This window comes from Calonectris borealis, chromosome 5 (genome assembly GCF_964195595.1).
Source record: "Calonectris borealis chromosome 5, bCalBor7.hap1.2, whole genome shotgun sequence".
In the NCBI taxonomy this organism is placed as follows: Eukaryota; Metazoa; Chordata; class Aves; order Procellariiformes; family Procellariidae; genus Calonectris; species Calonectris borealis.
Window position 1 is genome coordinate 10599099 of NC_134316.1, and position 72089 is coordinate 10671187.

At 40.3% G+C, this 72089-nt stretch overlaps 2 protein-coding genes across 3 annotated transcripts in view; both read right to left on the minus strand.

Annotated features, from left to right (window-relative positions):
- Positions 1–3064: 3064 nt before the first annotated feature.
- Positions 3065–32450, minus strand: ADSS1 (adenylosuccinate synthase 1). Its single transcript, XM_075150949.1, has 13 exons — positions 32175–32450; positions 17957–18059; positions 16461–16523; positions 15642–15692; positions 15231–15297; positions 13965–14072; positions 13526–13607; positions 12427–12553; positions 11040–11194; positions 9733–9857; positions 7653–7750; positions 6340–6489; positions 3065–4870 (listed from the first exon to the last, which is right to left on the minus strand). The coding sequence occupies exons 1-13, from the start codon at positions 32355–32357 to the stop codon at positions 4818–4820; spliced, it is 1365 nt and encodes a 454-aa protein (XP_075007050.1). The 5' UTR covers positions 32358–32450; the 3' UTR covers positions 3065–4817.
- A 34626-nt stretch (positions 32451–67076) lies between these two features.
- LOC142082684 (inverted formin-2-like) overlaps positions 67077–72089 on the minus strand; it is a 16397-nt gene continuing 11384 nt past the window's right edge. For both annotated transcript variants that reach the window (XM_075150952.1, XM_075150950.1), the window contains 2 exons: positions 71106–71165; positions 67077–67667 (listed from right to left, as the gene is read on the minus strand). In XM_075150952.1, coding sequence (XP_075007053.1) covers positions 71107–71165 — 59 coding nt within the window. In that variant the 3' untranslated portion in view covers positions 67077–67667; position 71106. The remainder of the gene's footprint in view (positions 67668–71105; positions 71166–72089) is intronic.

Consider the following 72089-nt stretch of genomic DNA (forward strand, 5'->3'; position numbering starts at 1 on the left):
ACATTTAAACTATTAGGCCCAGTTAGCATTAAAAGTTTTGTCTTATAAAGGGGAAGATGAAGATGCATCCTGCCACCTCTGCTGTAAGGGTATATATAGTTGACTGTATTCTGTGGTCCTGAAGAAACATGCCTCCAGTGCTTCTGCCCAGGGTACTTTAAGGATTTCAGCACTAACCCAAACTGTCTGAAGTGCTCCACCACTTATCAAGCACTGTAAAGGTATCTTCTGAAACCTAACGCTGTTGTCCGAGACACTATTTACAGGCCTGTAATGTAAACTCTGGTGTAGGTACTCAACTTCTAAAAGTAATGCATGTCAAAGGAAGGGTACAGTATCTCAAGACTATGAAAACATTCAAATATGAGTGTTTTTTTTTTCCTGACAAAGACATTTCCTTGACAAAGACATTTTTGTAGACAGTGTTAAAATTTGTACTGTTTCCAACCACTGAAAAATGCAGCTGCTGGCCAAAATTTTCTACATTAAAGGAAGCTATGAAGCGTATAGAAGACCTTCTTTCCTGTTTTTTTTGTGTTTTTTTTTTTTTCTCCTTATAGACAGTCTCATAGGACTGATGGGCAAATATTTAATGCATAGTCTCTACTCAGAAATGTACAGATATTAATAACACATGAAGGTATTTTAGAACAACTAATTTCCTGTAAGTATGTAAGAGATTAAAAGGCAAAATCTTGAAATCCTTATTTAGACTTGACTGCTTTAATGCCTCACTCTATGGCTGACATCTACATGGATAATTTTTTACTTTAAATTTGAGCAATATGTAAGGGTTCAGCCAGCCCCACCTGAGAGTAAAATGTGTTCCTTACCAAAGCTCCTTTGTGATGGACCTGTGATTTGGGAAGGAAAAGAACCCATTTTCTTACCTCCCTGAAGCAGGCTGTACACCACCAGTTCGCATGCACCACGAATCCCATGCAGTACTGTGACAGTCGAGCGGGCTCCATGCCTCAGGCACCCTCTTTTTCATTGGCAGCACAGATCTAATAAAGGCATGAAACCAGCACTAACAAATTAGTAGCCAACAAATCTCCACAGGCTACTCCCTCGATACAGTGCCTATACCACAAACAGGGACTGACCATACTTACAGGTCAGTTGCTCTGAGCCAGCTAGTATGGCAAAAACATTTTTGCATGAATTGTTTTTTTTCTTCATAAAATCATTGTTCACTCAGGTGATGAGTGACCACGACCACCATGAGTGAACATGACTAACCATGAACCCCCGGTGGTAAAGGTGGATCCCTGCCCAGTTTGTGAATAGGAAAGTGTGACAAAGTTTATGGAATATGTAAAAAAAAAGACCCAACACTGAGAATTTGTAGATTGAAAGAAACTATCCATTCATTCAGTAATGCTGCTAGTTATTTTTTTAAAATCCATGAAATATTGAACCATGTTTTTGTATGAACTGTATTGTGTTAAAAAAAAAAAAAGAAGAGAGAAATAGGGACCAAGCACTGTTACTTTAAATTGGTTTTAATATGTCTTTCAGGACAAAATAAACAGGTGTGGATCCAAAATTCATCTGAAAAAAATCTGCGTAAGGTGTAAGTATAGTTTGCACATTATTATGGAAATGCTTAATTTTCTTTCCTTTTATAAAGTGCATTATGCTAGAACCGTAAGACCATATATAGCCAAATTAAAAATGACAAAAGCTTCAAAATCCTATACTGCATGTGTTAGGAAGCATACACCAGACTATGAAGGCCATATTGTAAGGGTAAGTGTGAGAAAATATGTCAAATACATTAATGTGCATGAGTGAATCAGTAATTGCTACTTTTAAAAAACTATAATCTTTACCACAAATTATGCCATTTTGGTAGACATTTACGCTTATTCTTCCATCCAGATATCTAACAGGATGATGCATCAACCAGTTTTAGTCATTATTATTGCATTTGGCTGTGGAGAAGGAAGAAATTAAATTCATCAGAGTGATTGTTATTAAAACGAAATTCCAAACAATACAAAATAATACACAAGGGAAACAGCCAAAGTGAAAGCAAATTTACATAAAAATGTTCTTATTAAGCATTGTGTCACTCAGTAGATTAAAGAGCTTTTTGATAAAAGCCTGAACTTACTCACATTTAACTCAATGACAACACATATGAAATTCAATAGGAGTAGAACTCTCATTTAAAAAATCCATGCTATGAAATGAAATGAAATGCATGATACTATTTTTACAGTAACAGAGTAAGTCACGGGATAATTGCCTATTACATCATGTCCATTGACAACATCACTGGGTTTCTGATGAATCCTTGAATGCAAAGACAGGCAACGTGGCTCTAACAGAGACTTAATGGAAAAATTACTTAATGGAAAATAAAAAGATCAGGTGAACAAGAGAAAGTAATCCTGTGGAAATTAAGCTATAAAATCTAATTTTTTCAATATGCCGAATACTTCATTTAGAGTTGATCATTTAATCCAGGTATTCAGCTATTCAGCACACTGAGTGGTTTGTTCATCATTGTGGACTTTGCCTATAAATCAACCAAAGCTTAAATACAGCAGCTACCTCCTAACACAAATGCACTGATGAAGCTGAGGCGAAGAAAAGGAACAGGTCTAGATCATCCAGTAGGCAAATGTCACAAGGTTAAGCCATGTGAAAACAAAACTTAATTACTGTATCTCCAAGCATCTTTATGCTTAAATGACCTCATATAAATGAGGCACATTTCACAGTGCTTGTAATAATTAGCACTTACCAAGCACCTTTCAGAAGTGCTTTGCAAACATTAAATAAGGTCAGAAATCTCATCCCTCTTTCATTAGAACACCCATAAATTTGACAGGGAGAGCTTCCTCATCAATGTCAGAGCAAGGACTGCAGGGCTCGACCCACTGACCTCCAAAAAACAGTTTCAAAGAGGTGAGGCAGTATTCCTGATTGCCATTTTACAGATTGCAAAACAGTAGCAAGAAGATTAAACAACTCATCAAAGATTGACAAAGGAGTTGCAGCAGAATTAAGGATTCATGGCTTTGAGCTCCTTTTTTCTTTTTTTTTTTTTTTTGAGATAAAAAGTATTTGATTGTGGCATAAAGCCACAGTCTGTGATGAACTGGGGTATGAAGAGACTGCACTGCAGCCGGAGGGTGTAAGAATTCTGCCCTACAAGCAGCAATACACCCGTAAACAATTAAATTTAGTGCTTGCTATATGCTTGTACTGATACTTTTGTAATTGCTTGACACAAATGGGTTTGAACATTAACCATTATTTAATATCGAGCGAGAAAAGACAAAGGGGATGAGGATGACACAAGATACTCCAGATAGGTTTTTCTTTTTCCCCATCTCTGATGCAAAGAATGTCATCGTTTTGTATTCTTGGAGTTATCATCTCAGAAAAGGGGTATTTTCACACACTACATAATGGCGTTAGTGGGGTTGTGATGCTATTTCCACAGGCCCTGGGAATGATAAAAAACTATTGTTATAGCTCTCTGAGACATATATGGAAAAGGAACATTTACTCAGAAAATTCCACAGTTAGGGAGTAACTCCGTTTCTAGTATATTCTTTTTAATCTACAAGAGGTAGGCCTTTTTTTGAGAGCTCTTGAAGTATAGCCATTATAAATTAGAAGATCCACAAAGAAATCCAAGTGTATTCTTGAAGATTCTGGGACCTCTCCATGGTTTCTACATGTCCCAACCCTGATCCCCTTCTATAAATAGGCATTACATTTTGGTGAGGAAGGTCAAAACGTCTGAGGGGTGTAAATACTGCAGCAGTCATCATTAAGTCATGCATTGATTTATTCTTGGAAACCTAGGAGCTGTGGAAGCCAGTGTGCCTTACAGAGCTGCAAGTCCCAAGTTCCTCCACAGGTAACTACAGTAAAACTTTGCAAATGACAATCACTGCATTAGAAGAAGAAATGTCTCAGGTTCACTGAGAAAACACAGCGTGCTGTCTCGGTTCCACTCTCCCCATGTGTTTTGTACCCTGAGGACTCTCTTCCTTCCACCTTCACTCACTCCTTCCCTACTGCATGAAATAAAGACTGCACATCTGACAGTCTCCACAGGGATTGTCTGTTAGTACACAGGATATTTGAAAGAATTATTAGATAGGTCAACTTTCTCCAGTTTGGCCCCTCTACAGATGTTATCTCAGTTACTAGAATAGGCTCTGTGATAAAAATACTTTAGCTGCTCTCCATTAATTTCAGTGGGCTATTAAAAAATCATTATATAAAAAGTATAGATAATTGTCTTTGCTTTGCTTTGTTCAGTCAAAAATACCTACCAAACTTCACCGTATTTTAGAAACTGAAAATCTGTATAATCCAACCAATTTAAGTACATGGTATCTGTCTTATTACTGCCAACCCAGATACATAGACATTTTAACATTTGAAGTTGAAGAACAAATCCAAGCTTTACAATCCTAAAGTTACCCAGTAACTATTGGAAAAGGCTTAATACTGGTTTCAGCAAGAAAAAATAACTCTATATGGATGTAAAATACTTTCAAATAGTAACATGGCTCAAATTTTTAAAAAAAAATTTCCTTGTTTTGTTAAGAATACTTTTTTCATTTTTTTTTTCCCCCAAATGATGGCCACCAAGGAAATTTTACACTGAATTTACTGAGAACTTAAAGATAAATAAAATGTTACAATACAGAATATATGTTTGGTTTCTTCTCAATTCCTAGAACATCATGTTGGTTTTAAATAGCATCTCCATTTAAAGAGGAAGCAGTAAGGAACAGATGAATGCTAAATTGTGCTTCTCATCACTGATGTTCTTCATTTATTTAGAATAGCTGGATCATCGACTCTCTTGATTTTCCAACTCCGACCCATTTAACTAGGGAGGAAAACACATCTATTAGAAAAATTACTGAGAGTAAATATTATAATCAATGAATTGGAATAATTTTCATCTTTCATCACGCTTCACTAGAAACTGGCCAACTTTGTGCTGAAACACAATGCTAGGAAGTTTTCAAAAATCACTTTACTCCTGCTGCATTACCAGACTAGAAGTGCAATATACTGAAGTTTGAAAGCATGAAATAATGATACCGTGAACACAAAGCATTGCAGATGGAAGGCCTAACAGAAGGTCAAGCATGTTTGTGCAGGTTTAACTGTCATTGTCTTGAGTGATAGGATGTCTAGCTAAACCCCTGCAGAGAGGAGTGAGAGCTCTGCCAGACTGTGAAGTTTTCTTGATGTGGACCAGGAGACAGTGATGCACACATGCTGTAACATTGTTAAATGTAAGGCTGCAATTAAAAACATTATCCAGCATGAGCAGCCACCCCAAATACCATACCATACCACAAATTGTTCCACTACAGTTTTTATTGCCCATGGATACTATAGAACTGACTGTAGGTAGGTCTCCTTTAGCCAAACCCATCAAGGCACCCTGCCTTCACAGTGGGAACCCGAGAAATAAAGTAAGGGGAGCTTTATTTACATATCCCATCGCCCACACCTGTGTCCATGACCACACACGAGCCATCCACCAAGTTTCAGGCTCTGCTGTCAGATGCTTCCTAATCCATGAACAACACTGGAATTGTCACAGTTGCAACTAGCGCACACTCCCCAAATGTGACCTTTGAGGTGCTTTTTGGAAAACAAAAGCACACATACCAGATTTCTAAGTTTGCTCCTTTGGAAATTCCCTTTCAAACTCCACCATACATGCCACACCTAGCTCTTGGCACTTCCAGAGCTCTAGCAATTAGATTTGAAAAAAACTGGATGGCTTAAGCTTCGGAGACTGATCGTGTTAAGATTCTCATTTTTCCAAAGGAGCAGAATTGGGCTAAACAATCTTGTATCCATCGTGCAACACATCTTCTTATATGGGTAAGTATGGAAGAGAGAACAACCAAAGAAGAAAAAGAGAAGTCTATGTTCAAACAGGGATGCAGTGCAGGAAGTAAAGTGAAAGCAAAAGATTAGTAAAGGGAGGATATTAGACTAATTATGCACTGAAGCACAGTGCAGAGATCCTTAAGTTTTCACTGACAGAAGGCAGCAGTCTGCCAAGAATAATACACGTTTCTTTCTCTCTTTCCTCTGGTTAAATCCTTGTCAGCAGCAGCTTGGAGTTCTCTGCAACATTGCAGACCTGCCTGCAGACCACCACCCTTTGCGGCTTCTTGGCAAACTGTCATTTACCATCATCAGCCCAACCACAGATACTTCCATTGCCTCCTGCCCAAATCAAGCCACTCCCTGACTAACGCATTGAGCACTTTTACAGAGCTGTTCTGTCTGCTGTGGCATCCTCACATGTACATCTACAGACAGATTTACCTGGCACTCCAACATGGTTCTCCACACAGCGGATGTAATTCTGGGCTTTGGGTGGGAGGTCCTCCCATTTTCGTGCACCAGTTGTGTCCGTCTTCCACCCAGGCATTGTTTCATACTCTACTTCCACCTTCTGTAGTATCTCCTGATTAGCTGTGGGAGAATAATTTTTATCACAGTTGACTTTAGCTGCTCCACCTTAAAAGAATACACCTATGGTTCTTGACCAACAAGGTCTTTTGACAACATTTAAAATATGATTAATAAACCCCCCCCCCCCAGTATTTCTACTGGTTGGTTAATTCATTTATTCTCAATTTAGATTAATTTCTGTTACTTAGGAAGATAACTCTGATCCAAAAGGATCCAGTAATCCAGTTTCCTCTTGTCAAAACCTTAGGATTCACTCTATGTTGTCAGAAGATTACAGTAGTATTTTTAAGGAAACAAATTATTTGAAGTTTACAGTAGTTCCACTTTTTGGTTCAGTTTTGCACATAATAAAATAGAAGTCCTCCTGTAGACAAGGCACTACTTTCTCAAAAATTTTTACCTTCATGGAACAGGGTTAAATCAGGCTTGCTAAAAACTTAGATGTCTGCAAGCCTTTCCCCACTGGAATTCTCACTGTGCTACTGTCCACAGCCAGAAACTACCATCAATGGTGGGAAAGCCGGCTGCTGCCAGCCCTCCCCGTGCCTCCAGAATTCCCCATCTCAACAGAACAAACCCCTCATCTTGGCATAGACTGTTACAGGTATCTTGAAAACACCATTAACGTACAAAAATTACGTATTATTACATCTTAAAAGTTTTAACATGAAGCATATTCATGAGGCAATGTATATTTTTATTAACCACAATGTGGTTGCTGTTAATTACAGTTATATGATGGTAGCCCATAAGCAGTTTTATTCTGCTTGTATCCATCTCATTTTTGCACACCTTAAGCACTGATTTTATTTTCACTTTACTTCATTAAAGGCTATTGCCAATGATACACAGTCACTGACTTGAATCATGCTGACTTTCAGACCCCTTGTGTTGCCAACAAAAAAGAACAACTAATGGGACAAGACATAGAGGCCCTAACACAAGATTTTATTTGCTCTGAACTTCTTGTCATCATACATACAGATGCAAGGTGACTAGAAAATGCTAATATACTGACACAGTAGTCTTTATACTGATATCACAGTTCTGCAAATTTCTATAGAAGGTCTAATGAAAAAGCATTTTAAAAAGCAGTCTTTCCCAACAGGTATGACTTAACAGGCAGGAAAGAGAAAAACGAACATAGATATTTAACAACGTACCTGGAAAATATGGAATTCTTTTTCCACCTAATTTGTAAGCAACACCAATTTTAATCTCATCAAGGACATCAAGAATATCCAGTTTTGTTAACGCCAAACTGTACAGAAAAACATTGGTTAGAGTTACACACATGATGAATCTCTTCTTTAATACTTTCCACCTGTCTTTTTTTTTTTTTTTTCTTTCTAATTTTGTATTCACAAATCCAGCTCAGGCAGCCCTTCAAGCAGAAATACACAAATATATTAAACTATGAATATTGTTAACTGAATTCACGCCTCTCGGATAAATACATGACTGAGTTACACATTTCCAAATGCTTGGCTGCTCATACAGGTGCACAGTGTTCCGTTCAGCGCATGAAAATGCAAGCTGACTACGTAAAGTGGCACTTGCTGGACTTGCTTTAGGTGTGTATGACGACATGTCACTTTACCTCACTACCAGTGATTACTTCTGTTATTCCCACTGATTCACAACAACTATACGACAGACTTATTTACTGAAGTACACTTTTAAAACAGACCTCACAAGCATAACCTGGCTACTGAAATCACATATACATTCAGTAGGAAAGATCCCAGCGCCCGGGCTGTGCTATCAGGGTTGTCAGTTTAATGAATCTTTTTCATCTTTTGAATGAACACACTGGAACACAAAAATGGAACCTCAAGAAGACACCATAGTATTCACTGATCAGAATAAAACTGATCAGTTTTAAAAACCAGTCAAATTAAAACCAGTCAAATTCTCTAGAAACAATATGCCAGACCTTGCTTGGTAAAAATGCGAGTAGCTAAGGATTTAGACAGGTATGTGCATAATAGTCCATGCTATATGTGCTCAGTAAGTATACGATGAATGCAATGAATAAGTTAAAAGACCTTTTGGGAAAGAAGCAGCATAGAGCCAGTTCTTCAACTTTTTTGACGTTTTTATCTCCCCATGTTTTTTAACTGTCACAGTTACCAGAGATGACATAGTTTTGTTGATAGAAGTGCAGTAATTGTATAGAACTGAAATGGAAGGAAACATAACGCCTTCCTAATACTATTTCCACATAAACTAGAGCTGTGTAAGTTAAAGCAAAATATAAATCCAAGTAAAAAAAAAGTATTTTAAAAACCCTTCTGATAAATTGATGAACAAAGATCATTGTCCCTTTGTAACATTAGTAGCATAAAAATATTAAGTTAAGTCTCAGTTTATAAGATATCAAAATGCCTGGGGTCATGTGTTTGCATACATGAACAAGTTTCCCTGAATGCATGAGTAAGTGTACACTTTATATGGACAAAACTGTAATGAAACTTTTGCAACTTTTTCTGAAAATACAGATTTGTAATTAGTTATAAATTAATGGCTTGTGATAGTTACTAGCATTTTAGCATTAGACATAAGCTAGCTTGATGGCATTATGTTCTTGAACAGTTCCTTTGAACAGCCACTGTTCCTTTAAAATGTCAATTTAATATATATTTTGAATTATAAAATAATCTATCAACCAAAGAAAATGAAACTCAGCCCTTTAAAAGCAGAATTTATAATACAACATTACACTACATCTTTGTGAATAAATGAACCTGTCAGGACTGGAATGAAAGTTGTGCCAGTTGCTATACACTTTGTGTCAACCCCCTTATTTCACTTCAAGAAGTAGTGGTTCCAAATGATGCAGAATTGGTCTTACAAGTATGGTCCACTAGAGTCAACCAAAGCTCAAAACCAGCAGGTTTTAGATCACGACATAAGTCAGTATGAAAGCACTGGATCAAGAACACTAGAGCAAACTGTTGGCCACCTGATGTAAGCCATTGGCCATCTGATGTAAGCAAAGCGAACACATATATGAAAAAAATCACTGCTATGATGTTGTAAAATCACTTGATTTGAAAAAAAAAAAGTCAAAGGAATTAGATTATTATTAGCATTAAGATAACTCTCAGTTGTCCATTGTGAACTATTTTATTGCTTAAAATGTAACACTTTACTGGACTTATATTAATGTTACCTACATATTTATTCTGCGAAGCACAAAATTATCACTTCCAAATGTAGCGCAAAATCTGTGATGCTTACGCAGTGAATCCGTTGATCATATGAGCATATTTCAAAATGACAAGATCTAACCAGCCACACCGCCTCTTTCTGCCTGTAGTTACTCCCCATTCGTGGCCACGGGACTGTAAAAGATCTCCAATTTCCTAAAAGAAGACAGAAAGAATGCTGATGGTATTTCACTGAAAAATAGCAGGAAAACAAATATAGATGAATAAGAAGAAAAATATAGTTTTTCAATTCCAAGGCCTCTTTGTAGGAAAAAAAAAGAAGTTTTATTAGGAGGGGATTAAGGCAGAGAATAAAGCCCCTCATGCATAGGATTTTTGTATTTCAATCACTAGCATTTCCAAAATACTTATTTAATATGACTATTTCATGTTCCAAGGAGACACTTTTCTTCCTTCTTCATCTGATAGGAAGATTTCCTTGACAATTCAGCCCCGGTTTTAATTTTGTTTGCATTTACTTTCTTCATCTGATCTTTTGGCATCTATTGTTTTTGGGGTAAGACTGCAAATGCTTGCGACAAGATCAGTGCTTGTACAATGTCTAGGTCAACAGACTCCTTGACCATGCCTAGGGCTCCTAGGTTCTACCACATTAGGAGACTGCCAACTGTCCCCTTTGGGCTGGCAGTGTTTATAATGTGTTAAAAACGAAGAATAAAGAAACTTTATGCTCGTGATTCATAAAACTAAAGGATATCACCAATTCATTTGAGCCATTAGAGAAAGGATTTTAGTGACTAAATCCTTAAATTAGATTCAGATCACTGACCTAGAGATTGCTGTGTGCATAGCTCATAATCAATACCCTGAGCTTTCTAGTTTCTTGATAATGGGAATACAATAGACAGTTTAAAAGAATCAAAATGTCTCTCCTTCTTTTTATTGATCAATTTGTGCATGACTGACTGACGCATACACCGCATTTATTCTGTAAACGACACAGAACACAGGCTGTTAAGCACAGAAGTTGTATCTTGTAATTTAAGCTTTCCTGTGATGCACTCACAGTTCCAGTCTATAACAAACTCGCGCCACTGAAATGCACCTAACAACATTACATAAAATGATGAAATCTGTTTTCATTACACACATTCATTACAACAGAAGTGTGGTCACTGTAATATAACATCATCACACTCGTGTTTCTCTCCCCTGAAGAAAAATACCTTACGTTTATAATGTAATTCTCCTCTCTTTGTGAGTGTGATTGCTTGGCATTATTATGGTGCTCATTTATCGTTGGTATACCCTTACCCCATTCCATTGACCTTATATTTTGGCAACTGTATATATAGCATTTTGTAACATTAAACCTACATTAATCTGCTCAGTGGGGAAGGCTCCAATTCCCACCCGAGTAGTATACGCCTTTACCACACCATACACATCACCGACATGCTGGGGAGGAACACCAAGCCCGGTGCATACACCGCCTATGGTGCAGTTCGATGAAGTCACAAAAGGATACGTGCCTGTCAGAAAAACAGAAGAGCACAACCCTGTTTCAGCAATGATAAGAAACAAAGACTGATTTTCGTTTATGAGTTGAAAGGAGATTTTCACCTATATGTTTGGCTTTAAAGCTAAACTGAAATAGCAGCTGAAGAGCAGAGCAAATTCTTCTTACCACATGTCCCCATTTTGCTTTTAAGAGAACAAATTAAGCTGTTCTTCCCCAAATTGCTTCCTCCTGTAGTGAATAATATGTACTTAGATTTCTAAAGCTCCAACAGAATCCCCTCAAAATGAAGGATTTTTTTCCACTCAAATAGCAGACGTATCCCGGCAATTTGTATAAGCATGTTATTAGTGAACAAGAAGTTCACACAGACAAGTAAGAAAATATACTACTTTCTTATACTTAAGGAGGTATCCAGTATGCGCAATCTGTTCCAATGCGTAAGCTTTTCTGCATTCATCCTTTGCAACTTTCACTGAGGATTGCCCACAAGGGAGAAATTTAAAAGCATCTCAATACTACTTCCATTAGGCCCTGGATCTATTATAGGATGCTGCTGCTGTGTAAAGATTTTTTCACTGTCCTGTGTATCACAGAAAGTATTTCTGCAACATCCACGGAGAGCCTGGTGTAAAGGTCACAGTCTGACATTCCCAGTGCTCTACACAAGTAGCTCTGAGTATCTGCAGCAAATTTTCTAAGTCTTAAGAGGTTATCGATGATCTCTACACTGTGACTCTGGATTGCAGCATCTCTCCACTTCTTCATTTCATCTTCATGGAGACCTAAGTGGTTTAATTAGACTTTTGGTAAGAGAGCAGAGCAGAGATCAGCTGAAGAAGCTAGACTTACAGGTTATCTGCACCAGTTTAATCCTCCCTCCACTGCAGAAGAATTATCTCAGCAGCTCTGAGATAATTCCTTAGCTGCTTGGAATGTATGGCAATGTGCACACACATTTAGAAGTAATAAGTACAAGAATATCTGGAGTGAAATTTCAACTCCACTGGAATAAACTTCAGTAAAAAACAATATTTAAACCCTAAGCACTTAATCCTGTTAACGATACAATCTCTGGCTTACTGTGCTTTACTTTTGGGACATCTGTTCCTATTAAAGGAAAGACTATTTTGTTTCTCTATTTTCCTGCTGTTTGCAAAGCTGATATAAACACAAATCAAAATAAAACTAATCAAAATAAAATTAATCTCTTAGGAGTTAAATTGAGTTTAGAATTTAACTTACCAAAGTCAATATCAAGTAATGCTGCATTGGCTCCTTCAACAAGAATCTTTTTTGGGGAGCCATGAAGAGCTTCATACATAAAATACACGCCATCTCGAACCATGGGTCTTATTTTTTCCGCATATCCCTGCAAATTTGAGTAGAAATGTCAACCTCCCCAAACAATGGCTGGAAGCAGGGAACACTGAGTTCACTTTTGAAACATGAAACCTACAGATAACCCTAACACACCAGCTTCAATAACTGTGTTTTACCTGAAAAATACAACCATTAGCTTATATCCTATTGAAAACAAATCAATGTATTGAACCACTCACATAAGAAAACATGACTTGTTATGGCATTAGAATGCCATAATTTCTGTACCATTTCTATTAATAGAGATGTTGTATACCTACCTCATTTTGTTGATATAGTCTCTATATAGTGTGTCTATAGTCTAGACACACTGAGAGTGGGACTTAGTGCAAGCTCCAAAAGGAAAAAAAAAAAAATCACTACTCATGAATATTAAAAAATATCTTTAAAAGGTAGGGTGTCAGCTCTGAACAAGTACCAGACAAAACTTGGGAAAGGTAAGAGATATTTTTGGCATACATACTAATGAAAGAAGATGTTTTACCAGTGGCTTTTCTCAATTTATTTATAAAAAGACATTTTTCTTGTAATACGAGGATCTTGAAACACAGCTTCCACAAACAATTCTTCAGTAAGCATGGAACTCTCTCAGACTGATCTAGATCAGTCCTGGCTGGAGACTGCTAACTGCAAGTGTCACCCTGTGTTCTCTTGGCTACTTTAATACAACAGCTATTTTATGTCAAAAAAAAAAAAATATTATAGAAGAATTAAATAATAAAAAAATTTATTTTAATGCCCACAGTAAGAGAACATTCTATTACAAAGCATAGCTACTGCTTATTAAAAGGTTTTACAATGATAAAGATATGCATTTTTTAAATTTAAATTAATTAATTAGTTTAATAAGTAGTAGTTTTGGTACACTTCATTTTTACTTTTTTTAATTAAAATAAATATTACTGTTTTCTTCTATACTTTTCCTGAAACTGAACAACTATTACAAGTGTTAAATCCTTACCTTTAGCTTTTTCAATTGTCCTTCTATATCTATTTCCAATGAGGGAAACATTGACTTGTATTGTTGTGCCAGATTTTTAAATCTGTAAAATATTGAAATCGTATCTATGAAGAACACTCCGTGTTACTGTTCATAGAACCTTTGGCAAGAACTCAGCTTACATTATACACAGTATATACTGAGAGCTATAAAGAGAAAATACCCAGAACTTCGACACCTCAACCAGTGCATTTCCCAATGTACAAAATCACATTTTAAATGATGAGAAACTCTGTGAAGTACAGGAAACATACACACACATTCTTTCCAGTTTTCTTCTCCTTCTAGACAATTTATATACGAAATTCAGACACATATTTAAAAACATCTCCTTAAAAGCAAATTTGTCAGCCAAATGTATCACCTTTAACATAATATTTAGAAATGAAAATAGTTGTACCTTGAAGAAAATTCATCGAAGTCAGAAAGGAGGTCACAAATTCGAAGGCCTGTTCGTGCAGCTTTGGAAGAATATGTTGGTCCAATCCCCTTCTTTGTTGTGCCAATACTAATTAAAAAGAGACACCCCCCCAAACATATAAAAATATATGCAAAAAAGTGCTTTATGCTAAGTAATGTTTTTAAAGCTCTTCCATATACCATGCACTGGGCAGAAGATCTGAGACATAAAAAAAGAGACTGAAGTTCTATAATAATAAATATATAGCAACTTTCATGCTTCAGTGGATTTGTGTAAATATTGCTAATATTCATGGTATGCAGTAAAGCATTAAGCCTTGAGTCTGGCTGAGACAAGCTTAGTTGAAACTATGTGTGTATATACGTATCTTATACAGTAATAATGGTTACTGTACTATCCTGTGGTACTACTACATTCCTTACCACAAACAATAGGAAACAAATGTCATTTTCACATTTTCACAGTTGCAGCACTGTCTATAGTTGTAAACAACAACCAGTTCTGTGAGCGATCAAACTGGTTTCCTATGGCTTTGGCATTATTCATCCCTGTCCCTATGAACTGTTGCTGCAGCCTTTACCTTGATGAGGATAAAAATGAAACTGTTTCCCTACCCGCATGCCTATTTTCATGTGCATTTTAGAAATAGAGTAATTTTGAGATCTCTATTTGTATGTTAAGTTTGGCTGAAATTGTCCAATGGGATCAAAAACTAATTGACTAACAGAGAGAAAAATACAATGTGTTCACATAAACCTTTGTTCTTTCAGAAACCAGAATGAAGTATGAATAGTTACATACTGTGCTGAAGTGTAAGATCAAAATTAAAATAGAAACTAGTATCTCCATGAAGTATAAGTGAATATACAATAAACGATTACAAGTGTAGAACCTAATTGCGCCAACACTTCAGACCTGATTCAAGAGAGCATCACTAGTCTGATATCAAATTAGGTTGGAAACATCATTTTAATGGAAATGGGTTTTGAGGATTTGGTAGGAATTTCAAAATGTCTCTCTATGTTGCAGAGAACTGGAAAATGGAAATATGTAAGAATTCATTCCCTGCCTTTTCAGTAATACCTCAGAGTTTGTTCATTAACACAAGCAGGAGCAGAACAGAGTCACAGAATTAGTAACATCAACTAGGCTCTTCAGAGATATATTGCATTTCTGCTTTCCAAAATGACACCAATTTTTCAAATTTGCATATTATTAATGAAAGGGGGTGCTAAAAATATTTACTTTTTTCCTTCTTGTGCTTGACGTTGCACTTCCTGGAGCCCATCTACTGCCTGGTGAAAGTCAAACACTGAAATGGAAAATCAAACGGATATAGTGGGAGACCAAAGGAGAAAAACATTCTTTAAATCACAGACATGTCTAATTTCAAGACAAAGTGCCTTTGTTATCACTGATAGTGCACAGGCCTCCTCATGTGAAAACAGAGCAAGTATTCCTTAAACATTGTGAAAACATGTAAAACACCACTTTTTAGCAGATACAAATTCCATTATTATGCTTCAGATACACAACATATAAAGAAGCCGCATTAGATCAAACACATGACCGCTCTGTGGAGTAATAATGCAGTTTAGCACCATGAGCTCCTAAGGAATCATTTGTGAGTTTTTTCCCCCTTCAGTCATCACTTACCTATATGTGCTCTATCTGATATAATCAGTCTTTTCTCCCAATCTTTTAAACCTGTCAGAAGATATAAAGAAAAGTAGGGTTTCAGCTGCGCTGATTGGTCAGACTTTGAGATTTGCTTTTAGTTTTCCTATGTCTTTCTTCTGGCTTATATAGCTTCTTGTTAAGAAGACTGTAGACAAAATGGGTAAAACAGAAGTGAGTATCAAATATCAGCAATGTTTTCATTAACAAACTTTTCTCATTTTTTACTTTTTCAGCTTTCTCATTTTGGTATGGACAAAGACACTCACTACTTCTTCTTAATGCAGAATGCCGTGGCTTACATGCAATTCTTATTTTAAGGAAAGATTCTTGTTTTACTCACTATATGATAAATCACTTAAACTCCATCTGTGCGTCAGAAAATATCAAATTTATACATATAGAATCATAAAACAATTTAAGATGTAAGGGACCTTAGAAGATCATCTGGTCCAAAGCCTTGCTCAAAGTAGAACCAACTGAGTTTATACTTGGGCACAGAAATGGAGACACAGAAACTCTGGGTTAAATCATCTCAGTTTAAGGTCAAAGGGAGCTTTGCCACACCTTTTGGATATTATTTCTATCTATTCTTCCCCAAAAACCCATGAAAAGATTGCTTTTTAAAATCTGTCTGAAGACTACTAACACAATTCAATATTTTAAATACTGTTTTCCTCATTATTTGAAATCCAGAATATTACTGCACTGAGTATTTACAGTCAGAAACAGAGGCTTAAAAAAACCCTCAACCTGGCTGCCAATATAAAGGAAGGTTAAAAATTACTTGATACAAACCTTTCTTTTCATTCTTTTCAGCTTCTTCAAACAGGCCTGGTAAATGTATAACCACTCCATTACCTTTGGGAACATAAATGATTTATTTTAAAGCAAGAAATAGCATACTCATTCTTAGGATGTAAGGCATGTAAACACTCGCTGTCTGAAATTTTATTTAAAAAATAAGACTGAGTTTCTCACATTTCTCACAAAGTGATCTTGAGAACTTGTTTGATAAATCCTCATTTTGATAAGCAGCTATAAGTCTGCTAAAATCAGAAAAACCAGAGCTTGCTTGTTTCAGATGTGAATACCGGGCTTGCTCCGAAGCCAGCTGAGGTAAGCGGATTCTTGTCTTTGTGGTGGACTTTGCACCACGACTTCAGCCTCAATTGTTCACTGGTAAAAGCTCAAAGAAGTCCATGGCCTTACAACACCGACAAGTCTGTGCGACAGTATTTAAATTTTCTTCAATATTTATGTATTTGTTTTAAATACAGCTCAAACTAGTGCTGTAATACATTACCAATGCCTTCTCCCTGCTTTTGAGCTACAATTTAAAATCCACAAGCAATACACAGCATTACTGATGAGGCGTGGAGGATTACTGATGTAGTGGGCTGGAAACAGCTGCTGCTTCCTTCTTGGGAACATCAGAAATATCTGCAAGAGCCTGTCTCAGCCTAAATTTAGGATAACTTAAGTTATAGTCCTTACTAACTGACAAGGGAGTAACGTGGAAAGCAAGGCAATACACTATATTTAGCAGAGAGAAAAAATATGTTTCGTATATTTCAATCATCCATTTGGAAATTATCAAATGGAACAAAACTGCAACTACAGCTCCATGACTCACTAAAATTTACACTCATTTCTTGCACAGTCTGTATACATTTCTTCAGAAAGAATCATAATTTTGGACAAGTAAAAGGCTTAAGTTTGCCTATCACTTAAATATGTCCAGTAAGCAATGCAAACTTTTTTATGATATCATTTGCATTGAATATCTTTATAGTGAAATACAACATCACTTTAAACAGCTGATAATGTGAACAAAAAGGAGACTGGATGATGACCTTCCAAGCAGAGCCCTGTATCCTGGGGCCTATTTCTGGAAAGTCAGTAAAGAAATGCCAGAGGTAAATGATATTATTTATTTATCCTAAGTGCTGGGTTTTGTGTCCTCAAAGAATAGCATTTATATTTCTGAAAGCATAAAAGGACTGTGCAAGTAGAGCGTGGGATCCAAACTTGTACTGTAAAGTATAAGAAAGAGCAACATGATAGAAAGAGGGGGTTCTTTCAATTTTCTAATAGCAGACACTAAACTGACACTGAAGATAGAATAACTCTTCATGTTAAAGCAGCAGTGAAATAAAAACAAACAGCTGAAGCTAAAGCAATTCTGGCTGACAGTCACCTATATGTTTTTCTTTGTTTGCTACTATAAACTATGGTTGCAGCTGCCCACCATGTAACGTTATTTTATTTAGTAAGTTCCAAAATTGTCTTACCAATAAAAGAAATTGCCTTTGGATTAATGATGCCACTAGGAAATAGGTGAAAATCATATTCTTTCCCATCAACAACCACCGTATGGCCTGCGTTATTCCCACCCTGCAACAGAAAGACAGAAACACCAGAAGATTAATGGTCTTACACCACCGCTCTAAACTCTCAGCAGATTTGATTAACATCATCTTCTTTTATTTGTACATTCATGTCACTGCTTTCTCCACCTTACAGCTTCTTGAGATGCTGTAGTATTGTAAAAAGGGCTCAGACAGGACAATTAGGGGGCTGAAGGATTTCAGCAGGACTGTGTAGAACTAGGTAGCAGAATGATACCATGGAGTCAAGGCAGGACTGGGCCAGAGCAAGAGTAAATGTGGGAGTGGTGGCAGAAGCTAGCCGAGAACTAAAGCTTTCTGGGAACAAAACTGGATTGAACTACCACCCACGGAGTCCTGTCTCCGACATGCCTAGACAAGCCCATGCTTTTTGGGCATCTTCTATCAGCGTTGGTCATTTCTTCAGCGTTAAGCCTACAATGCTCAATATTTCCTTTTGATTGGAAGCTCTTCCTGCCTGCCCACCCACAGCTACTGCTTCTCTAGGTGTTCAAGATGGAAGTTCTGTTTAGAAATGAGAACACATGTGGTCTTTGCAGCTTCACAGAATCTCCCTGTCAAGGCATGATCTTCTCAGTTAATACCACCACCACCACACCTTTATGGACTCTACTACAATTCATACCTTATGAATACCTTAGAACCATCTACCAGAGAATAGAAGCTGGTATTTTCTTCAAGAAACTGATTTTTCCCAAAAGGCTTTAAAAGAGGATGATGAGACAACAAACTTGGGAGGAGGTGAATAAATCAAGGTCACGAGTTGATTTGAACGGAAGCATCAAAGTTGCAAAAATTAAAGGTCCAGTTTTCTCGACAGGTTTAATGTTTGTTGCTGTTCTGTGGTGATACAACTTTTTCTCCTACTGATAAGGTTGGGAAATCTGACTACTTGTCTGCTCTGATGCTACAGGCCTTCCATTTTCCAAAACAATGACAAATCTTCATGGATTTGATATGAGGTCTGAATGATGTAGAAGTGTCTGGAATGAGGGCATCTATTGGAAGGAGAACTGAGACTGTGACTGGTAATTTGCAAATAATTAAGAATGTTGGCTGAATGAGTGGAGTTGTTACACGAAAACTCTGGGAAAGAAAAGTCATTTATAACAATTAATATAAAACACATTCTTCCAGAGTTTCATTTACTTGTTTGCCCATTTGTTTGCACGTAATATACAGGAAAATAGCAACTGACATTCCTTTCATAATGTGGATATACACTGAAACACAACGTTAAAAAAATAAAAAATACAGGTTATAAAAAAATTCAAGTTCTTTTTTAAGCAGTGGGATGGCGGGAAACATTAAGAAATATGCCTTTAAATACAACAAAAGTAATTCTCATGTTTTGGAAGATGTGAGCTCAATAACAAAGTTTAAAAAAAATAACCTGCTAAAGGAGAGCTGAGTATGAGTCGTAACAGAAAAACTGGGACAAGCAAAATTTCATTTGATTTAGCAAACTGCTGAGTAGCTCATCCTTGGGCTGGGAAGGACTCCCAAGAGTCTTGCTGATGCAGAGTTATAACTTGTCCAGAGAATCCTGAAGAAAGCAGAACTGTCCTGGGTATTCAGCTTGCCTCCCAGATATAAGAAGCCAGTTGAAGGAACCTGGATCTAGTTAAAGGTACTGAACTATCTAGCAGGCTAATAAATCATGCAGGAGACTCCTTTACATGATATTTAAGAGGTCTGAGACTGGATAGATTGCACTGGTTGAAACACTAGCTTATTTTATGATAGTGGTATCGGGCTAGAGAAAGAGGCTGGTAACTTCTGAAACCACCAGCTTTCCTTTTCTGCTTACCTGTAGATGATGGCAATATGGAAACTTTAAAGCAATCAACTCCATCATTTAACACTGACTTAACCTCTACTACAAACAACAATTTTCATGTTTCCTGAGAAAATGGGGAAACCAGGCTCCTTCAAAAGTATTTGTTGTCACTAACAGTATAGTTATATTCTGCTTTTCTTAATCAACATGAACAAATGAAATCAGGCTTGAGGACTCACAACCTGAGATAACAGCACTCCTAAATTATAGTCCGAAGTGTTTTCTTGTACCCTAAAATTTTAGAAAGTGGGATATACCAGTATGATGATGTTTATGAAAGAGTTTATGATTTTGGAAATTTTCCTGAACTACTGATACCCAGATAAATGCTGTTTCTTTCTTCAGCAAATTCTTAAAAAGAGACATTAATCAACCAGCTGTGAAAGCTGGCATACATAACAAAAGTGCCGAAGCACAGAAACATCAGCAGATATGATAAATCCTTTAATTGCCAAAATCTCTCAATCCACTTTCAGTCCCTCTGGACAGCTAATACAAACCAAGAATTAAGTGACAGACCTTATAGAACAGCACTCCTCTAATCTAAAGCTAATGTTGACAGCTCTGGAACTGTTTTTGTGCACTGCTCGTGTTGGTCTGTGTCTCCTAAACAAGTCTCTTCTGAGCACTTGCAAAACATACTGCTGGTCTGATGAGATACTTTATTTATTATCTGGTCATCTCAGTAATTTCTCATGTCCAGTTTCACAGATATTCTAACAGCATATTGGCAATCTAATGGCTCAGGTATTAAAGATACCTACTCCTTTTCTAATTTCACTTGGGTTCTAAGAGTCAATATAGGGTCTATATGAGCCATTTATTTTGCTAATGAGTATAAGGCGAACCTAAAAGCTTGTATCGGCTTAATCTGAAGATTACATGGTTGAAGGCGCATGGTACACTGCAACCATGTAAGCTCCCTTCTTTTCCTCAAATGGTATTTCAGTAAAGTGGACTCAACACTAATACACCCAGTAACAGTATTCTCTGGATCCTCAGGATACTTCCACTTGAACCAAGGAATCTTTGGTTTCTCTGCTTGGCCCTTGCTTCAAATGCAGCTCTGCATGAGCTTCCATTTAATAACCAGACCCAGCTCACAGAATCTCTGCTGTGCAGCACTGATCTCACCTGAATTTTATTTATTTCTCGTCATTTGCACTTTCCTAGGTCTCTAGAGATAGTATCTGCCTTCTTTTGTGGTTCTTCCAAAAATTCTCTAATGTAGAGAACGTTAAGGCAGCAACTTCTGACAGATTAATCACCAGTGCCACTTTAGCATCAACTGTATTGCAGAATGGTGGTATAACCAGAAATAACAATTAGCATTCACTTTCAAAATCTGGGAAGCCTGGGCATTCCCATTAAACTATTCTGGCGTGGGAAGTTCTGTTCCGAAGAAGGAACCATTAGGTGAGCTGCTGAAGTTCCAAAACGCTAAGAGTGTAACTGGGATGAGCAGTGTCTTAAACATCAGCATCCGCTTCAACCCGAAACCTTCCTCACTGCTCCTGCAGTGATTCCAACATGTTCAGTAGCACTTGTGTCCCTTTTATTAAGCCACTTTAATCTCTAGTGACTCCATTAAAACTGTAGCAAATGCAGGAAACCTACCAGGTGCAGGTGATTGGGGCTATCAATTACAGCAAGCTGCAGTAATGAAGTGGGACTTGAGAACTAGAAGGTATAAAGCATGCCAAAGACAACATGATAGATACCTTGCTATAGTCTTTTTATTACTAAATATCATTTAGGAAGCTCATCTGCAGAGAGCACACAAAAATCCTTCCTTTGAGGCACCGCCTAGATACAGCAATACTTTTTGACTGTGCAGCCATGGCTGTTGTTCTTTGTATCAGCTATATGAAAGTTTCAGAGCAGATAAATGCTTGTTTCTAGCAGTATTTGATAGGTGTTAAAGTTCTTCACGTTTAAATCAGGCACCTAAGAAAAAATAGCTTTCATTGAAGTCATTCATAGCCTGCAGTGCAAAATTAGTATTCAGCCTCTTGGAAGTACTTACATTGCTTAACGAATCAGTTTTTATTAACTTTGAAAGTGCTAGAAGTTGAGGCTCTGTTAACAGCATTAAATATGTATAATTTCAATATATTTTGCCTAAGGAATGCTCTATCACCTTGTGGTGCTTCAAGCTATACCCCTTTTCTTCTAAAACCCAACAGACCCACCAGCAATGTGGTTTAAATTCAACAACCTAAAATGCCTGTCATTCCAGGATGGAAAACAGACTTTAAGTTAATGGAAAGTGTTGCAACATGTTTTTTCAAGAGTTAAACAAGAGGAAACTCACTAGGCATTATTTTCAGAGCACAGTAATCCTATATGGTGAGGTCTGGTTGTTTGGTTGTTTTATTTATTTTATTTTAAAGAATGTTTAAATTGGACTCAAATAAAAATGAGATTTTTTTTTTCTGGAAGATTTTAATCCGTACTTTCAGACTTCTAATAACTAAAGTGTAAAGTTACATGTTATCCCAGTACCAGAAGAAGCTCAAGGAACTTAAGCTGCGTCATAAAACATCTGAATGTTTTTTCCAAGTACATTGTTTAAAAAGAAAATACTTTTCCAAGCTTTTTATGTGTTGACCTATTTGCAATATTGGATTCTTGCACTGAAGAGATGTACTTTGATTACTATAGTATGGGAACACAAGCACTACATCTACACAGTAAATTGAGAAGCTATTCCATTTTACCAGTGTTTACAACTGTATACTTGTATAAATACTATCTTTCAGGGAATTAATGATTATTATGAACAGGTTGGCAGAGGAGAACACAGAGTCTTTATCTTGTTAGTAGAACTTACAAAAAAGATGAAGAAACAAATCCACCTTCCAAAGTGCTCAGCCATTTCAAGGCTGATGTTTTGTTCTGTATTGGGTTTTTTTAAAATCATGTCTTCTATTCTCCGTAGCTGAAACATCCCAAGGTAGAAACATAATTTCTATTCACAGCAGCAGTGAAGCTGTTCAGTACCTGCAGCAGGAGCTCTTTCCTCTCAGCTAGCCTTATGATACATGTGTGAGTAGGAATGAGATGTGTCCTGATGCTCAGATGTGTTTCTGCCTGCTCTTGCCGGCCAGGTAGCGTGCAAGAGACTGCATTCTGCAGACGCAGGCAGAGTGTTTTCAGATGCTCTGCTGGTTTCCATTGGTTAGCTCACCTTTCATTTGCTCAGTGCTCCCCACAATGCCCAAACATCACTTGATTAACAAACTAGATTGATATGAAAAATCACCAGAACACATATAAAATGCCTTAAAACCTGATAGTTTCAAACTATAACTAGAGGATGAACACAAAACAGGTATGTTTCTGACAGGTCCCACAGTGATGAGTTCTCACCCTCTTCCAGTTAGCAATGTTAATCAATGCAATGGGGAAAAAATAGAAACTCGTTATTGAAGATCTGCAGCCGACAACTATACTTTCAGTGCTGTACCAGCAGTACGCAGCAGTTTGAGCTCCTTAGCCAACCGGTATATGCAGTGAATGTATAAAATGTCATGACCAGGTTTAGAATAAATGAATTGGAAACAAAAAAGTAGGCCAAACTTCAGGAGATATCTATCCTAGGAAGCACGTGGAGGTGTCTGAACATAGTTTCAGTGCACGTATAAATGGGAATATCAAGTAGGAGTAGAGAGCCTGTATTACCTCTCCTTTTGGCAGTGGTGCAACTGCTACTAGAATACTGTGTCCTTGGTACTCGGACAAGATGACAAGATGATCCCTACTGGCATTATAATCTACGAATTTATAATCTATGAATTGGAATACCAGCTACAAATCGGCATTTTGGGAAGTCTGCATCTGAAAACAAATGCTATGATTCCTGTCTATCTGTTTTCATTGTAAGTGTCCCAGCTCTACTAATTCCATCCATTGATGAAGCAAAACATTTTCTGAAATTCAACTGCATCTGCAGACCAAATACCTCTCATCATAGTATGAAACAGACTATAAAATACTTCCATTTCCTTATGTGGATTGAGTAAGTTTTCTTCCATTTATATGTGATTCTGAATAAACAAGATGGAGCATTGTTAGATAAATTGTTTCTTCTTTTTCTTTACAATTTAATTAACAACGGCTATTTCTAACTTACATTAGCAACTGCCTGGAACTAACTTGAATAAATGTAGCTAGTAAGTGTTACCAGCCTAACCAGCTTTGACATGAACTTTATAATAATATAAATCCATTGCCTTTCATGGTATTTCTCTTGATTTACATCATTGCAAACGAGTTTAGAACATCATTGGTTAAAAAAAAAAAAAATATCCCAACACACAAACGCAATGCATTAAGTGCTTTGAACACTCAGACCCTTAGACACAATGTCACAAAATCACCTGTGTGTGAAAGCTTTTGTCAGATGACTGGAAGTGCTGTACATTCCGGTGGGGAGGTTGCTGCCATAGGTGCTTGTTATAGTTTCCTTTACTGGATTTTTTTTTCTTGCTAATTTTTCCAGTTAAACTATTGCCTGATAGCATCCAACTCACCCCAACTCAGTTCCAAGAAGTGGATCATAACTTTTTTTTTAATCCAAGCCATTGGAAAGAGCTGGGTTAGGGAATAATCAGAAGTATACTTAGACCAGAAAAACTGAGGGAGCAGAGTGATTTTTAAAGCTACAGTGGTGACAAAGAGCTGGAGTGAGTTGCAAGTATTTATCTCCTTATCATCAGCCAAATCTTGTTTGCCTTGCTCTTCTTCCCAAAGAATATGTTTGCAATAGCAGTTTCAAGTAAGAACAACTCTGCACAGAACTGCTATGTCCAATTCCTGCATCTGTCCAAGTGTGCTCCTGCTGTGTCCCTTCTCACTGTCTCATAGAATGAACAAAATCCACAGGATCCCACCTTCCCAATTAAAATAGCGATCTGTTCAAAAACTCCTGAATTCCCATGAAAGGAGACCTTCTAAAGCCTAATGAGATAATTAGTATGATTATAAACACACACACTCTTGAGAAGAGCTGAGCAAAACTTTTGACCTTTTAAAGAAATATATAAAATTATTTCTAGCACAAATATCAAAACCTGATGCTTATATCATATTTTGCACTAATAATGTAGTATTTTCCCTTTACTACAAATGAAAAGTGACACTAACTTATATGGATACCTTGGTCTTCCTAAGTATCTGAAAAATGCAACTGGAAAAGCCAGGTCTAATTCAACTCAGGTTTTAAACAGCAGTCAGTGTAGGCAAACTAGACACTCTTAAACTCTTAGTTATTTTCTCTCAAACTGAATTTAAAGTTTTGTCAAACCACGTAAAAACAATCTATTACAACAGACCACACAGCAGAAGATGTAAAGAAAATAACTAATTCAAGGTATATTGATAGCAAATGCTATAGTGGAAAAAGCATTCTGACTAATGTTAGCAGAATCCTAAAACAAAGGAAATCAAACATGAAAAATCTAGACATGTCTGCTCATCTTTAGTCCTCTCTTCTGAAGAAGTGTAGTCATGCCCCTGTGGGAAGTAATACGATCCAAGGCTATGAACATAACTTTTCTTATATCTGTAAACAAGTTAACAACAGTTAGTGAGTTACAACAGGAATGAAATAGAACAGATGTTATTTCAGCTGAATTTTCAGCTTCTTTCTTTTGATGCTTGTAGAGGATAATAAATTTATCAGGTTTTATAAAGGGGATTGAAAATTAAGCTTGCTTTCTTACGGAGATTTGGAAACTTTAAACCTGACCTTCTCATACAGTATTTATAATCCTGGTGGTCCTGAGATGATCTCACTGATGCCCAAAGGAGAGGCTAGTTTAAAATAGCAATGTTACCATGTTGTTCTAAAGCCTAAAATTATATAGTCTAGCCTGTAAGTATGTATAAGCAAAATGAAAAATAAAATTTGGATGAAATACCTTATAAGTGACGGATTGCTACAAAAAAAGTTTCAATTTTGAGAGGGTGGACTTCTTTCTTGTAGCTAAGGATACCACTCGCACTTAATGAACCCTCTCCTGTGTTGAATAGCAAAATAAAACCTACTTGCTTTTTTGCAGGAAGTCTTGCAAAAAATTACTTAGAAAGAAATATGCCTGTATGAATGTACATGTACATGCAAATGGGATTATCAACCTTCCCAAACATCAGAGAAAGCAAAAATGACAGTCCTGCAGTCACTGCACATTCATGACTCCAAGGTCATCAATCTCTTCACTGAAGATCATCAAGTACTAAATCATTAGGAGATTAAAGTCTTTACATGTTACTTTATCCTGTAGAGAGAAATTATACTAAATATCAGGGTTAAATCTCATTGAAAGGAGAGCAACACATGATACATACACAGAGAAAAATAGTAGCCAACAAGCCCTTGTAACTCTACGTAATCATCACGTAAAACTGCCTTAATTTAATCCCTGTTGCAAACAGTTCCAGCAGCCCATGATCAATAGGGACAGTCACAACACGTGGCTGCTTTGCCCTGCCATGTCAGCAGCACAACAAAGGAACAAAGGAAACCGCCCTGTCTTGCACCTAAACCACTGAGAAAAACTTCTCGCCTGGCATTTCTGCCACGTTTGGTTTTTATTATTCGATCACTTGCCTGCAGTATATTCCTTTGCATTCCTCAAAGTACCATTTCTAATATATATGGCATTTACTTTGCATTCATTAAAACACTGGAACTAGGAAATAAGGAAACTGGCAATAACTGGCAATAGTTATTTGTACCGTAGGTGTTGGGCACATCCCTTCACCCTTTCCCAGATTGTTCTCTAACGTTGCAATGGTATCTCAAACCCAAAACATTGCTAGGCTTTTCTTACTCATTAGCCCCTCACAATCTTATTTGTTAAATCCACTACATCAAGAAAACTAGCCACTCCACAACCTTGGTGTATGACTTGCTTAAATCTCTTCGGTCCAAACAACTGCAAACTACTCAACCACAAAAGACCTTAACAGCAAGTTTTTCTGGTACCTTTTTCAACCTCCTTGGCCTTTCTTTAGTATTAACATCAACTATAATTTTGTCCATCTGTCTCAAAAGATGCTTTTTAAAACCAAAGCAATTCTTAACTTGAAAGCATACTGACTTGGATAGAGGAACTGTTTTAAAAAGTGACTGTATATTTAGTGAAAAGTAAAAGCACATTAATATGAGGAGCTAAAGAAATCTAATAACAGCTCTTCTTATTGCAATCACATTCTTACAATTTGGTGTTGTTTCTTCAATGCCAGTTCTTAAGGGAATGCTGGTAACATCAGGCAGATTGTTTCCAGACTTCCAGAAGGCAGAAGTGTCACAGGTCTGACACATCCAGCATTGTCATGGGCAACACTGGAACAGCAGTGCCAAATGCAGGCTTGAAAAAAATCTTAAAAACTGTCTTGGACTAGTCCCTGCTGCTGAACCACTGTCACTAGTTTTGGTATGAAGTGAAGGGAAAACATGCATTTGTGCCGCAACTGTTTTACCAATCTATTCAGTAACAGAGATCAAACACACTGCAGGTAATGATTATTATCACAGGGGCTCTATTAATTTACTAGCAGTATTTTTTGTATCTTTCACACTGAGCTTTTGTAAAATCTTTTTCTCTTTCCTCCCCTTCAAATTTTTTATCAAATTGTTTATGGGGCATTTTCCTACAGTGCTTTTGGATGTTTTGTTGAAAAACAATTTATCCCACACGAAAACTTCATCAGGAAAGGCAGAATTGTTTACTCTCTGTTACAACAGGAATTTCTAGACATTCTTGGCACACATGTAAATTATAAGAGAGAAAGTGTCTCATGCGTAATTTACCATTATTGACAAAGATGCGTGGTATGCAAAGATGCCATATATGACAATGCACGCTATTTCCTTTTCCATTCACACCCATATAGAACTATACAGTAAATATGTTCAGTGAAAAGTTATTATTACAAGTGTACCTTACGTAGTCTCAGCTTAAGGAAACAGCTAGAACCACATGACCACCAGCTGTCCTCAGTTAACTGTGAACTTACTACAGCAGTTCTATATACAGCTTTTTGGGAACAGATCTACTTTAATAGGTGCCTCTGGAGGCACATCACCTCGGCAGCTGTGACAGTTGACTATTTGTTTGATCATGCTACAAATGAGATCTGAGAAATTATCTCATTAAAACCCAGGTAGGTAAAACCAGCCAGTTTTGAAGGTAGCCACACAACAACATATGAGGTGATGTGAGAAACGTACAGCTGGAATGAGAGCTGCCACTGAAGAAATCACAATCTGAAGCCACATTTTGAACAATGACAAACCTCTCTTCATTAGTATGTATCCAAATTACTTAAGCTTACAGTAGGACTTCTTGTTCTATGACAACATGCTAAAAGGCTAGGTAAAAAGTGAACTTCCCTCTTTATGTCTGATATTCTATCAGTTAAAAGCTTGAAACGAGCGCACAAAACCTGTTTTTAAAGGAAACATCACAATGAAACATTTGCAGTTGAACTCTTTGATTGCGCCCATCCCAGAAAATATTCCAGGGATTAAAAGTATTGCACAGCATAATGTGACAGTTCCATGCCCCAGGAGGCCACAATAAGAAAGAAATGTTAGCCTCTATCGTTCTGCTTCTGAATGCCTTTGCTTGCTGAAAGAGCAAAAATATTCTTGATGTTCTCCATTAATAACCCAAACTTAGATAAACCTACTCAGTTCCTTAACAGCCCTAAACTGCCTGTTGTTATTAATTTATTTAGAAATACCTTTTCTGCTTGTTTATATGGGTATGCGTGCCCATGTATCTGGTATTTTACCGAAAGCAGCCTGTGAAAAGTTTTGCTCAGCATCATCTACAAGAATATCCGGAGATCTTTTACCCTTATTGAAACATCCTCTTTCACAAAGAATACTTCAAGTATACAGGTGAAATGAAATCAATTACTTCAGGTGAACTAAGATTTCATATTTAAATTATGTCACATATTTCAGTGTCACTAATGTGAAAAATTAAGTGAATTATGGTGTGTACCTAATTCATTTGGACTTAAACTGTGTATAATCTAAGTACTGAGAAAGACTGAAATACCATGATCAACAAATTGAGACTCTTCAATTCATGTGAAATTAAATTCTGAAAGCTCAGGAAAATTAAAGAGGCTGGGGTTTTAATGCAGGATTTTCTTTATTTAACATATTTTGAAGCTTCCCTTGTGCCTGTGAAGGACTTCCTATTCCCATCTGCCTGCTTGCCTTTCTTTCCAGTATCCCAGGAAATATCATTTCATTTCCTCTGTAGCAATCTAGCTGTAACAGATTTTTCCTCACGAAATCAACACACTAAAAATACTTGAGAAACATTTAATGAAAATCATTTCCTTTTGTAGAAATATTAGGGAACTACTATTTTGAGAAAGCTCTTCAAACTCACATTTGGCCCTGACTTGAAATTCCTATTCAGAAGGGGGGGAAAAACCCAATCTTTTTTTAAAATGTTAGCTCAAAGAGTATCCTACCGCAATGAAGAATTAATCTAGTGGAGGCATTGTTTTAAAAGACAAACATCTCCCTTTCAGACATTCATTTTCTAGCTTTCCCTACTTTCAGTTCACTGAGGACTAAAACAAGCTGTTGAACACCGTTTCCATCAATGTCTCAGAAAATAGAATGAACAGGAAATAACCTTGTCAATCATCATATTCAAAAACACAAAAAATTCCTTATGGAACTTTTTCTGACATTTTCTCTAAAGTCTCTAATAAGGGAGACCTTCATTGTCTCTTGTTTAAGCAATCTCTTCTAGTATACAAGTGCTATTGCACTAAGAAAGTTTTTCTTCGTTTCTAGAAGGAATGTGAAGCAAGCAAGATTCTGGTCCAAACGCCGACGTTTTTTCACAGCATTAATGAAGTCCCTCTCAAACTGATTACGCCTGTAAGTTAATGACCTACACAGAGAACTCATCAGTATTGTACACATGCTTAGATATGTGCATACCTTTACTAAACCTTAACAGTCCCATCTGAGTTCTAATGGGCAAAAATTATACACCGTTATCTACTTGCATGATTGGCTTTGAAAGTATGAAATATTAAATTATTAAAATGGCATATTTTTAAAAAGCATACTCAAAATTGCCAAATGCACAAAACCCGCACTTACGTATTAAAAAAACTTCTCACTTAAGTTGTATAATTTTTGCTACTCAAAAGTAAATAATTACTCATATTTTCTCTTTCAAATGCTTTATATTCTTGCCTAAACTCTAATCCTGAAGACACTTCCATGAAATCAGTGTATTACTAATCCTGTTGTAGTCTCATACACACGGTGTGTTTGCGCGTGTATCAGTGAACGCTATTCTGAAAAGAGTCCAGTGCTCCTCTAGATCCACCTGCCTTCCATCCATCCCGGTCTCATCATCAGGCTACAGAAAGATGATCTAGATGTACCCGGCAGCACATTAAACCATCTAAGCCATCTAGCCTGTTGTTAACACACTAACCCTTCCAAGCACGTTCACGCACGCAGAGCCCTGTATCCTTCAAAGGGTATTCTGAGGCTGCACCTGGGGGCCATGCTTGCAAATTAGTTCTCTGGATGGACAGCAAATCTGTCTTGAAAGCAGCCTCAGGACATCCTCAAAAGTGGGTCTAAAAAGAACCAATATGACTTCTTGCAGTAACAGGAAACCCATGAGAAAGCATTCTTTGACTGTGGCCTACATGAAATGCTCCTCCTCAGCTAAAACTTTTAAATTTTGTTTTCTCACCAAAGCAATTGAGACCTGTGTTTAAATTCCTAGCAACAGCTTATGGGGGAGGGGGAAGGAGGCGGGGAGGAGGAAGAAATAAAGATGGAAAAGTAGCTATAGTCCTGATAATACATATTCATTAGCTAACTTTTGCACAGAAACTTCTCCCCAAGGTGATTCAAGGCCTTGAGAGTTTAATGTCCCAACTGAAAATACTTCCTCCACTTTCTAAATATTTAACTCACATGACAACACTTATTTCCATAATATACTTAATTATACAAACATCCTTGGATTTATCATCTCAGGTTCAAGGGTATCTGTAGCTTTTCAGTAGCTATCATACATTTTAAAGCAGAATAAATTTCATGGTACATACCAACTGAGCTGGACTAAGCTGACTACTTATTAATCCAGTCATGTAGTTTACAGAGACAACTGAACCAATTATTAGCTGTATTGGTATAACATGTTCATAATAAATGCTTGAAAACAGTTCTTTTAAAAGTTATTACTATTATTTGAGATCACCTTTCCATCTAATTTGGTTTATACTAGGCAAATAGATAATTTTAAGTATCCTTGCATTATATTCAATTCAAAAATACATATAAGCAAAGCCATGTAAGATGGTCCCTGTTTTCATCGAACTGTTTAAATCTTGTACTTTTACATAACTTGTTTTTTCCATTTTACTCACGCTCCATTTAGAAGTATTTTTAGAATAAACTTCCAGGCATTTTGCAGGGAACACAACCTGCCTATCCAAAAAAGCCCCTGCAGTAAAACTTAGGAAAACTCATGAGGTTTGTCAGCAGCTGGTCTTCAAGCCGGCTCACAACGTTTTTTTTCCCGGAGGAGCAACAAGCCCGGAGACACCGAGCCCCTGACACCCAGCGTTACATCCTTGCAAGCCACGGACCCCGCCGCAGGCCCCGGGGCTTTGCTTCCCCAGACAACCCAGCGCCGGGAATCGCCGGGAGCGCGGCCCTCCGCCGGCCGGCCCGCCCCGGGCAGCAGTGGGCAGCGGCCCCCGGCAGCGCTGCCCGCCCCGCCCCAGGCGGACGGCCCCCGTCCCCCCGCCCGCCGGCACCTCGGGATCTTGTGTCGCTTATCGTGAAGGGTCAGCTATTTATATTTATAGTTCAGGGCTTTTTCTTTCCGAGCGGCATTCCGAGGCGCAGCCGGGGCGGGTTGGGGGGTGTGGGAAACACATGGCTGCCCACCGGGGCACACTCGCGTCCCACCGCTCGCTGGGGGAGAGGGGACGAGGAGGCGGAAGAAGGAGCGGGGGGAGGAGGAAGAAAACCAACACGAGCGAGGAGCGGCAGCAGGCGGCGGGCGGAGGCAGACAGGGCTGGGGAGAGAAGAGGGAGAGCAGCATGGGAGAGAGCGGGGGGACCGGCGAGGGAAGGAGGGCGCCGGGCCGAGGGGAGCGGGAGGTAGAGCGGGGGCCGAGAAGAGCACGAAGCGCAGGGCGGGGAAACGGCGGGCAAAGCCGGCCCGGCGCGGCACCCACCTGGCACCGGCACACAATGTCCGACTCGGTGGCCAGCAAGTCGACCACCTTGCCCTTGCCTTCGTCCCCCCACTGCGCCCCCAGCACCACCGTCACTTTGTTACCGCCCGGCTCGCTGCGCGCCCGCTTCAGCCCGCCGCCGGGGTGGCTGCTGCGGTCGTTGGACGCCCGGGTGCCCGACATGGTGGGTGGGAGGGTGGCTGGAGCCGCCGCCTCGCTCTGCCTCGCTCCCCCGCCGCCGCCGAGCCCAACCCCTGCGCGCTGCCCGCGCCGCGCCGCGCCGCCGGCCTTTAACGGCGCCGCCGCCGCCCGCCCCGCGCGGCGTGCTGACGTGAGGACCCGGCTGCCCCGCCGCCGCGCGCGGTCGCCCTCGCACACGCACAGTCTGCAGGCACGCACACACACACCCGCACACACACGCGGTCTCCTCACACACAGACACACGCGCGCTCGGGGTCTCCTCACACACGCACGCGGTCTGCACACACACACACACACACGCGGTCTCCTCACACACAGACGCGGTCTCCACACACGAACACGCGGTCTCCGCACACACACGTGTGCTTTCCACACACACACGCGGTCTCCTCACACACGGACGGTCTCCACACACACACGCACACGCGGTCTCCTCACGCACGCGCAGCCTCCTCACACACAGGCACGCACCGACCTCCAGGGCGCAGGGGCTGTGGCACTGTCAGGCACACGCAGTCCTGAGGCGTGCGTGTGACGGGGCAGCTCGGAGGAACGTGGGCCTGTGTCACTCTCAGACACCCTTGTCTGAGGCAGCCAGGCCTGTGGCACAGACAGACAGACAGACAGACAGACGTTGGGCTGGGTCACGTGGGGCTGGGTCACTGTGAGGCATGCTCACGCGCTGGTCGGAGGCGTGCGGCTGTGTCACTCTGAGGCGCACGGCTGCATGACAGAGACACAACACACGGGTCCGGGGCATGTGGCTGTCACGGCCGTCTCAGGCCCGTGGGGCCGTGTCATGGGGACATACAGACCTGTACCGTCCTGAGGTGCGTGACAGTCACTGTGAAACGCACGAGCAATGCAGAGGTGTGTGTGGCGGCATCGGGGGAAGACAGACCCTTAAGTTTGTCTCTTGGTCTTAGGCACAGGGGCTGTGTCACTGTGAGACACACACACAGTCCTGAGGCGCGTGAGCCTGTGTCACTGCCAGCCAGCCAGCCAGACACTGGCCTGAGGAACACGGCCACTGTCACTGCAAGACAGATCTTCCTCTGAGGCATTTGTGACTGTTGCTGTCAGACACAGAGTAGACACACGCAGAGTAGCTTAACACATGCACAGGTACACGCAGAATACCCTGTGATACTTAACGGTCAGAAGGAGAAGGACAGGCACACAAGCTACTCCAGCACACACGGGTCATGAGACAGAAACATCCACCCGCTGGCCTGAGAAGCATGGGCAGGCGCACTTTGAATTTGACAGACACACACACGCTAGCCTAAAATATATACGACTTGTTACTGAACTGGCACATACCCTGTTGACAGGCACATACGTATCCTGTCCTGGTGGCCTGAGACACCCGAGACCATTTCGACGAGGCACACGTGCAGACCCACACATACACTCACACACTGACCTGAAAAAACACAGGACCGTTACTGCGAGACAAATAAATAAGCGAGGTGCGTGGAGCTGTGTCACAGGGACAGATTTACGTGCCTGCTTCCCGGGTGTGACAGGCGAACAGACAGTGCCTGGCACCCACGACCCCTTCCCCGTGCACGAGCCATGCGCTAGGCTTGTCTTTTTCTGTAACACACGTCCTCTAGCTCTAGGCATGTGGCACCATGTCCTTAAAAAAAGCAACTTGAAAGGTGTAAGCTTACAGACTAGTCTGAGGCACGTGCAACTGTGTTAGTACGAGGCGTATATATGCACGTACATGCCTGCACACACGCATGTGCAGAATTCAGCTTCAGACAGGAGGAACTGCACCCGCCGCTGCTTGCGCGCTCCTCCCAGGAAATGCGTGCATGTGATTCCTGCCGAGAGGGCAAGTGACAGAAATGCAGCATTTTCAAGTGACATATTCCTTCTCTTACACTGTGGCTCAGATGAGATACCATGATATAAATGAGATCACACAAACACGTTGTGTATGCAGTGGTCAAAATGCAGAAGGGTACTCATACGATCCGTTACTCTGGTATAAGGATGAAAAGAAAGCACTGGAATACTCGAATGAACTCCTGAGAAACAGAAGTATAGCAGCATGTACAGCCCATTTCAAAAGTGCATATGTGGGCTCTGTATGTGTGCATGTATGCATATACACAAGCATCTACCGATGCATATACACGTACATATATGAGTTTACATATGCACATGTATAGAAGTGGTATAGAACATATTCCAGACTCCAGCACCTTGTAAGCGTTCGTGGTGGCAAACAGAGCAGACATTTGCTTTACTTCATTTCTGGCATTTGCAGTATTTCCTCTAGGAAAAGGAGGTGAGGAGGATTTAACACTCTCTATGCTCCAGCTGAGTATTTAACATTGATCAGTGGAGGTGATAAATATGGAAGAGAAGACTGGAAGGGAGTTGCTGATGTTTGAGCCTCGTTTCCCCCGCTACTGCAGTCAACTAAATCATACAACACCTTGCTGTTCCTACTGAATAACCGTTCCAAAGCTGTTCTAGTTAGAAACCTCTGCTAATTTCCAGCCTTCTGGCCAATTTATATCCATATGTTCTGTGCTGAAGTTGCCATTTAGTTTAACTACTTCTTCCTCTCCCTTTGCTCTGTATATATTTATAGAAGGAATTACATCCAGTCTCTGACTTTGTTTTGCTCGACAGAAGACGACAAGATCTTTTACTCTTCTCTAAAGACCGGCTCTCAATTCGCTGGTTGTTCTCATCTGCTTGTCCTGCACCTGTTCTGAATTTTGTTTGTGTTTCTTGAATATGAGCAGCTAGAATTGTACACTGTGGTCCACGTCAAGTTCCCTACTACTCTCTTCAGAGGAATTAGTCTTTTCCTTTCAGCTGGAAATACCTCACCTAAGACATTCTTGGACTTGTCAAGTTTCACATACATGATGAAAGCCAGCTCCTCTCCCACACTTCTTCACTGCACTGCTGGTATCTCACACGATGTAGTACTGCTGCCTCTTTCTGCCATCGGCACTTCACATGCACAATACAGCTACTTGGCATTTCACGTATGTATTCAGAGCCAGATGCTACGTGTGATCTAACATGGCCTGAAAGACAAGCCTCCAGCTCAGGTTTCAGAATTTTGCATTATAGAATTTTAACCTTTACTTTTATTTTGACCATTATTTCAGTTATGAGTATGCAAGGTTACTGTGAAGTCTTTTAAGACATTTGGTTCCTGTGATCTAATACTCGCCAAATGTCTGGCCACAACTCTTCAAGCATAGACTTCACGCCGAACTCTCCGGGCTTCATGCCTTGGTACCAGCCAGTCTAGAGCTGCCCAGCGTCCCAGACCAGTCAAGCTTGAACTTGTTCCACCTGACGTGGGAACAGCCAGCACTGGCCATATTTCTCTTCACAGCTGCAAACTGACAGCTCGTGGACCTCATCTGAAAAACTTCTGCACTGGTCTATCATCTCCTCAATCATTTGCAGCCAGCCTGGTCCTGCTATGCAACAGAAATTCTTGTTAATGACTTAAACTTCTCTTTACCTGATGCCTTAGCCCCCTCTGTAATTGTACTCACCCCATACTCTGCACCACATTGCGTGTCTTGATGAAGTCCGTGTCTACTGCATTTGATCTGTCTTGATAGTTGGCAAAGGAGGCCGGTGCCAGTGATCTGTTTCTACTTTTGCTCGTCCCTTTTGTACTTTATCCCAGTTTCATTCCCCTCCAGGCTTTTATTTTCATTCAAAATTTCCTTTAAAGCTTTCCTTACTGTTCCATGAAATCTTTCAGATTTTTTTGCCGCTTAATAACAAAATAATTTTGTCCATTAAATAATAAAAGTTGTGTCATCTCATTGTGGAATAAGTACTTGTCGGCCATTACATTGTTTTTACCATCTGAAAACATGCGCACCAAGGACAGCAAAATGTAGCAGTGGTGTCAGTCAGTTCCCTCATACATACACTAATTCTCCTCAAAACTGACAGCTTGCGAGTCAGTTGCACACAGCTAGAATACAAAAATGCTCTTTGCTGCAAGAAATACATATCCCTGGTGCTGTTCCTCTGCAGGAGAAGCTGTATACAGCTACATTTTGAAGTCAGAGAGGATCCCACGGTTGTATTTATTATTATTTTTATGGCATATAGCATTGCCATTCTTGCATGGCTTTTTTTCTCTCTTTATGATACTCTACACCTCTTAGCGTAGGAACTCAAACTTTTTCCAGAGTAATGTTCTTGCTGTTCCTTTGGTTGGTTGGTTGGTTTTTGGTTATGCTCTATCTGTTTTTTTAAAAGCAAATCATCCTGGCATGACTACATGTAAATTGCCCTGCTTAAGGACAGAATCTGGCCTTTTTAACAGGAGATGACAGTGTTTTCAGGTATTTGTTCTTTGTGGCTCTCGGCCACAAAGAATACGTTAATAACTTTCATATATCTTCAAAGTGACTGGCTTGGTGGAAATTTCTGCATTTTTTTGTGCAAAGAAAGGTGCAGTTTCTCTGCTCTTAATAGCCAGAAAGTATTCTAAAGTATTCTGGGATTTTCTTCTTACATTATTTCAGATGTAGCAAGCTTGAAAATTTTTTATGTTCTCTTCCGCATTTCTGTAATCAGATCCACTGTCATTCTGAGGTGGTCAGAAACTCCAGTTGTATTTTTTGTCCCGTGCCAACAATGTTAAACCTTCCATTTCTGTAAACGGTTTTACATGAAAAAATTACTAGACATTTTACAAGCAAACTAATCAACCAGGGGAACATTTCTCTTTATAAAAGTTCAAAGCATGTAACTCAGCGTAGAAATAAGATGAAGCAGTTCATTACTTGAAGTGATTTATTATTCTTCTTACACCAATTTAAAAGCAAACTCAAGTCCACCGAAATCAATGGATTTAAATCCATTTTGATGTGTGAGATGGAAAAAAAAAATCAAATCTTCAAGATAGATTTTGCTCAGTTAAAAGCAAATGTTAGACTTTTAAATTGAGTAATACATGAAATTAATAGTGAGGTCCTGCCGAGTGACACGCGACTTGTAAGGGCTGCAGGTATGCAGTGTCCCCGTCCCCTGTGAGTCACCTGGTGCTGGGTACTGACAAAGAAGGGAATGAACCATTAGCGCAGTAATCGGTATCAGTATCTCAGAGGAGCTCCCTGTTCCGCAGAGCTCTTCCATTAAAACCAATTCACCTGACAATGCTTGACCTTTGCAATTTCACAGAAAAACTTTCAAGCATTTGCCTTCTCAGATAAAAAAACACAGTGCTTTTTACTTGAGGGCAACTAATAGGAGCAAAATATGTCCACATGATTAAAGCAGTGCACTTTAGATTTACTGCAGAATAAATTAACCAAAACTATACTGTTTCTTTTCAGAACTACATTTTTACCAAACACTTGTTTGTTCACAGCCCTCATAAAAATAGTAAATTGGTGCAAAAGCACATGAAGAACTATACTCAGAGAGTAGTAAAGAATGATTTATTTGCACAAAGAGCACATCAAATCGTAAAGGCTCTCTTTGTGGTTCAAAATTTTTTCTGTTTCCAAGAAAGACTTGGAGCATGCAGTAGAGAGTGAACTTGTTGAATGTGCAGATGGCATCAAGCTGGAAGCAACAAGAAGCTGTTTCTCTGAATAGGAGTCAAAATGTTACACAGTTGCAAAAGAAGTCAAACATCATGCTGAGATGGAAGAACAACCTGTAAAATGCAGGAAGATGTCCTTTCACTCTCCTCAGCCCTGCCGAACCGCCCAGCTGGAGAACCAGCACTTGCACTGTCAGGAAGATGAGATCCAGTTGAAGACAATCTAGAAGAGCGCCACAAGTGCATGAACACAGATTTAGAAAACCCTAGGATGAAAAAACTAGGAAAGCCCCAGGATGAGAAGCTGAAAGGGCTGGGGTTGTTTAGTCTAGGAAAAAGACGACCAGAGGCGACATGATAACAACCTCCAAATATGTAAAAGGTTGCTGCAAATTAAAATGGAGTGGTATCGTGTTTTCTCTGTGGTGGATAGGATGAAATGAACAGAGTTTGCATCTTTTTTTAGGCTAAACCAACTGATCTGATAAATGTGGACAAACTTGAAGGCATATAAGGCTTTATTAAGCTTGAAACAGAAGCTGTGAATAAGAGCAGCTTTGCTCCAACACTACTGCTAAGGATGGCATTTTAGCACAGCAGCATTTTAGCACCATCTTAGTACAGCAGCGGCTTGTCCAGGCTGCAGGATTCCTGGGCATTTTTTGAGAAGAGATTAGTCAAAAATGATTCAGCATTAGCTGCTTTGAGTTAGACCAGCTTTACTAACTGTAAGTCCAAGTGCTGTAGGTCTTTTCTGAAGACTTTGGCCCAAACCCTCAAAGAGTACGTATCCATGTGTTTAGATGCCCAGGTCGAATGCTTAAGGAACACTTAAAAAGCTGCTTAGCTGCCACCCAATTCTGTAATCACCTGTCTGTGAGTGGGCACAGGCAATTTATCCCACAGTTCAGCTTGTGTCAAGCTATGAGAGGGGTCTCACATCGGGTGTTCTGCGTTGCTACCAGGTCCCTCCCTCATGAACAGTGCATGTATAAACCAGAGCGAATGCCGCCCAAAATTGTATTTGGACTATGACCACAGACTGGCTGAGGAGTTAAGGATCTCAGCTGTGATGTGACAGACACTGACTGGTTCAAATCCGTGTTTTTCCCCTGACTAGAGACGTGAACAGGAGTTTTAGTCTCTGGCATCCTAGGGTGAGCCCTCTAATAGCTGAATTATGTAGCATCTTTACCTACCTAACGAATAATCAAGCTGATACCAAAAACGGAGGCTTCTTCACATTATTTCAGCTGGTTGAATAAATATACACAGAAATAAGATTGCATAAAACCCATGGAAAGATTTAAAAACACATCTTAATGAAATGAACTCATTTCATTAAACCTCTCCAGCCAATATAATGAGTTGGAGATTCTGCAGGGTGATTTATATTTTTAAGAAGAGATTAAAGGACCATTGCAATATGGTTATGCTCCTTTATGCCTATGAGAGCATGGCCTGAAGTCTGCTGGGCTCCCAGTAAAAGAACTGTGGCAAACTCATTGAACTGTGGGGCACGGGGTCAAACTTTTTTTTAAAAATCTTTGCAGTTTTCTAGAATTCATGTGGAATTAATTTCACTGTTTAACAGTTTTGCATTGTCAGATGCAATTAAAAATCTTTTTCTCATTTATTCACCATCTTCTTTAGGAGATTAAGAGCCAGATAGTCTGTCCTTGCAGTTGTGCTTAAAAATAAATAAAATAAAAAACCCACGACAGTATTCGCAACCAGCACAGGAGAAGCAGTTGCTCGGGATCTTATTTGCTAGTACGTGATTTAAAACCACAACTAATAAGCCTCACAGATTCAGGTACATTTGTTCAGCTCTGTTTACTAAAATGAACGTATACAAAAGTGAAATACATACTGGAGTACCAATACATACTAGAGTACAATATAAGTAAAATCTGCATTTAAAGTTGTACTTGTCCTTAATACACAGTTTTTAAACCATTATTACATGCTTTAAAAAAGCAAATTCAGGCAATACAACAATTACCCAGTAAGCTTTTAGCAGCAGAACATTTGCTTATTTCCCCAGCTCTTGAAGACTTGATGCTTTTACTATTGCAAGACCAATTTATGCTGATGACATTTTATCATGTATCGGTTTGTTACTTAGAGCCAAATGATTAAGTTCTGTGTAAGTACAGGCAATAAGAATTTTGCCAGAGAAAAGCTCTTGTATTTGACCCTGAATATATCACCGTAAGAAATTGGACTGGGTGTCTGCTTTTGCAGTTAGCTGCTATACGTAAAGATGGTAGTTATGCTGTGGAACCCCTGTACTGTTCATCAACATTTACTTGCTCTTCAACTTTTAATAGCATTTCATTTTCTGCTGCAGTTATAGTATTAGAGCTACATACATAAATTCTCAGCAGATACTTAACTGCACATTTTCATGTTTTGTTATTAAGTGTTTTTGCTCTGTTGCTTACTCTGGTCATTAGCCATTAGCTGTGTCCCCAAATTTGCATTAGAAGCAGCTCATTTAGCTAAAGAAACCTCTATATGTTATTTCTCTTGAAATAAGATGTATATATTATATTATATGTTATATCTCTTGAAATAACATATAGAATTGGTCTTTGCAAGTATCTGATACAATTCTCCTGAAGAATTTAAATGCTCAGTAATGGAAGCTGCTGCAAGAGAAGCTGAAGAACATGAGGCAGGATAGTTGCTTAATCCATTATCAAGCATGGAAAAAAAATCTTAATGTAAATACATATGTAATCATGTTCAGAGGAGTTAAAAAACCCCCTAGATGTCCGAGTCTCTGGAATCAGCAGAAGCCTGTCACCAAACTTACTTTTTTACAAAATCGTATCTTAAATTTTATTCACAGAAAAGCAGTTTTTAATACATGGAATCAAGTAGGATATTGCTTTGTTCTCTTAATCATGCCATACACTTGAATTTTGGTAACAATTTCTGACTCAGTTTGGTTCTCAGCAATTTTAAGTAGCTGCAAGCCCTCCCTTGTAATCTGTTAATAATACGTCAGTGATGGGTGCTTCTGCCTGCACCTCTTCTGTTTGAACTCAGGAGAGCGAGATTATTGCCTGCCCTAAGAGACTTCGCTGCTGTGTGTTGTCCGTGGCAGATCTGTCAACAGCAGAGAAATGATCCTCAGACAACTGGATAAACCAGATATTGACACTGACAGGGCATGTGACTGGACTTAAGGTCAGAGATTCAAAGACGGTAGGATTGGGGCCTTAAAGATTTATGCACAGGATTACTCTGTGTGCTGTATATCGCTGGCTTCAAGGGAAATACCTGCAAAGTTAAAGGTGTACTTAATTCTTTGTGGAACCAGGCCTCGATAATCCTGTAAGCACATGCTAATAGGGTTTCACCAGATATACTGTCTTTTCATTCCCTCCTTCAGAAAATAAATACGGAAAATAATTACTTAACTTGCTGATTATATGATAAAAAAAAAAGAAAAAAGGTTTTACATAGACTGAAGAATGCTAAGATGAGCTCCAACATCCTGCCATGCCAGATCTGATACCCTCTATAATTTATGTCACCATATCCTGATGGAGATTAAAAGAGATTAAAAAAATGCCTGATTCTCATTGTCACCAGTGCTACACACAGTTTTCTAAAATTGTACTGAAAAATAATTCAGAGTCTAAATGCTCTCTCATGTCTAAGTTTATACCCAAAGAATTAAATTCACCTTCTCACAAAGGACTAAAAATAATGACAGTTCCAACTAAACTGCATGTTGGAAGTGTAGAAGGTTCTTCTGGTCTGGTGCTCCTTCACTTCACAGGGTTGAAGCACACCTTTAATCCTTACAGCTGCTGAATATTTATAATTTTATTTTACCATATACTAAGTTACTTTTCTGTATTTACTGCAAAAAGGTTTGTAGTTTTAATCTGCAGCTTTACATTAAGCATATTACAATTGCAAAGTATGTAAAACATATTTGCAGTACACCTTGTCAAGACAATATTGAAAGCTATGTTTTGGTCAGCTTTCAATGTATTTATATGTATTTTTAAAATGTATTTCTAAAGATTAGTAACTGTGAAAGAGGAGCTAAAAGAAGGCCATTTATTTAGACACCAGATACAAGGAAAAACACAGTCTTCCAAGGGGTGAGCATCTCATGTAATATTTACATGAACTCCACTCAGATTTACTAATGCCATTTTTGCAGTGGTTCTCTGAAGAATCAAGAATCGTAACCAAATATTATTGACAGAAATCTGCAAGAAAAGTGGATGTCAGGCATTTGCCAAAATAAAATTTAAAAATATACACATGCCAATGTTAGCACTAGAAATGCTTCACACCCAGGTAGGCCCAGCACAGCAAACCTTTTTCTGCATTTATGTCAATCAGCCATTTTCCAGCAAAGCGCAGACGCTCCTGTAAGCACACACATAACTGCTTTAAGGCATCAGACCGCTAATCAGAAAAAACCAAATGTTGTGGTAACAGTAACACGTGACACAACTTGCCTACCAGAGTGACACAGCGGAGCCTGAAGTTCAAGTATGTGCGACTTTCTATACCCCTAAAAGTCTTCGAACAACTATTCAGAGCAATAGCAGGATATCACCCACCTCTAAGCAAAATGGTAGTAACTTGCTCATTGGAAGTGACATTTTTTCTAACATCCCTATCATGATTTCTTCTGATCATTCACATGCACTTGAAAATTGATGTCTTACTATACTACCTTCTTGACAACTGCATCATCCGTGGCTAAATCAACTCTCATTGTATTAGATCAGCCACAGCTAAACAGGTAATTTCCTCCTAATTAACAAAAGGCTGGCTAATAAAACCAGAATTAATTTTTGTTAAATGTACTACTCTTTCCATACTCTCCCTTTAGCCTCTTCGCATCTTCTCCTTTAAGCTCTTTCTTCCTTTTCTCAGACTTTGCAGCTTGCTCCTTCCTTTCTTGATTTTCCTGCATTCAGACAGAATGACAAATTAAAAAAAAAAAAAAGAAGAGTTACTGGAGGAAAGCTCAATTTTGAAGAAACTCTCAATTTGCAATGGATAGCTATAATATGCCCTATACACACTTACAATGCTCAGCTGCTGGGGTTTGAGGGTAAATAGCAGAACAGAGCTTCCTGATCAGTCCCTTTGGCCTTCTCCGTATGATGATGTTACCAGCAAACTATTTCATTAGCTTTAACTGCAAGGTTCAACTATGGACTGAAACGCATTCTTCTTAATTAATCCCTTTGTCCACAAAACAGAACATCAGTTTGACTTCATTAGCATTCTGGAGATTTATCCCATAGCAACCTTGATTTTACGTTGTTTGTATTCAGGGATTTCTACTAGAAATTTCAGGAACTCAACTGTGTTCAACAGCAATTCGCAGTTTCTCTTTAGGCACCCATTATATTTGCCAGCTGTATTTCTGCAGTGGTGTTCAGTGGCAGAGTCCAAGCTGGATGTCTGTTGGTACCAGTCACACAACGGCCGGGATGGCATAAATCCTCTTGGGATTTACAGATAGACAGGACTCTGGTTTCCACAGAGCTACTGGTACCGGGATGATATGATTAACGGAGGAAGAGAAAGAAATTGAATGATTACTCCTAGTAAAGGAAGACCTTTACTCAGTGGTAGAGTATTTCTGGGTTTTGATAAGTAGCACAATCGTAGGAGAGGGTAGTTCTGAACAGCTGGGATAACTGCAGCAGAACATCAAGATGACAAAAACCATTTTCTTAAAAGCTTATGCAGTCCTTGTTCCAGAGCTGCAATCATCATTAGAACATTGCCATCACCACCTGGAAGCTTGCCTGCTTTTGATTGCAACCAGTCAGTAGCTCATCTACATGTTGTAGGTAGATCAGTAGTTATTTGGTGTGCTGTCATAGAGATTTGTGATGTTAAGAGGAGGGTGCTGCGGTGTCATATTACAAAATTTAATAATGTCCAGGAAGATGTTGATGATTGGTGCAGATAGGACTCTTAATGAGACATGTCTGGTTTCCTTTGCAGAGAGTTTGTCAGCAGCAAAGACATTTTCCCATAGTACTGATAGATTTGGTTGATTGCTATGGATCATTTGCCACTATTTCCATAAGATGAGCTGAAGAAGTCCCAGGAAACATGCACAAGTTTCTTAGACCTTTATAGAAAGTAAAAGCCTAGGATCTTTTGGTCCAAAGAAATTTCCAGACAAACAAAGAAAACTTGTGAACATTAATAGAGTTAGTCTCTTTGAAATATAGGAGCATTACAGGCTCAAGGTTATGGGGACCTTCACTGGATGCCTATAAAAGGAGAGAAAAATGGTGTACTCTTGACAAAGAAAGAAAAGGATATATTTACCCTGAATGGAGGGTGCTTCTGAAAGAATGAGGTACAGGTAGTGAAGTCTTATGAAGAGGCTAAAAGCCTTTCATCACGATATGCCTCCTACGTGCTTGCCTGATAAATTCCTGCTGTGTCTTAGCATAATGTCTTTGAGATATTATGGCTGTTGAGAGACTTGCAGATCTGTGGGCCCTGGGAGAATATCTCTATGTAACATGCCACAAGAAATAAAGGAGGTGAATTCAGGAATACATTGTCCTGCTACTTGAGCAGCACACACAGTACTGAAAACAAACAGAAACACATTAGGAATAGATTTATGGATTGAGCAAGCCTGAACTGAATTGTTTAGAGAAATAAAAAAAAAAAATACATAATGATTTGATACAAATACACTGTTAACAGAGTTTCTTCAACACAAGAAAGCCCCACAAAGCAAAGTGGTAGCAAGGCAGAGGAATGAATATTCACAATCCCTTCTCCATCTCCTGGATTACTGAAAACAGCTGTTGGATGAGATTAAATGAAAGAGGGGTGTCACTTTGGATTTGCAGTTTGTGGGACGTTAGGTACTTGCTTGATCTTTGCATTAAAAGATGCTCCGTGACGACTGTTTATCCCCACACTATCTAAAGCACATCCTATTCCAACACCATATGCACCCTACTGAGGAGCAACTGCTCCAGCTCGGTTATCCTAGGGGAGCACTCAGAGGAACTATCCCTGCGCAGAGCTGTCTGTATAACCTCTCTCATCAACTGAGTACTTCCTAGAGCAGATTTTTTTTAACCTTTTTTCTCCTTTTCCTGAGATTAGACAGGCTCTTTGTGGGGAGCTCCCCTCTTTGAACAGCTGCAAGTGCTAAGGGAAATCAAATGTTTCTCCCAATCCCCTATAATCACACAGTGTTTCTTCTCCCCGCAATTTTACAACTCAGTTCTCAGTGTATCTCCAATTCTGTGTTTTTTTATCTTTGAGCTGGCAAGCTATTTTCTCCCTGTCTGCTTCCTCCTGCCATCTGCTCCTTTTAGTTTTTGAGAATTGGTGAAACAGTCATCAGCCTGGGTGACAAACCAGCTCCTTTTCACTGTGTCAGTTTGGGGGATCATTTGGGTGTTTGAAAAGCTTTTTTTTTTTTTTTTTGCCTCTTCGAGTAGATGGGGAGGAAGGGGGCAGATTCATATTACAGTAATTTCATTTGTGTAGCTCAGTTTTTGTTACCTGAAGGATGAGAGACCAGAAAGAAACCTCAGGGAAGGAGAATTATTTTGTTTAAACAAAGAAGTAACAAACCCAAAATCTCTCTAGGTAAGCTTGGGAACTGTGAAGGATCACTATTTATCAAAATTATTTCCCTTCTTATTTGATGTGAGAATGGAAAGATAGCACTAACGATTTTGGTAGTGCTAAGAGACCTGCTTCACACAGAAGACCCATCTCAAAATAAAAGTTACACCTTAGCTTTGAAGCTTATGTCAAATGGCACTGGAAAGAGTGCATGAGGCTGATTCTAGTGTAAAAACCAAAATCACAGAACAAAAGATGCTTTAAAAATTAAAACCTTTAACTTTTTAGCATGTTGCTGTTTCAAGCACAGACAGTGTCTTTACTACAGTGATAGGGAGAAAGCAAGGCAAGAAGGGCGAAGAGATGACGTTACAGGTCTGCAATGGAGGTAACACAGATGCATACAATGTGGCTAACAGCTGTGGTACCTTTGAGGTGAGGTGCTGCTGAGAAATGGAACCAAATATAGGATGAAAGGGAGTCTGCACGTTGGGTAGATAAAAAGAAGTTTCTTTCTAGTTGCTCCAACCTGGCTGTGAACAAGCAGCACCCAAAAAAGTAGTTTAAATCTTCTGCAGCTGTACTAGGACACTACATAACCTTTATTGGGACTGTTTCTTAAAAGAACTGCAGTTGCTGGATTTACCCTTCACAGCAATTTTCCAGTATAGCTCTACACAGATGCTGAGCCATTATGTTCTTGACTCTCTTAATTCTTTCCTTCCTGCCTATAGTTTTAGGAACTCTAAGGATCAAGTGTATTGCCAAAGGATCTGTGGTTTGTAGGGTTTATTTTCCAGACTGTCTGTAGTGCTGTCACATCGTTTTGGAGCCTGGGTAGCTGCATTGCTTGCAAAATTGAAGTCAAATGCCTCGCAGGAGAAGCAGGTAGTGGGAACATTACAGGATATATTTTTCATCTTTCATCTTCCTACGTTTCCTCAGAAGCTCCTTTGTTTTGATCTGAAACTAGGATCTGCCCTAACGCACTCCTTCACCCTCTCTTGCCTTGACATTGCCCAGCATGGTTGTCTGTGGATGATTCCCTCTCTAGAAGGCAAATCCAGGCTTGGGCTCTGCTGGAGTCAGCACAAGAGTGGGTGATTGCTGCTCTTAAAATATATAAATGTGAAGCCACTATCACCTGGCATTAGGAGAACCCTGGAGGAAGTACATTAGTTCAGCTGTGAAGTATGCAGTGGGGGCTACAAATTGGATGTTCACTGAAAGCTTACTAATTGGAAGGTGCTCTACACAACTTTTATGGCGAAATTGCTGTTTTCTTACTTCTTACTGCAAGGAGTAAATTCTTATAAACTAAGTGCCAAATATAATCTCTTGGGAGATTCGTAGTTTTGTAGGGGACACAAAACATGGTGTGAACTAACTAGTACAATGAAATACCTACATGTGAACATATCTTCCAATTAGGCTTTGCCTATTGGAAAATTTACCTTTTGCCTACGGCAAAGCCTATAAAGTGTGTCAGGTTGCTCATTTTTTTCCCACTTCACTAAGCTGCTATTGCATTGAGGCCCGATTCGTAATTTTACAGTGGGAACAACAACTTGGAGGGTTCTTAATTCTCCATAGCAAAAAAAAAAAAATCATATTATGTATTTGCCCACATGCTCATTTCTTGCTGCAAGTTGTAAGAAAATAAACAGTTACTTTCATTTACTCCTGCAGCCAGTGTTTAGGTAGCCCAGCTTGGAGCAGAAAAAAGAAATTCTTGCTTGCTTAAAAAAAAAAAAGTTCTCAATCTATTTCTAAACAGTCACAAATGCAAGCCACCTGTAAGGCCTTGAGGAAGAGCTCTCTGAAGGTTTTCATCGTGTTAAATACATCTTCCAAAGACAATTTTTTTCGGTCTTCACAAAGATAATCAGCAAGTTCTTCCTTCTTCTTTTCAATGGTGGCAAACTCCTTCTGCAGGTCCTTTGAAGCATTGAGACTGCCCTGAGACACAGTTTGCAACACAATTTATGCATATTAAGAACTAGCATATTCTGAGCTGCCCAGAAGACTCAAGCCAGTTAACACAGAGCAATCACTTTTTAAAAAACTGACAATTAAGATTGGTTCACAATGTGTGATATTTTCTTCTTAACTGAACCACCTGCATTTCCCCTGGTTTCATTTGGCCCAAAGCAGCTCATTGTGTGTTGCCACTTTCATCATGCAACCGCGTGGAAATTTGGTATAACCTGGGATGACCGATCGAGGGAGATATAGCACCAGGATTTCTGCCTGTTTTCTTCAGTTACATGACCCTGTTCTGAGAACATGAAAAGCTAGGATGTTTGGAAATATGCGCAAAAAAAGGCATATTGCAAATCTGTTCACTTTTTTCCCCCGAAGAACAGCGAGACAAAACATGTTTCTGTACTGCACTGTATGCATTTATAGTTGCATCCTACATTCATTTTTAGGGCCTTCCTTTCTTTTGCCCACACAAAAAGCTGACTGGTCTTCAGCTGTTTCCTTATCATAATACCACATCACAGAAGTGGAGGAAAATCTGGGATGCTCCTTCCACCAGGGTGCAGGGGGAGTGTATTTATGACCCTTTCCCATAGAGCTCTATGCCCATTTGCAACCTGAATTACAGTGCCTTTGAGAAGAGATTTTTAAATCTTTTGTTGAGGAAGAAGGATGGGAAGTGTGTCACACCCATATTACCTACTTCAACAGATTTTGCATGCTGTATTTTTAAATCGTCTGTCGACAAAAATAAATGCTTCTCTATTTCCAACAGTTTCTTCAAATTGGCACCTGCCTCAGCCCGCATAACGTCAAAGTGGATTCTGAAAGGTCCACAAAAGGGACAGTACATTGAAGGGGTGAGTCTTTTGTTTTCATTAAGTTAAAAGATTATTGTAAACAATATCATCTCAGCAAATGAATGTAGAATTAATCGTCCAACCCAGACCCTGCTTTTGCAGGTAGTTCTCCTCTATATAAATTCCTTTCTATGTGCTCAAACCCTCATCTAAGAAAGAAGCTGCGCTTTTGCCCTCACTACCTTCCTGGACAGACACTGGAAGAACCTCACTGTTCTAGTATTCAAAAAACTCCTCCAAAATTTCCAGCCTGTTTTTATTCATAGGCAACACACACTCATCTCCCTTGTGCCAATACTGTCCTTACTTAGCTGGTTCTTTTCGCTCCTTGCCTTTTCTCCCTAATCTATTTATAGTCCAAAATTGTATCCCTTCTCAGAGTTCATTTAGCTCATGAGGAGACCCAAACATGTTACACTGCTGAACCAACCTCTTTTATGCTTCTGACCTACTCTTTGTGCCAGACAAAAAATACTGAATCAGCAAAACCTGACGTGGTGTTTCACGGTGCATCCAGATATGAGCAGCATTAGAAGAGTCCCTTGCAGGATTTGCATTGTAAACAGTTCTCCACAGGTTGATTAGCAAATCAATTTTGTAAGTTTAAGAGTTTGACTAAACTAGAGGGCAATTACTTTATAAAAAAGAGCGTATTTGTATCATTGACCAGCAAGATTTAGTTTCAGGTAACAAAAGTATTTCTATTATGACACAACCCCAAAAGAAATTCATGTTTCAAAACAACACCCAACTTAAATTCTGCACAGATAACTCGCAAAAGCCATAATATTTTCTGTTGCATTACTGAATAAAAATACTTTTTAAAAATTATTTAGCAGCTACTTAACAGATATCAACCCATCTCCAGATTTAAAACTTACCCCTGCCTCTAGTTACAAGGAAATGTAAAACACTGCAAGGTTCCTATGAATTCATAACAGGATTAAAAAATGATAATGCTGGTGCTATAAATGTGGATTCTGATTAGAGTCATTTAACATATCTCCATGTGATTCTCCTGATCTAAACAGAAAGAGCTGGCGTTAGACTCATGAGGCTTTAAGCACATGGGGGAAAGTCTGCAGAAACAGATTTTTTCTTTCTACCCGCATGTATTGGAAACTTGTGCTGGTGCTCAACTCAGGCACTCCTGAGGTCCCCCAATTGCCAGTAAATCATCCCAATCATTCCCTCCTTACACCAGCTCTGCGCATGTACCTCCTGATGGGCTTGCACGTGAATATGACTGAGAAATTTCAGGGAAGATATGTTTCTGTTGCAATATGTGGAAGAAGAATCTGGTCCTTGAAAATGAGGGAGTTCACTATTTGCACAGTTTTACTTCTAAGGTAGTACTGGAGCGTCCAAAAGAAGAATCGCACTGAGCTCCACATAAAAAGTCTTAACCAGGTTGATTTATACATCTCAACACTGTTTGGTGTTAGAAGGGAACCTCTCTCTCCCACAGCAGAGAAGTCCTGTGACCTTCTTACACCACCATAAAATGACTCAGCTCCTTGTTGGCTTTAAAGAGGTTGGCAATTCATACACGACAAAAACAAACAATAATGTCCTACCCTGCTGCCTTGGAAACAAAGTCAAGATCTCTGGGAAGCTGCAGCAGATCTGTGTAGTTTTTTTCAACCTCCTAAAATTGAAGTGAAAAATGGTTACCTTGCACAGTCAGTCAAAGAGTATGAAAGTTTTTCAGCTGGAAAACATCAGGACTGAAAAATTAACACTTCAGTTTTCATTCTTATAAGCGTAGGGGTAAATTTAGTCCCGTTCATTCTTTTTCTCATGTTGGCACCCATAGGGAGTTAAAAAGAAAGCAAAAGGCTCTTTTAGCTGCTCAGGCTTACGTCCCATGTGCTGCCAGAGTGCGCAAGCTGACCTGAGATTTTGTCTTTATACCACTAAAGTTAATTTCATTTGACAGATGCGTTTGGGAGTCATGTCAACACAAGAGAGCAGCTGGAGAAGATGAGAAAGAAAACAGCAAGCAGACATGTTAAGTGAACTTGAGAAGGGAAATTTAGTGTTAACTCTCTGAACATTACTGCATGTGGATTTGATCCCGTCTGCACAGAGACGGTGAAAAAGTTTTCATCTTATTCAGGCACAGAGGCTCACCCTCCAGATACCTATGGTGGGGTGCTACAGAGGTCAAAGCCCCTTAGTTTCTGGGGAATGAATATTTGAAAATAATGCACGCAAGAATAATTTCACAGTTTTGTTGTACCTCCAAAATATGGTGAAGCAGAGTAATGTGCCTTTGGTTTGCTTTTGTTTCTGTTAGTCTGAGCAAGGCACTAATTTTAAAACCTCCAGCATCTCCAGTGTGATGCCCCTAGAAGGTACAGAAAAAAGTTCCTTCATTCGGTTTCCAAGTCTTGCATTTGTATTTTCTGTTATCTTTAGAAATATAGCAATTAAAGAAATCAGTTTACTTACGTAGTTCAGAAAGTTTCCAACTTTAAGAATCAATTGGCAGAAAACTGGCAGTCGGTGACTGGTAAGAAGTGCTGAAGAATGAAAAGAGAGAGATTTTCAATAAATTAAATGATCTGAAATAGTATTTTCCTTAGGTTTGACAGTGGGGGTAACAAAATTCTCATCCAAGATTATGTCAAGCCATTGTTATGTATTTGGAAATATAGCAGTACAGAAATAAATCAGCTGCATGGAAGTGGAATGAGTAAGTTTCTGTTGTGGTCTCTCCTCTACAAATAGATGGAAAACTAGTTTTCCCATCACGTTTGGAGTATAGATGTGTCATCCCTGCAGCTGCTTACGAGGGAGAACCACATATGAGAGAGTGTATAAACTTGTGAAAGTCTATAGCCCCCATTTCCAGCATCTATTATTCTAGGTTAAGAAAACCAAAGGGCTTTTTGCTTGATTATCATCGTTAGTAAGAGTGATAACCAGGAGCTGTGCATTTTAGCAGGAGAATCTGGGGTAAGAATAAAGTTTTTGGCAGAACTAGAACAGAAACGCTGACCCACGCAATGGGATGGAGGGGGAACGGGGACGACAGGGTGGGACTGCAGAGAGCTGTTGATTGCAACACAGTAAAGAGTAAGGATAGCACCGACATCAGACAGACAGGTATAGCCAAGTTTTATGTGCAACCATAACCAGAAGTTTTGCAGTTTAACTGTTCAACAGGAGGTCAGCGACTCTCTAGAACTATTGAACTGAAGCTAGAATCCAAGAGCAACTTCAAGAAAGAGCCAACTTAAAACTAAAACCAAGGCTAATTTTGTGTAGAGGGGGTTCCTGAAACACTGGTGAACATCATCTGGGACATCCGTTTTGGAAGCCAAGCCAGATTCTTTTATGTCACTGTGGCCTGCTCCACTGCAGAGCTAAGCTGGATTGCAACCAGCGTGCACTAGAGGAAAAACTGGAACTGATTCATTGTTATGGACAAAAAACTCCGCTGCACACAAAATTTTAACCTACATTCAAACAGAATCTGACATTGACATAAAGGAGAATTCCTTCTTCTCTACAGAACCACTGATCGGAGAGAGGTTTGTGTTATTTGTGTCGACAGAAGGTCCACTTCAGACCAGGGCAGCACAAATCGCAATTCTACAGAATGAATTCTAGAAGCAGGAATCTGCAGAATCATTTTGATGTTTGCTACGTATTCAGTGATTAAAAGGTTAATTTTGATTAGATTATAGCATATGCTATATGCTATAGCTGCTGCTATTCAAGTAGAAGAGGAGGTTCCTATGCCTGAGCACTGGGCATAGGCGCAGCACTGATGTACTTACTTTCACAGGCTGTCCTGATGGCTCGTGCTTTTGGCCACAGACACTCCAGCAGAATTTTTGTTTCCTCACAAATCAGCATACATTCAATCCGCAACTGGTAGCTAAAAGACATCGGGGGGGGGGGGGGGGAAACCACAACAAACACCACAAAAACAAAACCCGCAGGCCTGATTAATTGCCTTGTGTTCAGCAAGAGAATCACCCATTTTAGGCAAAGCGCAGTACCAGCATTGTTATGGTCTCTTTAATGCTCTGACACAAGAACTGGATTATAAATAAATGAAACACTTAGATATTTCCAAAGACGTCCTAGAAACAATTATCATCTCCTCTTTCAGAAAGCAATGTTGCACAGACATCTGGCAGTGACTTCCTTGCATAATGAGGCCATATTTTTTTGACAATTCCTGGGCAGCACTAGCCAGGATTTTTGTTCTTCCTTTTCACTTCCCAAACAAAAATTTGAAATATTTTTGCAGTGATGTCCTTTAATGATATTTATGCCTCAGCGTGGATTAATGTTGTGGAAGAGCCATGAAAACATTTTCTAAAGTACTTTTAAAGCTAGCTATAAGTTTGAGAAAATGAAAAGCCCCATTTTCACCACGACATTTTCAAAAAAGTGTCTCCGGCTGTGGCATGGCAACTGGTCAGATTTATGGGGAGCTATTCCTATGAATTACGACATATCACCATGTTTTTATGAATAGCATAAAGATTTCTCTGTGTGTGTCTCATCTGACTTGGTAAAAATGAGGGAGGTGGTGAAAGCACAAACACTGCTGTGATTCACTCATGGGTTTGTGGGCTCTCTTTGGTAGTCTGGAATCTCTAAACCAGGGGTGGAATGAATCAGCAGCCTGGTGGCAGGATTCAGTCCGCAACTTCATGCCATCCAGACAGTAGCTGTACAATAGTCAAGAGTTTTCTCACTGACTTATTAATACCAAGGTTAATTTAACTGTGGTTTGCCAAAGGTGTCTGAAAACCCGTTTGGCCTTTGGGAAGGAAAAGTTTCTCAAACCAGCTCTACAAATAGCAGTCAAATGATTTATCCTGAAGGCTGAATGTCAGGAACATCCCTCTAGCACAGGAAACAGAGGCCTTAATTCTCATGGACAAATCTTATACGAACCACACTTATGGGTTAAAGACAAAGAAAATTTTGCTTACCTGGGAACTTCCAAGAGATGGAGATAAAACTGATCTGCATTTGCTAGTTCTGATTTTTCTTCTTTGCAAGATTTCAGGTCATTTATCTAATGGGGAACAGTAAAATAACCGCATGACTATTTCTGGTGCCCGTCACTTCTTACAGGCATGAAACTGGCTTTTCCGAACTTTCTGTGTGCACAGGCAATGGGACTGAGGCAGATGGACAATAAATTGCATATATGAACTGGTTTGCAAGGGCAAACACGTAAGTTTTGTTTTGACTAGAAGGTCATCTGCATTTGTACAGCACCTTGTACAATGAATCCCTGATCCATAGGCAGGCCTTCAGCCAGCTACAATGCATCCAAGTCTAGCAACCCCTTTAAAAAGAACCCCTCATTGAAACCTGCTCTGAAAGGCTCTTTATTCACCTAAGTCCACAAATGCTCATGTACTTCATCCATCTAATTAAAATAGCGGGAATAGAGAGCAGCACTTGGTCTACACCTGTGTTGAGTCTCCCAACGTGCTGTTGCCTAACCTTTGTGTGAAAAGGCCAGGCTCTTGCTGGGGAAGACTTCCCACCGCTCTGCCTTGGAAGGTCATTGACTGAGATGGTGCAGGAGGATGTGGGATCTGGTCACAGCTTCTTGTTTTAGTAATTCAAGTGTTTCAAGCTGAGCACAAAGCACACTAAAATCCGTCAGAATAACACACTTAATAGATACCTCATGGTCCTCAGGCAGCAGTTTAAGTAGCTGCTTCAGTGTCTCAGCATCCAACTTGGATCTATCCCCTTTCTGAATCATGGCAGCAATCTCTTCATTGGAGCTGTAGGAAAGAGAGAAGTGCTGTGGAGCAACGGCGTAGGGAGCAGTAACATGACAAACAGAAGAGACCCCAATCTCTCAGCTAGCACTGTAGGAGTAAATGAAGTAATTCTTATATACTTGCCTTCCATTACATTTTGGATCTTAGTCCTCAGAAGTACACTGGAGATATAAAAAAAACAAAGGATTTTTTTAAGCCTAAAGCAATATTCCTCATAATTTAGATGTGCTTTCTGGGCTTTGTTCATCTTTACACCACAAACCCTGAAGGCTCTCCTTTTACTGTGGCTGTCCAGTGTCACTGAGGAGAGATTTACTTTTGAATTTCTCCACTGCTTGCAGCAAAGCCAAGGCTAAAACCAATGGCTCTCCTCCTGCTGAGAAGTATTCATAAAGATCCCAGAAGGTTTTACCCAAAATCCTTGCCTGAAACTTTGGCAGACAACACGTCTTTGAAATGAGTCCAGACTGCTCTGGTTTGGGCTCTGGAGAGCTCGGCTCCCTGCAGCCACCAGTGCTAACAGAGGCAGCACCCAGCTGCAGAGCAGCCTCGTCCCTCGCCAGTGCAAGCGGGGCTCCGCTCTTTCATCCCACGGTCACCAGCTGCCCTCGGGAGAGCTTAAGTGCTTTCCAGGGAATCATGCAGAGAGAGGAAATAGCAACTGGATTAGGCTATGCACAGCTCTTCTCCACTGAGAAGCGGTTTGCAATGGGAAAAGAAGAAAATAAAATAAAAAAAAATCCCACTGACTGATTCTGATTTATTCTTAACACAAAGGAACTTCTAGGCTGAGTTTCTTTTTGAAGCCCTTGTAACATGGGCCATTGCACAAAGGGCAGGGAGAGAGCAGAAAATCCGTCTTCATCCTGCAGTTGTTTCAGGGAATGAAAAAGTAAAGATATTTTGCCAAAAACTAGTACAGATTCCTTTCTTTTGCCTTTTTTTTCCCCCCGTGTGAGAACTGTGACTTCATAAATTCCCGTTTCTTTAATTATAGAAATGGTTTCCTATTTATAGAAAAACTCTATAAATAAAATAAATAAAAATAAATAAAAATTAAAAATAAATAAAAACTCTATACGATTTTGGATCTGAACCCCTAGAGATGTCTCTTTAAAATCAATTAAGTAACTTGAAACTTCCAATCAGGAATCTTCACTAACTGCTGGTTGCTGCCAGCAGTTGATATTTATGCCAATAATACCAAAGAAAAATATGTTTCCACATGATTTTGCTGTTATTTATGAATATTGTCTCTTTAGGAATCAGTGGTCCATTTTAGGTTTAATACCACTTTGAGACATGATATTAATTGTCTGGAAAGAGACTGCCACATCTCATTAGTTTAAAAAAAAAAAAAAAGGGAAAAAAGTTGACTCCTTGCTAAAGAAAGATAGTGACTCTAAAGTATTTATCTAAATTTATTTCATTTAATGTCTGAATAAACACATAGACACATCAAATAAGTAATTCAGATGGTACTCTCCAAATCTTACCACTTAAATTGCTTCAGAAATATACTCAGAAGGAGGCTTTTCTTTGGACCTATGAATGTGATCTGTGAAAAGAAAAAAAGCAGTCAGCTAGAAATACGTTTACTTTGATTTTAACAGAAGTTTTAGACCTTTTGTTTGTTGGGCGAGATTCATTCTTCTCTGGGAATAACATTATCAACAATCTTCATTGATCAAACTCAGAACAATTTACAACAGAACAGGTCATTAGATCTACTTTAGAAAGAGAAAGAGGCAGAGGCATAGAGAAGGGAATGGATTTGTCGAGAATATTCCAATTTATAAGAAATAATACTGAAATTCCCATGTCCTCCCTCTCTCAGATGAAGACCTGGCCCTCAGCAGAGTCACTTCAACATGTTTAATTCTAAACCTCTCCTGTGCTTTTTTTAGGTAATCTTAGGCAATGGATATCAAAATATTTCAAACTTTCTTATTATAAATGATTGACAACAACAAAGAGTGAATAAGCTTTTCACTTCCAAGAATTTTCCCAGGCTCTACAAAAAGTGAACAGTCCAAGTACCTCTTTCGTTTTCTTTATTTTTGGCCCCGTTTTCTCCTTAGGTGCTGTCGGTGGGACAGAGAAAAGTAGCTCCAAGCTTGCATAGTCAGGCTCTATAAGCTCCTTGCTGCTGCTTGGCGTCACAGCCCACATGGAGCGGCTTTCTGGAAGAGAATAACACTTCAAGATGGACCATGGAGGGAGAGGAGCACTTTCAAGGAAGTGTGATTTGTAGAAGGGAAAACACTTTAGAGGATGAATGAAATACGATGCTCATTAGTCCTGGACAAATGTTAATTATTTAAGAGTGACAGCTCCCACAGACAGCATCCCAAAGGTTCGAAGGCTAATTAAACTGGGAAAATTACCGCCACATTCAATTCACTGAACTGAAGGCAGCAGATGAACTTAATGGACTGCTCCAAATTCTTTTTGCTATTGCTGACCAGCTACACGCTGCAGAATTGTGGTACCCAAAAAGGAGATGTTGCATCCAATTAGGTAAACATCTCTCTTTGCAAGAGATAAGGACTGCCAAGCCCAGCATTATTACCAGCTGGTAATAATATTTTAACATCCGAATAACGCGTGGCACTTCAAAACATGAACTTGTTTACAACACTGGAATCTTTAACAAAGGATCTCACCTCCTTTTTCTTTAGGAAAGATTGTAACAGTAGCACTGAAGACATTGGGGCTGAATCTGAATTTGCATCTCTCCCCAAGAAAGCAGACTGTGGCTCAAACTGGGTTTTTACATGCGTGTTCATATATTTTATCATAGCAGCAAGTTCTTGCCCCCTGATGTCCCCCTCTCTTGGTGATAAGCGCAATGGAGAGTGACTATGAGATGTGTTGTGTGAACTGAGCCTTAAAAGCTGCAGCATAAATGGAAACGCGTTCACAGTATCCTTGCTGGAGGTTGAACAGGACTTGCAAACCCCTTTGGCGGGCCACATGGTAACCACAGATCTCAGTGTTATTTTGTGTGGGGGAAAAAATCCACACAAATCACGTGGCTGTGGTCAGCATGAAATGAAGTTGGAGGCTACATCTCACCCTGAGGGTACGTGTTCCCCAGCCCCATTGACAAGAGTTTTCAGCCTTGGATCTTAGCTGATGTACCTTCTGGCTGTGCAAGGAAAAAAAAGTAAAAGCTTCAGCTGAGAAGACACTCACCGGTGATGTGCCAGGAGCTCATTAGGAAGAACATGACCGTTAAACAGACCTTCCCACTCAACACACTCGGAGTGTTTTGCAAACCTTAGTGCAGACTCACAACATCACTTTAACAAGTAACAAATAGAGACTGGGAGGTTAAGAGAAGATAATTTTAGCAGCCGCAGAGCCTCAGTTCAGTGCTTTTCCCAAAATAGTATTTCCTCCATTTATTGGCGAAGGCCTGGCTTTCCGTATTTATTTGAGATTACTGATTTTTTGTAGGACTGAGAGCAAGCAATGGGACCACCTGTGTGACCTGAGTTACTGAGTCCAGGCCTAGCCCCCCAACATAAGCATTTTTGTTTGGATGCAACGTAAATGAACCGATCAGCCCCGTGTTACAAACAAGCACGTACGTCTCACCACATCAGAGGGGAGCTTCTGCCAGTGAAACACCTTCATCCTCAACGTTGGCGTCTTCTTAGGGTGAGGCTGCCCCCCATATCCGCAAGTGAGGTGACTGCACTCGGGATTACTGCATGGCTGGGGAGGTGGGAGTGACGGGGCATTTATGCCAGGCATGGGAAGGGGTGGAGGAGGCACCTTACGCCCAGGGGGTAGGGGTGGAGGGGCTGGCAGCAGTGGTAGCAGAGCCGGCATGGCAGACTGTCCTTGGGAGGATGAGGAAACACCTTGCTGGGCAGGTGACACGTTCCCTGGAGATTGCTGCGGCGTCCCAGAAAGGCCAGTTGTTGGAGAAAGGCTCAGCTCTGCACTGGGGTTCTCCTCTTCCAAGTCCATATCAACTTGAATGCATTTGTTCACCTTTTGAACAGATCTTCTGGACACTCTTTTGTGGTGATTTGGGCACTGCATGCTTGATAGCAGGTTCTCCGTGGCTTGCCCCGGTCCCATTTTCCAGCTCTACAAGACAATGAGGAGGTGCATGGGTTAACAAAGTTCCCCACAACTGCTGGCTACTGCTAACTCCCACAGAGAAACAGAAATAACAGTGACCTTCCCATTAAGATAAACGGCAGAAACATTTCTATCATCTGCTTTACAAGTGATATTTCATGGTGGTTTCATCTGTGTGAGTCAGGAGCAAAGCAGTACTGCTGGCCATAAGGCTCCTTTCTGACTTCTTTTGATCCTTCTACCTTCTTGTTGTGACACATAAACAAAGGAGGAACAAATGCTATCAGCGTTGTAAATCTCTACCTGGTTGCTCTTTTCCCCTTGTTGCTCAGCCATTCTGTGGGATTTTTATTCTGAAGGGGTAAATGGATGCCTCCTATGGAAGATGCTACAGGTGCTCTATGCAGGGGACTTCTCAGAGAGCAGGGACACAGTCACTTGGTCCTGAGAAACCATGTTACCACTTACCTTGAGTGCAGAAGGGTGGGGATTTTGAGAGAAATTCTCAAATAGCCTAATAAATTAAACAAGCTACAGCTGAGGAAGACTCAGGCTGAGCTGCTTAGGGACCTGTGACCACAGAGGCAAATGACTGGTAAGCATGAAAATGAATAAGATGAAAATGAATACTTTGCTCTTTAACCAAATTTTCATCTAGGACAAATCTTTACATTTGCCTTGAGACTATACCATTTCTCTCAGAGCCTCTTGCAAAAGGCTATGCAGAAGTCCCCATCTTGTACATATGCCCAATTATGAACATGGAAGTGGACCTACCAAAGTCAGCAGAGGAACTTGCTGGCCCAGGACTTGGTTTGCTTGACTGAGCAAACCTTTCTTTTGCAAACACTTGCATCTCTTGTGGACGAAGTGTCCTGGGACGCTTAATCTCAGTAGCTGTAGTTGCTTTGTGATTTCTCTCTTTAGCTAACTTCCATAGCAGTGTCCGTCAGCAACAGTAGAAACGCCACATGTTAAACGAGGAGCAATGAGCAAACTATCAACGCTCCGAAATGACACGGTAGATGCAGCCTTTTTAGGGACTGCATGTAAACAGGAACATCGTCCCAGCCCTTACACAAGTCTTTAACAAAGCATACATTAGTAGCACCAGCGGCTTTAATGGAGTTAACTGGATGGGTACTTTCATTTTTATGTTTAGCACAGGATCAGACTCACTTGGTGTATACACCCTGTTTATATTCCCGAAGGACTAGATTAATATTTATGAATGACCATTTTCCTCCTGACGCAGCAATTTTAAGTAATGACTTACACAGACAAAACTCTTTAAGGGAGCCCCATTAAAACCTACAATTGATGCGTCTCTAGTCCACAGTACACCTCTAAAGCGTCTCCTATAATTTGAAACAGTTTGTCTTTGAAACCTAGCAGTTCATACTGATGATAGTGTCCAGCTCTTACAACCGCCCCAGTAAAATTGTGAACCAGTGGACCGAAGGCAAAAGAAAGCAATAAAACTTTTGATTTGTGTTTTTAATCTTAATTTAGTAAGAATGACTTACATTAAAAACATTAAATGTTAAATCAACTAGAAAATAACACTTGATTTACATACAAAATGGAAACAATTAAAATAGCTAAGCCAAAGGCCTATAATAGAAAATGAGTATTAACGGTATTTGCTGTTTACTTGAATTAATTTATTGTTGGTTTCCATAAGTATTTTTTTTGCACAAATAAGCACTAACACTTTCCCAAAGGTAAAGCAGGCTTACATTTAATTTATGTCAACAACTTAATGTATCCCCTTTAGGACTTCACAATCTTTGTGCTAAACTTGTACAGATGTCTGTAATTACCCTAGCAGGACAAGTGAGGGATTCAGCACTATGAAAGAGCCTAATGAGAAATAAGCCACTTTCTGCTAGAAATACTAGGAGTAAAATCAGCGGATTAAAAAAAAAAATTTATTAGAAATAATAATGTTGAAATTCTGCTGCTTGTTGATTTTAATTAAGCTATTGGAGGAATCAGTAAAAGACTATTAATTAGGAAGCTCTTTTTTTTTTAATCAGAGTGCTCTTCTAAATTGCTACAGGGTTTGTGTAAAGAAAAGCCTTGTTTTTCAAAATCCTAATAAACCAGGAATACTACACAAGAAACAGCTAATATGCTTTGAATGATAAATAGGCTTACAATAATGTACCTCCAAAGATTATACTTTTGAGACTGTGTAGAGAAATCCATGCTGTTAGGAAGATTAAAGCTTTGGTATAACTTTAAGGCAGCTGTAACTTACATTGCTGATACTGTTCAAATGAGCTTGTGGGTATATTTAAAAAAAAAAACCTGCATGAAATTTCTCCTTAGAAAGTGCAAAAATCCACCTCTGGTAAATATATACATATACACCCACATCTCAATGCAAGCAAGCAAGGACTAGCATACTGCAGAAAGCTCCAAAAGCTCGGTAATTGGCTGGCACCATTTAGGCAGGGCAGGGATCAGAGGTTGATTCAATACACCAGCCCAACTCTGATGATCCAGTTGAAATCAATTAACTTGTAATTAACTGTGAAGCTGTTTTCAGCGCTCTGCTACTCTACCTTTTGTTTTGTTGGAAAAGCTTCTGATGTTTGAGGACTGCCGCAATACAGGCTTTTGTTTTCATCTGCTTACTGATGTGCTAAAAATAGGCACACTTCTCCTTAGCCTAGAAAGATAAGTTGTATTTTGATGGCATAGGGTTTAGATTTTTAAGTTAGATCCAAAAAACATCTTACCTCTGTGTCCTGGGCCATGTAAGCACTCTCATTTTTTCATTTCTAGTGTTGCTGATGGGCTGATATGAGGCTATATTATTTTGTAAAACTTGATTTTCTTTGTAGCTGGAAGTTCATTTATTGGTCATTATTATGCTGGAAACAGGGATTTCAATGAATGCTTCAGAAAAGCTGGTATTTCCCCTTGTGTGCTATTCCTAAAGGGTTTTTTGGAGGGGGGAAGTTGTTTAAAAACCATGCCCCATACGCTTTGAAGGTAACCATCAAAAGTGTAAGCACAAGAGTCAATATCTGCAGTGCAAGATATTTTTGAGGGTAAGAAGATGTACTCCTTACCAAATGGCTGGAAGTGAGTTACAGGATGTATAACCCAACCAGGGAGGTGGTTAGTCACTTGGTTATGCAGATAGATGGTCCCTAACTAGTACAAAGCTATTTTTCGTTACCTCCCAATGGGCTACACTTGCTGTGGTTTGGATTCAGGGGCCTGCTTGCATTAAGAGGCTCCCAGTGCGATATTCTTCACTGCTGACTTTTCAACAGGTGTCATTTATTCCCGATGTTTATGATTCTTACAAGGATAAAAATAAGAAATAGAAGAAATCAGAGATCTTAATCCTCTCTTGCACAAGCAATCTTGTTGCTATAAGGGTCACCCTCTTCCTTTCAGATACATTCCTAGGGGTTTCCAAGGGTCTTCTGCAATCTGGGTTCAGAGAGGTCTTAGGGGAACAGTAGTTCTTTGAAAGTTACCCTCTTCGTTTTGTTTTGACTTTAATATGGCTGCAAACATGTGCAATGTCAGAAAAGAGAAAAAGAGAAGTATAATTTTACTTTTGCTTATTGCTAACAATATTTCTTTTGTGGTGTTTTTCATCACCAGTTGTCAAAGTGTTTCAAAGAATACTATTGCCCCCATTTTATAGATGGGGAAACTGAGGCACAGAGAAATGCCTTGCCCACAGCCACTCAGGAAGCCACTTAGTGGCAGAAAAATGGGTGTTCCCAGGAGCCCAAGTCCCTGGCATTTCATTTCAGTACTCCATCAGTCAAAAACCTGTTTAGTCTTTGCAATCTAGCAAGTTACCCGCCTCTCCCCTTATTAAGATCCAGCTACGGCTATGTCTCCATTTTCTCATATCAAAAAGCTGGAAGCAGTTGGAAACGAAGTAAAAGTGCTCACATTTCACTCTGTTACTGCCGCTGCTGCTGGCTGGAGCGTGGCTGTGAAGTCTATGTGCTTAATGCCTGCGGGCTCGGTCCTAGCGATGAAGTTAATGAAAAAGCCCTCTAAGGGGACTGGCTGCACTTTTTGGCAGCTGGTGGGAAGGCAGAAGCCTTGGGATCTGCTGCAGATGGAGCCTGGACCAGCAGCAGCAGCTGTGGGTGGCAGACGTTGAGGGACACTGCTGCTAAGACCCCTTCGCTGGTCTTTGTGCCCTGCGACAGAGCGGTGAGGCAGTTCAACCAAGGAACCGTGCGAAGAGGTATGGAGAGTACGGGGATGGAGTGAGAAAGGTAGGAGGCTGGGAGAAGGTGGGTTGTAGGACTAACTGACGTCTCTGTAGAGAGTAGGGATGAACTCTTCACAATGGAAAAGATTTGGGCAGTTACTTTAATTGGGGCTTGTATAGCTGAAGGGATTAGTGACAGGATATAATAGCTTTAATCTTTGAATATTTGCTAGGTTTGAGATAGGTCATGGTTTGGAAGAGATTACCATGTTAGCTGTCATTTAATCTACATGCAGTTATGCTGTGGTCTGCACCCAGACCTCTGCAGGCAGCCATATGTGTCACACAACTCGCCTTGCGGAGGTCAGGGTCTCTCCTCTGTCCTCTAGACCTCTGCAAGTGAAGTAGAGCCGCTGAAAGTACCTGGAGGGAGAAAAACCCTTCTGTCCTCCTGTTCTCCCTGGGGTCTCTCCAATTAAGGAGGTATTTTAGAGAAGCAAACCATTTGGCTGTGATTCAGGACGGGTTTATAGGCTGCTGGTTATAGACTATGGTGAATGTAGTCACTACTCCTGGGGCATATTCTTCTGAGTGTATGATACCGGTTCACCAAAGAGGATTAACGTATAGACCTGAAAGGGTTTCTGAACTCCTACTACTCCTATCTTTTCTGAGCTACTCTGCTTCTCTTGTATCTGGTTCTTGCTGAACAGAGAATCATAGAAATGTTGTTTGGGGGTGACCCTGGAAATGGTCTTGTCCAAGCTCCCATTCAGAGGACTACCACTGGCCACTCACAGAGGACTACTCACCACCACTATAGATCAGATCAGCTATGGTTTTGTCTAGTTGAGCTGTGAAGACCTTGAAGAATGGAGACTACAAAACATGGCAAAGTGTATAGAAAAAGTCTGTTGGCCTCAAAGGATCACTCCTGGAAATTGTGTGCTGTTGGGGGTTTCAATTAGATTACAAAACCGAGTTGTGGGTTTCGAAGGATCACAGCAGCAGACATCGTAGATCTGTTACACTTTTTGCCTGTGCTGCCTCTTCTTCTTTGGGCAAATCCTATCTCTCTGTGGTAGCTCTGACTTTCTCCATCTATTCTGCCTGATGGATTTGGTAATTACTTGTCACCAATTAATGACTAAACTCACTGCAGATTACGTTGTATGAAGCTGCTTAAGTACTAAACAAACACATCAGGTTCTGCATGCCCAGAGCAGGGCAAACGAACTGTAACCATAATGTAGGTGTCATCGGCAAAGACTGCTAATCCTAGAAAAAAACCTACTTTGATAGGCTGGGAGTGTATCTAAACTGAGTTGATAGGAGCTGACTGTCACAGAGTGATTCTTGTCTTCTGACTTTGAGTAATGTAAGCTGAGTCTGCTTAAAGTCTCCATTAGGGAAGAGCAGAGCTCCTGCTAATTCCTACCGACACCTGGCTCTGTATGAATTGTCACACACAGTTCTTGCAAGAGTTGCTCATGCCACAGCAAAGAGCGCGTTGAGAGTCCCTAATGTGAATTAAGTGTTAGCGCAGCACGGCTGAAGGAGTGAGTTACACTTACAGTGCTGGATATGCTGATGAACTCGCAGTGATCAAATTCTCCATGGTATTCGAAGTCTGATACCTGCTCTACACTAAGGAGTTGGAAACATTTTTCTTTACTATGGACTGCGTTGCCATTGCAAATCCTGCAAACAATGCAGTTATTCTGCAAGATTGTCACTGTGTAGTAATTGCAAACACCCAGCAAGGTCCCTTCGCTGTCACTGCCCCATTTTTAACCCTCTGTAGTCACGCTTCTAGACATGGCAAAGCTGTTTTTCATACCCTGCCCACAGCTTGATTGTGAGGTGACCAAACAAAACGTGGTTCGTGATGGAGTTGGTTCATGACTGTATTTGCTTTCAGATGCATTAGGTGAACATAACCCCATGACTAACACGTTCCCCCATATTTCATGGCCGTGACTATTACCACATAGATAGAGCAAGCTCGGATTGGTACAGTGCTAACTTTTGGTATTGGTAAGCTTGTATGTTGTACTCAGTTGACCACTGTGTACAGAAAACAAGAAACACGAAGCTGTAGATCCAGGCTTTATGTTTAGACAGAATGAAAACTGGTTAATTTTGCTGAAACAGGCTCATGCATTTTTCTTTTATTTCAATTTATCCTCTCTCTCTCTAACCAGAACAGAATGTCTTTCTCAGCCCCCTCTGCTCTACTGAATGTAGGAGAGGACCAAACGGTATGCTGAAAGCGAAAGGCACTGGCATAACTTTGGACACAGAAATTTCAGCCACGTTCTAAGTACAGTGCAACGCTGTGGTGGTGCTCATCTACTAGATATGGCTCCATTTATACATCTCTGTTTCTTTGAGAGAAAACAATGGATAATTATTACTAAGCATATACGATATGCTTAGGTGCTTTATAATGTGGAAAATATAGGACTTTGATGGACATATTCTGGTGAATCATATGCCTTCCCCATCCCCAAGAGAAAGGAAACTTGTCAAGTACTTATTTTATTCTAAACTTTGAAATATTTTCAGTATTGAAATAAAAAAAAAAAAAACCACCAACAAAAAACAAACCCTGAAAATCCATCCCATTAAACATATCTGAATTCTGATGTGAAATACTTGGAAAAGACTTCTGCTGATTTCTTCCACAGCTTCGTTTTATCATCTAGCCAATGCTTAATTAAGGAATATGCAGTTATTTGGCAGCGAGAAACTTGTGGTGTTCACAGGCTGGTTTACATACTGGACTCCATGTGCAGTTGCTGTAATATACCACAAGAATTCCTTTTTGAGGTCCAAACTCACTGTTGGCTTAAATGACCACAGACCTGTTGAAGTAGCTGCAAGTGATGTTGTTTTTACCAGCGATTAAATTGGCCTTGCAACCACTGAAAAATCTTCAGGATCGTAAGCTTTATTTCAAGGTCACAAATGGAGCAAAAGGGCACATCCCAGTTGAACATCTTTCTTTGACCTGCTCTGATTCTGTCCCCCTGTTCTTCTTAAATAACCACTGTAATGGAAGCAGAGCTGCTCTGGAGTAATAAATTATAAATGCTGTGCTTCAGCCTGCTTATTGGGATGTGATTGTATAGCTAATTTAATATAGTTTTCACAGATGACTATGGAACAAAGAACAGGCAGTGGCTCAAAATAACCCATTTCTCCATAAACTCTTGAGGGCAGTGGAAAGATAATGCCAAACACCCTCTCTTTGAAGGCCAAGGTAAGAACGCAGAGCAATAAAACCTCTGGCTGTGTGAAAAGAGCTGCTCTCCCTAGGTGGAAATGGGGGTAGCTGAAAGACCCAGACGGAGAAGTGGACACCTGCTGCAGCATCTGAAGAGAGCAGCCTGCGGGGCATCAGCAGGAAGGTTCTCTAGGTAACACCCAGAAAGCCTGTTTGTTCCAGAGTCCCGAATCTCAAAATGATGTTGTTCCTATTGATAAAACAGCGAGGTGGGGAGGAGGAGGCTGACTGCTGGAAGGCTCTTGCTGGAAACACGGAGGTTGCGAAGCTGCTGAGAAAACGTGTTTGATACTCAGATTTTTGTAGCCTGGGGTCTAATCTGAGAGCAGAGAAGCTGGGTCAATGGGAGCAAAAGGACCGATGCTTTGGGTGATGTGCTCTGAGACTGGAAAAGAGGAATAAAAAGGGGAAACCTGTAAATGTGATAGAGACAGTCCTGCAAGTCAAACCTGGGGCGGGTTACATGGTTCTGCAGGAAATGGTGGGGCTCTGCCTGCTTCTGCCAGCTGGGAACGGGACTTCAGCTGCAACGGGCTGTGCCGCTCTGCAGGGTCTCCTGAACTGAAGCTGCCCACGCGTCTGCTCCCAGCTGATCTTTGCTTAACTGATTCTCAATATGCCCATAGCAATGTTTTGGTTAAAATAAACCAGTGATTTAATTCTTGGTTTAACTTCTAAGTTAGTCCAGCAAAGTTTTCAGTATTACAAGGACATTACAAGTCCCATTAAGCAAAGCAAAATAAGCTTTAGCCTGAACATTAGTCTAGCCACAGTGAGTTACCATATAAAGGCATAGTTCTTAAATGTACCCAGCTCTTCCACTTGATTCATGTTTCAGCACAGTATCACACCATAGATTCAACAAACATAGATCATTTTAAATGGACAGCTATGTACAAAACTATGATACAATGTTATTAAAAAACTTGAGAAATAAAGATCTGAATTTTGAAAACACAATACTGCACATTCCCAGTTTTAAAGCAAAAGGAACATGAACCTACACGTTCTGCAGCTTGAACACAAAAACTTTTGAGTGCAAGCAGCTGACAATGGCATTCAAACCCAGAGATTTACTAAAGGATGAGCTGAAAATGCGTCCAATAGAGCACTCTGGAAAACCTCTTTCTGGTGCTTTAATAACAGGAACTGGGGCCCTGGTTCTCCAAAAGTTGATGGACACATCTGTGCATGTGAGAAGACTACTGCAAGACTACTGATGAGCTTCAACTTAATTGCACAGAAGCGTCATGTAGGAACCAGACACTGTTTATGTGGCCATATGCTTACTAAAATACATATCTTTTTTTTTTTTTTACTTTTTTCCTCCTATAACCGATTTCCCTTGCTTTAAATGATTGAGAGTAAAAATACATTTGTCTGATCTGGCTCTTGGACCTGGTCCAATATAAGTCGTCAGTGGGCGATGAGAAGGAGGAGTGACACACTTCCACCTGTGATGGTACAGCCACTGCTTAATTTATACCTTAATTTAGTTGAGGCACTGCTATTTTTTTAATTTTTCTGAGGGCTAAACACTGCGGTCCTTTCTTGGGCCACACTCAGCTGTCGTTTCAAGAGGAGTTTGGCCTAAGAGCAGGTTGAAAGACTGGGCTTTGAGGACAGTGGGCAAGAGGTCTGTCCCTTTCACACCGCCAGGCGCAGAACCGGCCCCCGGCCCCGTGGGCCCCGGGTGTAAGGCATGGGACGAGGTGGCCAAAGTCTCCGGGAAGGCTCTTTGGGTCTCGGGGAGGGGAACGAAAGGAGGAGGAGAAGCGATGCGTCCCGGTGGGGCAGAGGTGACCACGGTGGTGTTTTGGCGATGCAGAACCCGGCTTCTGAGAAGCTGGCAGCACTCCGGGGACGTGTGAGCGGTTCACGGGGTCTCTGTTATTTCTTCTGCCTTGCCGTGACACCTGCAGGAGGAGGGGGAAATGCAAATTATTTGCAGCTATAAAATGAAAGCAGTGTGATTTTGCATGTGTGTGTATGTAATGGTTGGGGTGCTACTAGGGAAACCAGTTTCACATAATCTAAAAGCAGGTAGAGCTAAATCTTTATGTACTTAATAAAAAACTTTTGTTTCCAGAACTATCCTGATGTTCAAGAGTTTGGGCAACATGGCTTTTGAGCTGGGCACTAGTTCAGTCCAACAACATGAGTCTCATGTTTTCCAAGCAGAATATTGGAATATGCTTCCAGATATTAAATTGTTGAACTTACTAAACCTAGAGGATTTAGCAGGACTGTCAGAAGGATGGGGTGGCACACTGTCATTTTTAAGGGCCTGTCCCACTCCATAACCAAAGCAAATACCATTTCTAATGACAGACATGAAGGCGAAGGAATATATCCTTCCATATAGGAAGACAAGCGTTAGCTTGATTACATTCTCGTGGTCCATTAGAAAACTGCCCATAGACAGTACTGAGTCTGCAGAAGGGGAGGTGAAGCATCTGGTTCTCTAGAACTAAAGGAAAACAATGAAAAAAAAAAAAAAAGAAGGAAAACCTTGACTCTCAAACCCTGCTGCCTCTTTGCAGGGGGAGGCTGACGTCCCACTGTGCCACGTGGATGTCATAGCTGCTGGCAGGCAGCGCTGTGTCCCCCTCTGCCCCTTCCCTCCCTCCTCACCAGGCTGCCGTCTTGGAGCACTGGCCTATGCTCTCCGTTTTGTTTGTTCTTTTATTTTCTAGGGACTAAATCAAGAAGATTTGTGAGCAGGGAAATTGCCAAAGCCTGGTTCCTAATGGACTTGTGCTTTCAAGCCTTTTGTTTCCCGTCACCTTTCTAAGTGACATAAAGATGGCAGGAGAGGAAAAAGGGAGTTGCATGAACAGACCTGAACATTTGTCTGTAGTGATTCACTAAGGTCTAAGACAAGGGAACTCAAACGGCATCTCCCCTGAGTCCAGCATTTGTACCGTCCCTCCTCTGTTTGACCGTCAGCTTCTGTTAAATGGTCCTTCTTCAAGCTCTTTTCAGATTTGGTTGGAAATGAGTTCAGATGTTACCAGCACACATATGAATACAGTGTGCCCACCAGTGCCTTGATTCCATGGGAAAACAAGCTTAACTATTTCTTTCAGGAACATGGAATAATGTGGGATACCACTCTTTGGGTGTAAAAGCTGACATTTAAAGAATATTAACATTTTAATACAGAAGTTGCTGCGTAACAAGATATAGTCAAGGTGAGGCAAGAGCTCAGTAGCTGATTACAACAGTCTTTTATTGCTCTGAAATATTATTTCATAGAGTCATGGACTGTTCCTGGCAGTACTCTGCTGCTGTTACAGAAGCTCTGAAAACTGATAAGGGGATCGAGTCTTATCCCCACAGCTGGATCTGCACAAGAAGGAAGAAGATTCCTGCAGCTTCACTGAGACCTAGCAACTTCCACATCCAGCAAATCCACCAGAGAGAGAAATATCCTGTTCCAAAAGAGAACTGGTGGTCTGACCTGAACAGATCACGTGCACTTGGGACAATAAATAAAAGGAAAAAAAAATGAGGTGGAACATCCTAGAAAAAAATATTGATGGGGAGCACTCTAGGCTTGCTGAGTCTGTCATATCAAGAGGGACAGACTTGAGCTGCATTTGGGTGAGGAAGCACTGCGGCTGGACACTAAGAGAAGCAAACGGATTTTTGTTTCCTCTAACCCTTCCAAGTGACATAAAGATGGGAGCAGAGGAAAAAAGGAATTGCAGGTTTCGAGGTGCAGCTCGTCTCTGCCCTCCCGGCACCGAAGCACAGCCGGGCGCTGCCGGTGCGATGCGGCTGTGCCAGGCGCTGCGTTTCAAGGATGCGCTGAAACTCCTGCCTGACTCGGTCACTTCATAAAGGTACTGTTTGTCCACGCATTCCTCTATACTGCTTTCCTATGCCTTCTAAGGGGAATTCAAAGCTGTCTGCGTGTCTATTTTTTTCAAATATGACTTTTTAAAGCCTGCATGCTTGAATTCCTGTGCTTAAAACATATATAATCCGAGTTGTGCTTAACTCACAGTTTCAGCTGTCCTCCCTGTGCAGCATAACCACTGATCCTGACAGATTTCTCAGCTGTGCCTCGCTGCTACTATTTTCTGCTCTTGCAGCAAATCTTCCTTAGGATTTTTAAACCAAAAGAGCTACTTCCCTTTTCCACTTGATGTGGTACGGTACAGAAAGGGCCAAGAGGAGGGCAGGAGTAGTCAGGACTGTAACTACCCAATTTATATCTCCTTTTCTCTTCCTAGCAATGATGCTTCAGGTGCAGGAACAAAAGCAACCCCGTGTGGAAATCCCGCAGAGATTTCTCTGTTCTACCACCCCAGGGGCTGGGGCCACAGGGCTGCACGGGAGCAGGGCTCCTGGCTGGGCTCCCAGCCCCGGGCACTGGGGATGCTGGAGAATAAACACGTGCCTTTCAGGAAACGAGACAGTGAGAGATTTGACATTATTGATTCAGTTCATAAGAGATACTCATCAGCATGGAAAGGACAATGTGTAACTATGCAATTTCAGTGCAGTGGGTGTTTCGATTGTTTCTTTTTCTTGCTTTTCTTTCCACTTGCTGTAAAAACAGGCAAAGTTTTGCAAATGAAAGTCTCATCCTGAAACTCCTTAAGTTTTCTTTTGAGGGGCAATTGTATGTTGCCAGCATCAATGAAGGATGCAGGGACTTGGTACACAGAAACACTAGAAATTGGGTTGACCTGTGTTATTTTTTTGGGGGGACAAAAGCCAAATTACACCCCCCACCCCCATCCCAGAAAGCTGCATGAATGCACATAAGAAGTATGCACGGTCTGTTTGCTCCAACGGACTACTCCGTATGCAACTCTGGAATTGAATTGGCTTTGAGTTGGAGCTGGTATATTGCCCCAACTAGTACTTCTCCCCAGCTCCTGTGTTTTATTCCCTTTTCCAGAACGGTTCTGTAGGAAGTGGCTACCTGCAAGCAAAGCAAACATTGTTCTTTGCAGGAGGTAGGTACTGAAATTGCATTTTTACAGTTTTTGAGAAAATAATGGGATCAAAGCAAGGACTTTGTTTATCACATGAAGCTGGATTCACTTGGTTAGAGTAATGACTTTTAATTATCCGCAGGGAAAGGCAGTTTGGCTGCTAACACAGAGGACAAACATGTGGGTTGTGACCCTGTGTCGAGGGGAGATCAGCACTGACTCCACTCAACACAAGATCAACACCCTGGAGAGTAAAAATCAGCGTAACAAATTTATTTTACATGTATTTGTGATTAGACACAAAGACAAAAAGCTTAGCTGATACGCTGAATACTGATTAGGTCTGTAAAGTCCCAATGCTGTGGTTAGTTCACATAAAAACACCTTTGTGAGTTTACATACCTCATTGTACCACACAACCTTTTTTTGGTTTATTATCTCCAGTATCAGTCTCAACCTCTGCTTTTAAACAAAAGAGAGACACTAAATACAGCTGATCATGGCAAGGCAAAAGTAACAACAGGGAACTTTTTATGATGAAAGCATTGTCTAGTAGCAGAGAGGTTCCTAAGCTGCCATCCCTGGATGCCCAGGAAGCCCTGTGGCTTTTGGGGGGGTCAGTTCCTTAAGCCAGAAATACTGATTTCGAACGTCAGGAAAGCATCGCCACAGCTGGGAGCGTGGGGTGCTCCCATTGCTGCAGCTCCTCCTGCTGCCTCCTGGGAAGCAAGTTTGGGAACCACTGCTCCGGGAAACCACTTCTGGTTTGTGGCTTGTTTTTTAACTAGGTGAAAGTGGCACGTTTAGAAACATAAGTAACTACAGCCCCAGGGCATGCCGGCATTATAAGGGTAAGTCCCTTTGTGGTAGATGCTGAACCCATGCCGTCTTTCTCAGCAGTGGGTATTCAAACCCTCCTTTCCTTTCCTTTCTCCTCCACTTTCCTTGGAAGGAAAACATTACACATTGATAAAAAGAGACTTCCACCACTTTCCTGCCCATTTGTTTGACCCCAGGATCTTGCAGAAAACAGGTTTTGGACGGTATATTGTATCTTTCTAAAGGCTGACAGACCCATGTGTCTTCCCTATGAGGCACCTCTAATTTGGGATTAAAGTACCCACCCAAGGGCGGCTTCAGCTCGGTAGAGTCTGAGGGACTTGGACGCACTTCCCGGGTTTGGGACTGGCTGTGGACATTCGCCGTGAGGCGGAGACCTGGCTCCATGCCTCTGGCGGCCGAGCTCTCTCCCGGCACCAGTGGGGCAGCCCAGCGTGAGGGACCGATCCAGCCGGCCAAATATGATCCTTCGCACAAGCATCAGCAAGATGCTCTTTTTTAATTGTTGGCTTTCTCCCCTCACCCTGCAGCCATGGCTTGAGGGCC

Excerpts from the sequence above, each read along its gene's own strand:
- ADSS1 (XM_075150949.1), bottom strand. The coding sequence starts at position 32,357 with ATGTCGGGCACCCGGGCGTCCAACGACCGCAGCAGCCACCCCGGCGGC. Across the intron at positions 7,751-9,732 it reads ATGATCAACGGATTCACTGC|TTTGGCGTTAACAAAACTGG; the intron begins GTAAGCATCACA and ends TTTTCTGTACAG. Across the intron at positions 4,871-6,339 it reads GAACCATGTTGGAGTGCCAG|TTAAATGGGTCGGAGTTGGA; the intron begins GTAAATCTGTCT and ends TTTCCTCCCTAG.